The following is a 72089-nucleotide window of genomic DNA, read 5'->3' as shown; positions in this document are numbered from 1 at the left end:
TTTCTCCTGACTTATTGTGCTCTAATACTACAAGTTCCATGATGCATTGCACTGCCACTAAGCCCAAACCTAGCACACGCACTCCAAAACACACCCAAACCCCTCCCTCCTCTCTCTTCAAAAAGATTTGTGATGTCATTTCTGTCCAACCTCCTCTTTTACATTTGTCCAACCCACACTCCATTACACATACAGTAGATAGATAGATAGATAGATAGATAGATATGGGATGGATAGATCGATACATACAGTGATATATCTATATATCTATCTATATCTATAGATATGGAGCTTTTTCGGTTTTTAGTTTTAGTTTATCGCTCCCCTTCTTTCCAGAGCCATAATTTTTCCGTCAATATGGCCATGTGGGGGCTTATCTTTTGCAGGACAAGTTCTACTTTTGAACGACATCATTGGTTTTACCATGCGGTGAAACAGAAAATGTGAAAAAAGTGCGATGAAATTGCAAAAATAGTGCAATCCTACACTTGTTTTTTGCTTGGCTTTTTTGCTACGTTCAATAAATGCTAAAACTGACCTGCCATTATGATTCTCCAGGTCATTACGAGTTCATAGACACCAAACATGTCTAGGTTATTTTTTATCTAAGTGATGAAAAAAAATTCCAAACTTTGCTAAAAAAATAAATAAAATAATTGCGCCATATTCCGATACCCGTAGCGTCTATATTTTCTGAGATCTCGGGTTGGGTGAGGGCTAATTTTTTGCATGCCGAGCTGACGTTTTTAATGATACCACTTTTGTGCAGATACGCTCTTTTGATCGCCCGTTATTGCATTTTAATGCAATATCGCGGCGAACAAATAAACATAATTTTGGCGTTTGATTTTTTTTTCTCGCTACGCCGTTTAGTGATCAGGTTAATTCTTTTTTTTAATTGAAAACAGCTGACCTCAAAGCGGGGGATACTGCCAGCTGACGTACTATTCGGTCAGCTGACAGAAAGGGGCTAATGAACAATATGTTTCAGTTAAAAAATGAGAAAAAAAATGGCGAGGGAGAAAGCCGATGGCCGGGAGCCAATATTTGTAGCCTGGGAAGGGGGTAATACCCATGGCCACCCCCCCCCCCTCCCAGGCTATGAATATCAGCCCGCAGCTGTCTGCATAGCCTTTACTGGCTAGTAAAATAGGGGGGACCCCCCAAAAAGGATGTAGGGTCCCCCTATATTTATAGCCAGAAAGGCATTGCAGACAGCTGCGGGCTGATACTCATAGCCTAGAGAGGGGCTATTGCTTGCCCCCCCCCCACCGGCTACAAATACAAGCCCGCAGCAGCCCCAGAAATGTTGCATCTGTAAGATGCCCCAATTCCGGCACTTAGCCCCTCTCTTCTTACCCCCTGTAGCAGTGGGATATGGGATAATAAGTGGTTAATGTCACCTTGCTATTGTAAGGTGATATTAAGCCCGGTTAATAACGGAGAGGCGTCAATAAGACACCTATCCATTATTAATCCTATAGTAGTGAAAGAGTTAAAAAAAAAGACACAGCCAGAAAAAAGTATTTTAATATTCTTAATTTCACCATACTTACCATACTCGATCGCCTGCAAAAAATGTAAAATAATAAACCAACCATATACTACCTGTCGCAGTCCAATTAATAACGAATGTCCAACGACGATCTCCCCTATAGAACAGTGACATCGGGTGATGTCACTGCTCTATAGGGCCTTCAGTGACACACTGACAGGAGACAATGGCTCCTGCAGTGCATCACTGAAGAGGTTACCTCAGTTCAGACGCTCTCACTTTATGGCTAAGCTGTGTCAGAATTTTCCCACACAGCAGTGCCACAAGTGAGAGTAGGGATTATTTCTCACAACGGTGGAGGAATACAGTGAGGAAGAATGCCTTCCATCATTGTATTCCTGGAGCCCCTGGAGAGCGGTTGCATCAGCTGATGCTGCTGCTCTCCATGGGAGATCGTCGTGGGACACTTGTTTTAATTGGATATCTGCGGATCAGGGAGTATATTGTTTGTATTTTATTTTAATATTTTTTACAGGTGAGCAATGGCTTCGGGGATCAAGGTGATGGTGAGTATGTACTCTATGTTGTATGTACTGTATGTGTGTAATGTATGTATGTTGTGTACCCATATGTATTTTGTATGTACTGTATGTATGTTGTATGCACTGTATGTGTGTAATGTATGCATGTTGTATGTCTATATGTATGTTCTGCATGTGTGTAATGTATGTTGTATGTATGTTGTATGTCTATATGTATGTTGTATGTACTGTATGTATGTTGTATGTCTGTATGTATGTTGTATGTACTGTATGTGTGTAATGTATGTTGTATGTACAGTACAGACCAAAAGTTTGGACACACCTTCTCATTTAAAGATTTTTTTGTATTTTCATGACTATGAAAATTGTATATTCACACTGAAGGCATCAAAACTATGAATTAACACATGTGGAATTATATACTTAACAAAAAAGTGTGAAACAACTGAAAATATGTCTTATATTCTAGGTTCTTCAAAGTAGCCACCTTTTGCTTTGATGACTGCTTTGCACACTCTTGGCATTCTCTTCATGAGCTTCAAGAGGTAGTCAACGGGAATGGTTTTCACTTCACAGGTGTGCCCGGTCAGGTTTAATAAGTGGGATTTCTTGTCTTATAAATGGGGTTGGGACCATCAGTTGTGTTGTGCAGAAGTCTGGTGGATACACAGCTGATAGTCCTTCTGAGTAGACTGTTAGAATTTGTATTATGGCAAGAAAAAAGCAGCTAAATAAAGAAAAACGAGTGGCCATCATTACTTTAAGAAATGAAGGTCAGTCAGTCCGAAAAATTGGGAAAATTTTGAAAGTGTCCCCAAGTGCAGTGGCAAAAACCATCAAGCGCTACAAAGAAACTAGCTCACATAAGGACCGCCCCAGGAAAGGAAGACCAAGAGTTACCTCTGCTTCTGAGGATAAGTTTATCCAAGTCACCAGCCTCAGAAAGCGCAGGTTAACAGCAGCTCAGATTAGAGACCAGGTCACTGCCACACAGAGTTCTAGCAGCAAACACATCTCTACAACAACTGTTAAGAGGAGACTTTGTGCAGCAGGCCTTCATGGTAAAACAGCTGCTGGGAAACCACTGCCAAGGACAGCAACAAGCAGAAGAGACTTGTTTGGGCTAAAGAACACAAGGAATGGACATTAGTCTGATGAGTCCAGATTTGAGATTTTTGGTTCCAACCACCGTATCTTTGTGCGACACAGAAAAGGTGAACGGATGGACTCTACATGCTTGGTTCCCACTATGAAACATGGAGGAAGAGGTGTGCATGACTATCAGCATGGCTACCACAGCATCTTGCAGCGGCATGCTATTTCATCCGATTTGCGTTTAGTTGGACCATCATTTATTTTTCAACAGGACAATGACCACAAACACACCTCCAGGCTGTGTAAGGGCTATTTGACCAAGAAGGAGAGTGATGGAGTGCTACGCCAGATGACCTGGTCTCCACAGTCACCAGACCTGAACCCAATCGAGATGGTTTGGGGTGAGCTGGACCGCAGAGTGAAGGCAAGAGGGCCAACAAGTGCTAAGCATCTCTGGGAACTCCTTCAAGATTTTTGGAAGACCATTCCCGGTGACTACCTTTTGAAGCTCATCAAGAGAATGCCAAGAGTGTGGAAAGCAGTCATCAAAGCAAAAGGTGGCTACTTTACAGAACCTAGAATATAAGACATATTTTCAATTGTGTTGCAGTTTTTTGTTAAGTATATAATTCCACATGTGTTAATTCATAGTATTTATGCCTTCAGTTTGAATGTACAATTTTCATAATCATGAAAATACAGAAAAATCGTTAAATGAGAAGGTGTGTCCAAACTCTTAGTCTGTACTGTATATATACATATATATATACAGCCACACACACGCATGTATAGTGCCTTGCGAAAGTATTCGGCCCCTTGGAGCATTTGAACCTTTTCCCACATATCATGCTTCAAACATAAAGATACCAAATGTAAATTTTTGGAGAAGAATCAACAAGTGGAACACAAGTGTGAAGTTGAACGAAATTTATTGGTTATTTTAAATTTTTTGGGAAATTCAAAAACTGAAAAGTGGGCGTGCAATATTATTCGGCCTCTTTATTTTCAGTGCAGCAAACTCTCTCAAGAAGTTCATTGTGGATCTCTGAATGATCCAATGTTGTCCTAAATGCCTAATGATGATAAATATAATCCACCTGTGTGTAATCAAGCCTCCGTATAAATGCACCTGCTCTGTGATAGTCTCAGGGTTCTGTTTGAAGCACAGAGAGCATCATGAAGACCAAGGAACATAACAGGCTGGTCCATGATACTGTTGTGGAGAAGTTTGAAGCCGGTTTTGGATACAAAAGGATTTCCAAAACTTTAAACATCCCAAGGAGCACTGTGCAAGCAATCATATTGAAATATAATGGAACTAGAGAGAGTACAAAGGAGGGCAACAAAATTAATAAAGGGGATGGGAGAACTACAATACCCAGATAGATTAGCGAAATTAGGATTATTTAGTCTAGAAAAAAGACGACTGAGGGGCGATCTAATAACCATGTATAAGTATATAAGGGGACAATACAAATATCTCGCTGAGGATCTGTTTATACCAAGGAAGGTGACGGGCACAAGGGGGCATTCTTTGCGTCTGGAGGAGAGAAGGTTTTTCCACCAACATAGAAGAGGATTCTTTACTGTTAGGACAGTGAGAATCTGGAATTGCTTGCCTGAGGAGGTGGTGATGGCGAACTCAGTCGAGGGGTTCAAGAGAGGCCTGGATGTCTTCCTGGAGCAGAACAATATTGTATCATACAATTATTAGGTTCTGTAGAAGGACGTAGATCTGGGTATTTATTATGATGGAATATAGGCTGAACTGGATGGACAAATGTCTTTTTTCGGCCTTACTAACTATGTTACTATGTTACTATGTATGAAATGGAAGGAGTATCATACCACTGAAATTCTACCAAGACCCGTCCGTCCCTCTAAACTTTCATCTCAAACAAGGAGAAGACTGATCAGAGATGCAGCCAAGAGGCCCATGATCACTCTGGCTTAACTGCAGAGATCTACAGCTGAGGTGGGACAGGCTGTCCATTGGACAACAATCAGTCGTACACTGCACAAATCTGGCCTTTATGAAAGAGTGTTGTTTAAAGTTTGCATCAAGCGACCTGGGAGACACACCAAACATGTGGAAGAAGGTGCTCTGGTCAGATTAAACCAAAATCGAACTTTTTGGCAACTATGCCAAACAATATGTTTGGCGTAAAGGCAACACAGCTCATCACCCTGAACACACCATCCACACTGTCAAACATGGTGGTGGCAGCATCATGGTTTGGGCCTGCTTTTCTTCAGCAGGGATGGGGAAGATGGTTAAAATTGATGTGAAGATGATGGAGTCAAATACAGGACCATTCTTGAAGAAAACCTGTTTGAGTCTGCAAAAGACCTGAGACTGGGACAGAGATTTATCTTCCAACAAGACAATGATCCCAAACATAAAGCAAAATCTACAATGGAATGGTTCACAAATAAACGTATCAGGTGTTAGAATGGCCAAGTCAAAGTCCAGACCTCAATCCAATCGAGAATCTGTGGAAAGAGCTGAAAACTGCTGTTCACAAACGATCTCCATTAAACCCCACTGAGCTCGAGCTGTTTACCAAGGATGAATGGGCAAGAATTTCAGTCTCTTGATGTACAAGACTGATAGAGACATACCCCAAGCGTCTTTCAGCTGTAATCACAGCAAAAGGTGGCGCAAAAAGTATTAAGTTAAAGGGGCCGAATAATTTTACACACTCCACTTTTCAGTTTTTAAATTTCCACAAAAATTTAAAATAACCAATAAATTTTGTTCAACTTCACAATTGTTTTCCACTTGTTGTTGATTCTTCACCAAAAATTTACATTTCGCATCTTTATTTTTGAAGCATGATATGTGTGAAAAGGTTGAAAAGTTCCAGGGGGCCGAATACTTTTGCAAGGCAAGCAAGCAATATATATTACATAGTCTCCTTTAGTATGTATATTGCCATCCCCTATTACACAGTGCCCTCTCTTATGTACAGCTCGATTCCTTACATACCGTATTATGTAGAGCCTTGTCTTTATTACATACCGTCCTCTCTTGTTAGATATATAATGTAATGACGGCTGATGAAGAATGAGAAAGCTCCTTTTCTGCTCCATCAGCAGTCATTTTATATCTAAGAGTGGGGACACTGTAATAAAAGAGGGCGCTGTGAATAACAAAAATAACAAGAATTCACTATGAAAGAGACAGCACTGTACACAACAGCAGAAAAAGATATATAAGGGATGGCACCATATATAACTAGAGAGGATGGTACATAATAAGCCACGGTGTGATACATAAGTGAGTACACTATATACTAAAGTCGTTCTCCCCCCGTCATTGTCCTCTCCCCCACCTCCATCATTGCCCTCTTTCATCTCCACCATCCCCATCATTGCCCTCTTCACCAACTCCATCATTGCCCTCTCCACCACCCCAATCATTGCCCTCATTCAACATTGCCCTCTCCAGCACATCCATCATTACCCTCTCCACCACCTCCATCATTGTTCTTCCCCTCCATCCCATCATTGACCTCTCCACCACCTCCATCATTGCCTTCTCCCCTACCATCTCCATCATTGCTTTCTGCCCCCACCCCATCATTGCCCATTCCACCACCTCCATCATTGCTTCCTCCTCCACCATCCCCATCATTGCCCTTTCCACCACCACCATCATTGTCCTTTCCATCACCGTCATAGCTTTCTCTCCCACCACCCCATCATTGCCCTTTCCACCACCTCCATCATTGCTTTTTCCCCCACCTCCCCCTCATCACCCTCTCCATCACCCCATCATTGCCCTCTCTACCACCTACACACAAACACACCACTCACCACTCTGCACGTACACACACACACACACACCACTCACCTCTCCGCACACACACACACCACTCACCTCTCTGCACGTACACACACACACCACTCACTTCTCTGCACACACACACACCACTCCGCACATACACACACACTGCTTACCTCTCTGCACATTCCCGGAAGCTGCAGCATCTTCGTCGCCAGCAGCTTTCTCTCTGATACAGCCACGCACTGAATGCTGATGTTATTCAGCCGCGATGCTATGTCAGACAGGAAGCATGGGCAGGAAGAACAGAATGGATCCCTGCAGCTCCGCTCCACTGCCATTTTATCCTAAAGGCAGCGGAGCTGCAGGGATCGCTCCCTGCCCACCGCACATGGGAACAATCTGGCCATGGGCCCCCGGAGCCTTGGGGCCGGATAAACAGGCCAGATTGCCCTCAGTGTTATCCGCCCTGCAGGGTGTGACCGGGTGTACGGCAGAGCAAGAAGGGACAACAGGCCGAGGGATGATTCAACAGATTTATTATCAAGAACGCTGGAACAACACATGCAGGTAGATCTACAGAGACCATAATTAGTCCAATGGAACAGGTTCGGGGGCACCTCCCGATAATCCTTGTGCCAGGTAACAAAGCAATAGTCCACAATTAGTCCAAGGGATCCCAAAACAATCTCACGAATGACGAGATATGTCCTCAGCTCAAGTCTCACCCCGTTCGCTTCCACAGTCCTAGATGGGCGTGGGGTCTTGCCTCAGCTAAGAATCCCCACTCCTTCTCCTTCAAGGATCAACTCACATCTGATCTCAAAATAAGAATGGATTGTCTGCGCTCCTGGGATCCGCCCATGAAGGGGTAGGGGTCACACCTTCTATTCAATGGTTGGGTCCACCAGAAGATTCTAGACTGGTGGGCTCCACTTAATCTATGTAGTATGTACATTTGACTAGCCACCTGCTGTGAGGAAGAATGGCTATTCCTCCACTAGTGATGTTGACAAAGCTTAATTACATTAGAGCTTAGGGCTGTAAGTATTGGGAGAAGGAGACATTGTTACAGGTGAACTCCCAGCCAAGAAAATACATAAATTACAGCTAATAGAAACCAGAGAACAGTTACATACAGGGCAAAAGTACATATCATGACACAGGGGCCCCTTTCCGCCTCCGGTGCAGCTGCACATGCGGTATGTCCGCCCCTGGGCTTATTCACACATCAGTATTTGGGCAGTATTTTTCATCAGTGTTTGTATGCTAAACCCAGAAGTGGAACTTATAAAGAAAACTATAATTGGAGACAATTATAACTGGTCTAGGCATACAAATACTAAAATACTTATCACACATACTGATGAGTGAATAAAGCCTCATGGACATGCATAGCATGTACTTGGCGTGTAGGCTTTTGCCAGCATACACATTCAGGTCTGACTTTTCCTAGCCTACACCTAATCTGACTATAAAATGAAAAGGACACGATAAGCTTTGTGGGATCTCTGGTGAGCAGCAGCGTAGTAGACAGAAGAGTCATAAGGGCAATTTAGTCATGTCTCAGACTAGATAAGTTACAGGGTTAATTACAAGTGTAGGAGGATGCTTTACTAAGGGTACCGTCACACTATATGATTTACCTACGATCACGACCAGCGATACGACCTGGCCGTGATCGTAGGTAAATCGTAGTGTGGTCGCTGGGGAGCTGTCACACAGACAGCTCTCCAGCGACCAACGATGCCGAGGTCCCCGGGTAACCAGGGTAAACATCGGGGTACTAAGCGCAGGACCGCGCTTAGTAACCCGATGTTTACCCTGGTTACAAGCGTAAAACTAAAAAAAAACAAACAGCACATACTTACATTCTGGTGTCCGTCAGGTCCCTTGCCGTCTGCTTCCCGCACTCACTGACTGCCGGCCGAAAGTGAAAGCACAGCCGCTGTGCTCTGCTTTCACTTTACGGCCGGCAGTCACAGTGCGGGAAGCAGACGGCAAGGGACCTGACGGACACCAGAATGTAAGTATGTGCTGTTTGTTTTTTTTTAGTTTTACGCTTGTAACCAGGGTAAACATCGGGTTACTAAGCGCGGCCCTGCGCTTAGTAACCCGATGTTTACCCTGGTTACAAGCGAACGCATTGCTGGATCGCATCGCTAGATCGGTGTCACACACACCGATCTAGCGATGAAAGCGGGAGATCCAGCGATGAAACAAAGTTCCAAACAATCTGCTACGACGTACGATTCTCAGCAGGATCCCTCATCGCTGCTGCGTGTCAGACACAGCGATATCGTAACGATATCGCTGGAACGTCACGAATCGTACCGTCGTAGCGATCGAAATGGCAGTGTGTGACGGTACCCTATGAGTTAAGCACTGTCACACTGGGGAAATGTGTCCATCTCACCGAAAGGTATTTCAATTAGCATACATGGCTTATCTACATTTTTCATTACTGCAATGCATGACAAATAGTGAAAAATAGTTTTCAGGTTTTTGTATTTTTATTTCCTTCCACCTAAAGAACTTGATACGGCAATCCTTTCATCACTTGAATAATGCTGAAGGCAGTCTATTAGGGAATGGGTTAATATCCAGATACATTTGACAGGACTGATGACCTTGTTGATCCCCTGGCTACAATGGTAACCCATCAGTATCTCATGACTCGGTCCCTGTGGTCCGAGAGCCAAACAGACAGATCTTTGTTCCTCTATTAAACATCTTAGATGCCACAGACTCTATTTACCATAGCTTCTAAGGGGCTAAACTGCCGGTTGCAAAGCTAGCTCTGCTCTCATCAGTTATGGCAGGAAGAGAGCCACACTGCTGCCATGATCGTGTGACACAATCAAAGGAATTGTAGGAGAAATCAGTGCAAAATAGGGTCTTATCTGATAGACACAACAAGCTTTTGCTCAGATTAAACTAACTTCATTTATCCATTAGGAAAGCATAGAATGTGAGACGTCAGCTGCAGCAGATCCACAGGTCAGCAAGTGACTATTAGACATCAAAGTAAGGGATTTTGGTGGATGATTTCCTCGCTGCTAAAAGTACTGAGACGTATATCCCGTGATATCAGCTATCAGCTATACATGTGGTCATTCCTGAGGGAGAAGTAACTTTGGTCGAATAAACCATCACCTTTTCAACTTTCACTGGGATATACATCTCAGTTCTTTAAGCAGAGCGGAAATCATCCACAAAATTCCCTTACTTTGATGATTGTGTGACGACAATGGGCAACTAGAATACCCACCCATACACTTGAACGCCATATAAAATCTGGAAACGTCGACTCCACCAGTGATGAGAAGTAGCAATGCCAATCATTCTCAACTATTAGACCACTGTGTTTTCTTTGGATTTCATATAGGTCTCCAAAAGTAACTTTATTTATGGTGTAAGATTTAAGGAGCTACAATAAAATGTGTCTCCATCATGCAAACTGTATCAGACGATTAAGGCAGAATTACCATTCCCCAAGGAAGGCACATGTATTTATAGTCCTAAACATGCACAGAAGGAATCGGTTATGAGGGAAACTTTGTCCCATTGTTTAGCTGAAGTAGGGTCAAGAATGCTGGCAATGGGAATAGCACTAAAGTCAAGTGACATTTCGGCACCATTCATGGTCTGGCGAGCTCCACTGAAATGAAAGTCTGCATTTTTCTCTGGGTGACACAGAATGAAGTGAAAAATGTGGTTTAATATGAACTATTATTTAGCAATTAAAACAATGCCTAGTTTTAATCACACTATAATGCCCTAATGTGACACAAAAATATTCTCATAAATACAAAAAGAAATAAATATTATATATCACATTGATACCAGAAAACCAGTATACAAAAAATATTCACAAAAATTATATAAATTCAATAATGTTCGTACACCACATGGAGTTAATACTGCGATACTGAAAGACTATCTATCTTGTGGCATTCTGTCTATGAAAGAGAACGATTTAAAGAACATAAAACATGAACCTACAAAATGAGCACATACTGTAGACTGCAACACCGATTTAATGAATCGGTCAAGGAGCGAAATGGCGCGCACCTCGTTACAAATGTTACTCCCTGCTGAGGTAATATGTGTAGCACTGTGAACCTCATTGCTCAACATGAATTTACGGAGCCTCAGCCCCCCGTCACACCCGAGCTCTGCCTACTTTGTCAGTGTTGGTCGAAAATGGTTGACTCTATGAAGCTTTTTAAGTCACAATTCTGACAAAAAAGCTTTGTTCAATCGGACCCATAAAGTTAATACATCAAGGTTGTAAGAAAGACAGGTAGAAGGCTCATCTTTTACTGTTGTGCCACAGTGGGAACAACTCTAATAGGGGTGTGCATCACAGTGTAACCAGATGTGATCGCTACAAGTGTCTAAGATCCTTGGTTAGGTATTGTACACAGTACAGTGAGTCCAATAAGGCTAAAAAATTTGTGTGGAGGGATGTATAGGTATCACACACAAGGGACACTAATATAGGGGCAGCAAACCAGCTGACGATGTAGAGGGACCTTTATTGGTAAGTTACCTTCAGGGACCTTCTCGATCAAGGTTTTGTACTTTTCTTCTACATTCTCAGGGTATCTGCCCCTACCTTAGTATCCCTAGTGTGTGGTATCTATATATCCCTCCACACCCCTTTTAAAGGGAATCTGTCAACAGATAGAAGGTTTAGTGCAACAGCACATGGGCCCAAGATGTAAAGGGGCCCACTACCACCTCCAAAGCAAGTGGAATTGTACATTATGATGGGCAATAGGGCTGCAAAGGACCCATATACTGCTATTCCCCAAGTCAGCACTGTCAGCAAGTGATAGCGTGTTCATGTGAGCGAGTCCTTCTGTCTCTAGATTTGTAATATACTTTCAATCTAAGGCTATGTGCACATGGAGTTTTTCAAGGAGTCTTTTGTAGCAAATCTAATATATAAAGCTGAATGTGTGTGTGTGTGTATGTCCGGGATTGGCATCTGAACCGTCGCAGCTACAGCCACAAAATTTTGCACAGTCACACGTCTGGACCCCGAGAGCGTCATAGGCTATGTTGTGAGGTGAAATTTTAACCCTGCGCTTTCCAATTCACCAAACAGTTTTGCCCCTATCTACATAATGGGAAAAAAGTGAAATGAAAAGTGTTGGAGGCAAATTAACAGCTGCCAGATGTGAACAAGGGGGACTTAAAGAGTGAGAGCGATGGCGCCAAAGAGTATATACCGTACAGTTGCTAAGGTGGGGCCCCGACATGGGATACTCACCACACACGGGGATATGAACACACACACAAAAGGCACCACACACTACCACGTGCTTGAACACATATACCACCCTCAGCACACATTTCACCACACATACACCAACCTCGCCACATAAAAGTCGAAACACAAAAGTCGCCGCTCAAAACTCGCCACGTGCAAAACTCGCCACATGCAAAACTAGGCTCACGCAAAACTTGCACCCGCGGAAAAATTGCCACATGCACAAAAGTTGCAACACATGCAAAAGTTGCCTCAAACAAAACTTGCACATACTCAAAAGACACCACACATAAAACTCGCCACGCGCAAAACTCGCCATGCACAAAACTTGCTGCACACAACTTGCTACACTAACCTGTCACATGCAACTCGACACACAAAAAATTGCTACACGCATGTCGCCACACAAAACTCATCTCACAAAAGTCACCACATGCATGTCGCCACACGCAACTCAACCCACACAACTTGACAAACGAAACTCGCCCTAAAACACACACAAGTCTGGTATTATCCTTCAAAAATAAAAATCTGATTAATAAGCAAACTAAAACAGCAACAAATGTACCATATAGGAAATACGCCAGCTGTCAGTCACATGACCTGTCTATTATGTGTATGTGTGAGCTAATATATACTGCCAGGGGGAGGGCTTCCTGTTGGCTGGGGATTTATCAGGCTGCCAATATAGCTTACAAATACTGAGGTTAAAATACTGACCAAATAACATGTGAATGAGGTCTAATACAGGAGGAGATGACATACAGATATATACTATGTACAGGGGAGATAACACACAGGTATATACTATATACAGGAGAGATGACACACAGGTATATACTATATAGAGGAGGAGATGACATACAGGTACATACTATATACAGGAGGAGATGACATACAGGTATATACTATATACAAGAGGAGATGACACACAGGTATATACTATATACAGGAGCAGATGACCTACAGGTATATACTATATACAGGAGGAGATGACATACAGGTATATGCTATATATAGGAGGAGATGATATACAGGTATATACTATACTAGCTATTGAACCCGTTCTACGCCCGGGTGGCGAGCATTTATATTGGTATATGGTTTCCATCCTGGTATGTGCTGCTCCATCCTGCGTCCCCATCCTGTCATGTGCTGCACCCATCCTGCGTTCCCATCCTGTCATGTGCTGCTCCATCCTGCATCCCCATCCTGTCATGTGCTGCTCCATCCTGCGTCCCCATCCTGTCATGTGCTGCACCATCCTGCGTCCCCATCCTGTCATGTGCTGCACCCATCCTGCGTCCCCATCCTGTCATGTGCTGCACCCATCCTGCTCCCCCATCCTGTCATGTGCTGTACCCATCCTGCGCCCCCATCCTGTCATGTGCTGCTCCATCCTGCATCCCCATCCTGTCATGTGCTGCACCCATCCTGTGCCCCATCCTGTCATGTGCTGCACCCATCCTGCGTCCCCATCCTGGTATGTGCTGCACCCATCCTGCGTCCCCATCCTGCGTCCCCATCCTGTCATGTGCTGCACCCATCCTGCATCCCCATCCTGTCATGTGCTGCACCCATCCTGCGTCCCCATCCTGTCATGTGCTGCACCCATCCTGCGTCCCCATCCTGTCATGTGCTGCACCCATCCTGCACCCCCATCCTGTCATGTGCTGCACCCATCCTGCGTCCCCATCCTGTCATGTGCTGCTCCATCCTGCGTCCCCATCCTGTCATGTGCTGCACCCATCCTGCGCCCCCATCCTGTCATGTGCTGCACCCATCCTGCGTCCCCATCCTGGTATGTGCTGCACCCATCCTGCGTCCCCATCCTGTCATGTGCTGCACCCATCCTGCGTCCCCATCCTGTCATGTGCTGCACCCATCCTGCATCCCCAACCTGTCATGTGCTGCACCCATCCTGCACCCCCATCCTGTCATGTGCTGCACCCATCCTGCGTCCCCATCCTGTCATGTGCTGCACCCATCCTGCGTCCCCATCCTGTCATGTGATGCACCCATCCTGCGTCCCCATCCTGTCATGTGCTGCACCCATCCTGCGTCCCCATCCTGGTATGTGCTGCACCCATCCTGCGTCCCCATCCTGCATCCCCATCCTGTCATGTGCTGCACCCATCCTGCGTCCCCATCCTGTCATGTGCTGCACCCATCCTGTGCCCCCATCCTGTCATGTGCTGCACCCATCCTGCGTCCCCATCCTGTCATGTGCTGCAGCACCCATCCTGCGTCCCCATCCTGTCATGTGCTGCACCCATCCTGCGCCCCCATCCTGTCATGTGCTGCAGCACCCATCCTGCGTCCCCATCCTGTCATGTGCTGCACCCATCCTGCGCCCCCATCCTGTCATGTGCTGCACCCATCCTGCGTCCCCATCCTGTCATGTGCTGCACCCATCCTGCATCCCCATCCTGGTATGTGCTGCACCCATCCTGCGTCCCCATCCTGTCATCTGCTGCACCCATCCTGCGTCCCCATCCTGGTATGTGCTGCACCCATCCTGCGTCCCCATCCTGTCATGTGCTGCACCCATCCTGCGTTCCCAATCTGTCATGTGCTGCACCCATCCTGCGTCACCATCCTGGTATGTGCTGCACCCATCCTGCGTCCCCATCCTGTCATGTGCTGCACCCATCCTGCGTCCCCATCCTGTCATGTGCTGCACCCATCCTGCGTCCCCATCCTGGTATGTGCTGCACCCATCCTGCGTCCCCATCCTGGTATGTGCTGCACCCATCCTGCGTCCCCATCCTGTCATGTGCTGCACCCATCCTGCGTCCCCATCCTGGTATGTGCTGCACCCATCCTGCGTCCCCATCCTGCGTCCCCATCCTGGTATGTGCTGCAACCATCCTGCGTCCCCATCCTGCATCCCCATCCTGGTATGTGCTGCAACCATCCTGCGTCCCCATCCTGGTATGTGCTGCAACCATCCTGCGTCCCCATCCTGGTATGTGCTGCAACCATCCTGCGTCCCCATCTTGTCATGTGCTGCACCCATCCGGGGGCCTGAGCAGGCGGGGACACTGGCACGCTGTGGGGGTCAGGTGCCGGTATCGCCGCCAGCTCAGGCCCCCCAGCACTTACTATACTCATCTGTCTGTCCCGTTCCAGCGCTGCGCGCGTCATCGCGCCCTCTGAACTGAAGGTCACAGGCCGAAGACCGGGAAGATGGCGGCGCTCAGCGGTGGAACGCAGGACAGGTGAATATGGCCGATACTCACCCTCCTGGCTGTCCCTGCTTCTCTGTTGGAGATCGCGGTGTGCGTTCAGTGTGAACGCATACCGCGATCTCCCGGGAGCGTCACTCTGTGAAGCCCAGACTGCGCCGGCGCTTGCGTCTGCGCAGTCTATAAAGGCTTCGGACAGAGTGACGCTCCCAGCGTTATATTATAGATACAGGAGGAGATGACACACAGATATATACTATATACAGGGGAGATGACACACAGGTATATACTATATACAGGAGGAGATGACATACAGGTATCTATAATATAACGCTGGGAGCGTCACTCTGTCCGAAGCCTTTATAGACTGCGCAGGCGCAAGCGCCGGCGCAGTCTGGCCCCCACAGAGTGACACTCCCAGGAGATCGCGGTATGCGTAAGCACTGAACGCATACCGCGATCTCCACCGGAGAGGCAGGGACCGTGGACGCGCCAGGAGGGAGGGTAAGTATATTCACCTGTCCTCCGTTCCAGCGCTGCGTGGGGCTCCGTCTCCGGCTCCTCTGCTGTGACAGAGTCCAGTCACAGGCAGAGGAGCCGGAGTGTGTGTTCAAGAAAATGGCGCCGGAAAGCGCGGACTGCGCAGGCGCCGATTCCTGCTGCCGGAACCGGCGCCTGCGCAGTCCGCGCTTTCCGGCGCCATTTTCTTGAACACACACCTGCAGTGGAGCCGGAAGATAGGTGAGTATGGTATTTTTTTTTTTTTTATATGGCAGCAGCATACGGGGGCATATAATACAATAGTGGCGCAGGATGGGAGCAGCACATGACAGAACGGGCGCAGGATGGCAGCAGCGCATGACAGAACGGGCGCAGGATGGCAGCAGCACATGACAGAACGGGCGCAGGATGGCAGCAGCACTTGACAGAACGGGCGCAGGATGGCAGCAGCACGTGACAGAACGGGCGCAGGATGGCAGCAGCGCATGACATAACGGGCGCAGGATGGCAGCAGGATGGGAGCAGCACATGACAGAACGGGCGCAGGATGGCAGCAGCGCATGACAGAACAGGGGCGCAGGATGGGAGCAGCACATGACAGAACGGGCGCAGGATGGCAGCAGCACATGACAGAATGGGCGCAGGATGGCAGCAGCGCATGACAGAACGGGCGCAGGATGGCAGCAGCACATGACAGAACGGGCGCAGGATGGCAGCAGCACATGACAGAACGGGCGCAGGATGGGAGCAGCACATGACAGAACGGGCGCAGGATGGCAGCAGCGCATGACATAACGCGTGCAGGATGGCAGCAGGATGGGAGCAGCACATGACAGAACGGGCGCAGGATGGCAGCAGCGCATGACAGAACGGGGGTGCAGGATGGGAGCAGCACATGACAGAACGGGCGCAGGATGGGAGCAGCACATGACAGAACGGGCGCAGGATGGCAGCAGCACATGACAGAATAGGCGCAGGATGGCAGCAGCGCATGACAGAACGGGCGCAGGATGGCAGCAGCACATGACAGAACGGGCGCAGGATGGCAGCAGCACATGACAGAACGGGCGCAGGATGGCAGCAGCACATGACAGAACGGGCGCAGGATGGCAGCAGCACATGACAGAACGGGGGCGCAGGATGGGAGCAGCACATCACAGAACGGGCGCAGGATGGCAGCAGCACATGATGGAGACCATATACCAATATAAATGCTCGCCACCCGGGCGTAGAACGGGTTCAATAGCTAGTATACTATATACAGGGGAGATGACACACAGCAGGTATATACTATTTACAGGGGAGATGACATACAGGTATATACTATATACAGGAGATGACATACAGGTGTATACTATATGTAAGGGAGATGACAAACATGTATATACTGAGGTGAAAATGAGAGGTGTGAGGTAAAAATGAAAAGGTGTGAGTGCAAAATGAGAGGACTGAGGGAAAATAGTGGAGTGATCGGAAAATGACAGATGTGAGGTCGAAATGACAAGTGTTAGGGGGAATGAGAGGTGTGAGGGAGAAAATGAGAGATGTGAGGAAGAAAATGAAAGATATGATGGGGAAAATGAGAGGCATGATGGGAAAATAAGAGCAGTGAGTTGCTATAACTAAACACAGATATTTACTATGCCCAGGCAACGCCGGGCTCTTCAGCTAGTCTAATATATAAAGCTGAATGTGTGTATGTGTGTATGTATGTATGTATGTGTGTATGTCCGGGATTGGCATCTGCACTGTCGCAGCTACAGCAACAAAATTTTGCACAGTCACACGTCTGGACCCTGAGAGCGTCATATGTTGTGAGGTGAAATTTTAACCCCGCGCTTTCCAATTCACCAAACAATTTTGCCCCTATCTACATAATGGGGAAAAAGTGAAAGGAAAAGTGTAGGAGGCAAATTGACAGCTGCCAGATGTGAACAAAGGGGACTTAAAGAGTGAAAGCAATGGCACCGAAGAGTATATACCGTACAGCTGCTAAGGTGGGGCCCCGACATGGGATACTCACCACACACGGGGATATGAACACACACAAAAGGCGCCACAAACTACCACGTGCTTGAACACATATACCACCCTCAGCACACATTTCACCACACATACACCAACCTCGCCACATAAAAGTCGAAACACAAAAGTCGCCGCTCAAAATTTGCCACGCGCAAAACTCACCACATGCAAAACTAAGCTCACGCAAAACTCGCCACACGTGCAAAACTCACCTCATGGAAAACTCGCCACATGCAAAACTTACACACGCGGAAAAATTGCCACATGCACAAAAGTTGCACCACATGCAAAAGTTGCCTCACACAAAACTTGCACATACTCAAAACGCACCACACATAAAACGCGCCACGCGCAAAACTCGCCATGCGCAAAACTTGCTGCACACAACTTGCTATACTAAGGCTGGTTTCACATTTGCATTTTTTGCCGCTGCGTTTTAGCGCAAAAAAACACATGTGTTTTTTCCCTATACTTAACATTAAAAACGCATGCTTTTTTTTTGCATGCGTTTTGCCGCGTTTTGACAACACATGTGTCGTTTCTATGCATGCGTTTTGTTGCAGAAATGCAACATGTAGTAATTTCTAGCGGCGTTTTTTTTGCCGCAAAAAAACACATGCGTTTTTTTGCGGCAAAAAAACGTATTGCTGTCTATGTAAATGCATGCGTTTTTAAGCAAATGCGTTTGCATGCGTTTTAATAGAAAACCACAAGAATACACACTGATAAGCCACCCTCTAACCCTAACCCTAGGGATCCTAACCCTAAGGGTTAGGATCCCTAGGGTTAGGGTTAGGATCCCTAGGGTTAGGGTTAGGGTTAGGGTTAGGATCGCTAGGGTTAGGATCCTGTTGTGAATTCTGCTCTTGGGTTCCCTCCAGTGGTGGTAGGTGGGAATGCAGTTGTCTCTGAGTCACAGTCCTGGCCAGGTGTATCTGCTAATTGCTGTTCTGACTGGGATATTTAAGTGTGCAGGATTCATTAGCCCTTGCCAGTTGTCAATGTTTCTTTGGAAGTATTGGATCTCTGCCTGGCCTCACCTGCTTAGCTGCCAATTTCAGCAAAGATAAGTGTTTTGTTTTTTGTATCTGTGGCACACTGTTGTGTGCTTGTTTCAGTTTACTCCTGCTCTGTTTGTAGGATTCACTGGAGTTGCAGATATACGCTCCTACATCTTTACTTGGATGTAGGAAATTTTTTGTATATTCTGCTGTGGATTTTTTGAAGGGTTTTTATACTGACCGCACAGAACTCTGTCCTATCCTGTCCTATCTAGCTAGAGTGGCCTCCTGTGCTAAATCCTGTTTTTTCTGCCTGTGTATGTTTTTTCCTCTCTGACTCACCGCCAATATTTGTGGTGGGCTGTCTATCCTTTGGGGATTTTCTCTGAGGCAAGATAATATTCCGATTTCCATCTTTAGGGGAATTTAGTACTCCGGCTGTGACGAGGTGTCTAGGTGTGTTAGGTACACTCCACGGCTACTTCTAGTTGCGGTGTTAAGTTCAGGGTTGCGGTCAGTATAGTGGCCACTTTCTCCAGTGAAAGTTCTCATGCAGCTCCAAGGTCACCGGATCATAACAGGATCCCTAGGGTTAGGGTTAGGATCCCTAGGGTTAGGGTCCCTAGGGTTAGGATCCCTAGGGTTACTAAGGATCCTAACCCTAACCCTAACCCTAGCTATTTCTGTTTATAGTGGGTTTTCTAGTTCACTATAAAAAAAAGGCCGAAAGAATCTCTCAAAAAAAGTTTTAATAATTTCTATTGAAAAACAACATGCTGTACATACTGTATGTTCAGTGTTTTTATCATTTTTAATTAGCTGCAGAAATAAAAAAAAAGCCAAACCTGTCAATTATTTAGGTGTTTTTTGCTATGAAGTGCCTCCATACTTTACAATAGAAAATAATCAGAAGGCTACAATAATGCCACAAGGATGCCTGGGTATGTGCTTGAGCATTTTACAAGCTTTTTAAGGAGTATGCGCTGCCCTTCAACTCCAATCACATGATGGGAACTTACAGTGCAGGCGCCGGGGACATTAATGGCTGCAGAGGAGGCGGCACCTGGAGTAAATGAGTGATGATTGGGAGGCGTTTGTGTCCGAAGGGGGGGGGAAGACATGCCCCCCCGGACAGACTACAGGTATGGCGGGCAAATTATAAAAACTAATATTTCAGCGTTGGAAGGGACCCCAAATAAAAGAGAAACCTTGACAGAATGCAGCATTAGTGCTGCACAAGGTGACTTTTAGTTAAAAACGCCGGGTGGGGTGTGTGTGACAGGTTCCCTTTAATAAAACAATTCAAGAAATGTTTACAAAAACTATACCAAAAACGCTTCAGGACCAAAAAAACCTCATGGTTTTTGACTGCCTCAACAACAAAAAAAAGCTCACGTAACCAAACAAAGCTGAAATGAAGATCTAGATGATTGCCACAGCACGTCGTTGCAGGGGCGGACATATTGGTGTAGCCACACAGGAGCCCAACAGGTCACTGCCGCCCCCAAATCAGCAAGCAGGCTCTGTCATAGAGAGAACTATTGTATTACATGTACACGTACTGTTCTTGCACAGGGGGCCCTTTTCTGTCTGTGTCCGCCACTGTGTAGTTGTACAGTCTGGACCACCTCTAAATTTCTGTGAAATATGTGTAAAGAATGGTCCAAACTATTCTAATAGATGCCACTGCAAAATCTCCAAAACACATTGAAAGTAGGCTGAACGCATCAATTTCAGTGGGACTAACCAATCACCCGATGTGTATGTGGACCTCCAGACCCACCATTGGACAGATGGAATTGTTATGATGCCCAATCCTTTTGATGTAAAACAGTTTCCTGGTTTAAAACTTCAAGTCTGCAGTCACTCTATGTGAACCCTGACATTGCGCGTTCTATGAAGGTTCTCTATTGCTGACACCGGCAGTGAGCGGTCAAGTGACTGTAAGTATGTGGTATGCAGACTTCTAGCCACATTCCGACTAGACGTGTCCAGCCTCGCTGAATACACTTGCACTGAATGAGGCCGGATAAAGTCTAGTTGGCACGTGACCGCATGTATACAAATCACATACTGGACAGCGTGCAATGATGTGAAGATTCACAAGTCTGCAGTCACGGAGAGTTCAGAGGGAAAAAGAAGCGGATTTCTCTAAGATATATTGCAATAATATATAATATTTTTATTTTTAAAAAAGTAAACGACAATGGATGTTTAGCACAAATCTTTACTACACATTGTAGGGAGTGTTAATCCATGCCACTTACATCCCTGTATGCTTCTCGCATCCAAATCCTTTCTACACGTTGCAGTGAAATTTGCATATTCTGCTCATTAATACTGTGGACTTTTGTTTGTATATGACACAGCCTGGGAACCGTCTGCATTACTGAGAGCCCCCACCTTGCACAGACATCTGCAAGAGAAAAAAATGAAATTATATATATATATATATATATATATATATATATATATATATCAGATGAAACTACAGTGAATACGCTACAGCTGCATGACAGTAGAAAGCGTGCACGTAACTCGCATTTTCTCAGATGTGGTTTCTAGAGGTTTTTTGAGGTCGCTTTTAGAAACGCAGGTCGTGGCCTAGAGATACATGTATACATCTATGGTATATGTATGTGAGTGAGGGTCTTTCATGTGGGGGTTCTCTTTGAACAAGCAGATGTTGAGGTCGCAGCAGGGAGGTCTTTGTGAGGTATCAGTTTGGTATGTAGTGGTAAGCCAATATAAATACATACATGTACATGTATTTATGTCTCCAGAATATCAATGGCAGACTGAGGCCTGTGCTGGACACAACACTGCATATGGCTCTGTAATAGAAAACCTCTTTTTGTTAACCTATGAAATGTTAACGATTATTCTTCTAAAGACCCTCAGAGATCCTACTTGTGTGTACAGAAATATAACCCCTGGTTTAGCTTCGCCATCGCATCTGGTTGTGAACTGATAGTTAACCAGTGTCTGCAATAATTCCCCCCCACCACAGGCTATATAACATCGCCATCTGCTGGTAAATAATGTGAAGTCATTTGTTAATTTTCTAGAATCGGTGTTCAGCGATCACAATATTAAACCCATAAATGAGTTCACAGAAGTCATAATATGCATTCTGTGGTGTGTCAATGTTTAATAATGAACACAACTTCATAGATTTCCCCAAATCAACCCATGTCCCATATTCATGGAAACTAGAAGCTTCTCTTCTAAGCTGTAATGTGCCATTACAGCCTCAGGAGGCAGAGATTTTCCTTCCCATGCTTATGTGTTGGTGAAGTTTGTGAGGGTACTAACTGTCTGATTCCATTGATTAGTTTAGCAAGCCCCCTTCCCAGTCTTCCATGGTGGCAATTGACAGCAGTATCCAAGTTATGTCTCGCAACCGTCCCAGATCCATATGAACAGTCCCACATTTAGGGAGTTTTCTGGAGCTCAACAGTATTTGAGTCTTTAGGACACTGTGGGCATCATACTGTGTGATGAACACTGTGGGAATATAGTACTATGTGTGTGTAGGGGAGAGGGCACTGTGGGGGTATCATATTGTGGGTGGGGGACTATAGGGGCATCATACTGTAAGAGAGGCATTATTGTGTTGGGGGTATCATATTGTGGGTGGGGGACTATAGGGGCATCATACTATAAGAAAGGCATTATTGTGTTGGGGGCATCATATTGTGTGTGGGGGACTGTAAGGGCATCGTACTATAAGAGAGGCATTATTGTGTTGGGGGCATCCTATTGTGTGTGGGGGACCATAAGGGCATCATACTGTAAGAGAGGCATTATTGTGTTGGGGGCATCATATTGTGTGTGGGGGACTGTAAGAGCATCGTACTATAAGAGAGGCATTATTGTGTTGGGGGCATCATATTGTGTGTGGGGGACCATAAGGGCATCATACTGTAAGAGAGGCATTATTGTGTTGGGGGCATCATATTGTGTGTGGGGGACTGTAAGGGCATCGTACTATAAGAGAGGCATTATTGTGTTGGGGGCATCATATTGTGTGTGGGGGACCGTAAGGGCATCATACTGTAAGAGAGGCATTATTGTGTTGGGGGCATCATATTGTGTGTGGGGGACTGTAAGGGCATCATACTGTAAGGGAGGCATTATTGTGTTGGGGGCATCATATTGTGTGTGGGGGACCACAAGGGCATCATACTGTAAGAGAGGCATTATTGTGTTGGGGGCATCATATTGTGTGTGGGGGACTGTAAGGGAATCGTACTATAAGAGAGGCATTATTGTGTTGGGGGCATCATATTGTGTGTGGGGGACCATAAGGGCATCATACTGTAAGAGAGGCATTATTGTGTTGGAGGCATCATATTGTGTGTGGGGGACTGTAAGGGCATCGTACTATAAGAGAGGCATTATTGTGTTGGGGGCATCATATTGTGTGTGGGGGACCGTAAGGGCATCATACTGTAAGAGAGGCATTATTGTGTTGGGGGCATCATATTGTGTGTGGGGGACTGTAAGGGCATCATACTGTAAGGGAGGCATTATTGTGTTGGGGGCATCATGTTGTGTTTGGGGGACCACAAGGGCATCATACTGTAAGAGAGGCATTATTGTGTTGGGGGCATCATATTGTGTGTGGGGGACTGTAAGGGCATCATACTGTAAGAGAGGCATTATTGTGTTGGGGGCATCATATTGTGTGTGTGGGACCGTAAGGGCATCATACTATAAGAGAGGCATTATTGTGTTGTGTTGGGGGCATCATATTGTGTGTGGGGGACTGTTATGATGCGGTGGTCTAGGAGCAACATGGAACGAGCTCTGAGGGAAGTGGTAACTGTACTGACCGCAGACCCTAAGCTCAACACAACACTAGAAGCAGCCGTGGAATGCTCCTAACTCTCCCTAGGCATCTCGTCACAGCCTAAGAGCTAACTACCTCTAAAGACAGAAGCAGGAAAACTATCTTGCCTCAGAGAAAATCCCCAAAGGATAGATTAGCCCCCCACAAATAATGACTGTGAGTGGAGAGGAAAAAGACATACACAGAATGAAACCAGGATGAGCACAGGAGGCCAGTCTAGCTTGATAGATAGGACAGGATGAAACACTGTGCGGTCAGTATAAAACACTACAAAAATCCACGCAGAGTAAACAAAAAATCTCCACACCTGACTAAAGGTGTGGAGGGTCACTCTGCTTCCCAGAGCTTCCAGCAAGACAGAAAATAATTCAAACTGAAAATGCTGGACAAACAAAGAAAGCACGGAATGGATAAGTCCACAAATTATGGACAGAAAAAGTAAGCAAAAACTACAATACCCAGATAGATTAGCGAAATTAGGATTATTTAGTCTAGAAAAAAGACGACTGAGGGGCGATCTAATAACCATGTATAAGTATATAAGGGGACAATACAAATATCTCGCTGAGGATCTGTTTATACCAAGGAAGGTGACGGGCACAAGGGGGCATTCTTTGTGTCTGGAGGAGAAAAGGTTTTTCCACCAACATAGAAGAGGATTCTTTACTGTTAGGGCAGTGAGAATCTGGAATTGCTTGCCTGAGGAGGTGGTGATGGCGAACTCAGTCGAGGGGTTCAAGAGAGGCCTGGATGTCTTCCTGGAGCAGAACAATATTGTATCATACAATTAGGTTCTGTAGAAGGACGTAGATCTGGGGATTTATTATGATGGAATATAGGCTGAACTGGATGGACAAATGTCTTTTTTCGGCCTTACTAACTATGTTACTATGTTACTATGTTACTATACGAGACCACAAAATCAAAACGGGAGAAAAACAGGGACCATCGAGCCTGTCTAGGATTCAGCCGCTTGGCCGACTCGAGGTAAATCAGATTCTTATGATCGGTCAGGACCACAACGCGGTGTTTAGCACCCTCAAGCCAATGTCGCCACTCCTCAAAAAACAAATCAGGAGTAGGAATTCTAGACTCTAAAGCCGGAGTCTGGACAACATAGTCCTGGATGCTCTGTACTCTTGCAGCAAGTTGATCCACACGAGAAAACAAACCTTGAACATCCATGCCAAAGCATATATCCTGAATCACCCAGATATCAAGAGGAAAAAAAAAAAGACAAACTAGAGCACAGAAAAAAAAAATGGTTCAGAACTTTCTTTTCCTTCTTTTGAGATGCAATTAATTCATTTTTGGCCACTTGTACTGTTATGATGCGGTGGTCTAGGAGAAACATGGAACGAGCTCTGAGGGAAGTGGTAACTGTACTGACCGCAGACCCTAAGCTCAACACAACACTAGAAGCAGCCGTGGAATGCTCCTAACTCTCCCTAGGCATCTCGTCACAGCCTAAGAGCTAACTACCCCTGAAGACAGAAGCAGGAAAACTATCTTGCCTCAGAGAAAATCCCCAAAGGATAGATTAGCCCCCCACAAATAATGACTGTGAGTGGAGAGGAAAAAGACATACACAGAATGAAACCAGGATGAGCACAGGAGGCCAGTCTAGCTTGATAGATAGGACAGGATGGAACACTGTGCGGTCAGTATAAAACACTACAAAAATCCACGCAGAGTAAACAAAAAATCTCCACACCTGACTAAAGGTGTGGAGGGTCACTCTGCTTCCCAGAACTTCCAGCAAGACAGAAAATAATTCAAACTGAAAATGCTGGACAAACAAAGAAAGCACGGAATGGATAAGTCCACAAACTATGGACAGAAAAAGTAAGCAAAAACTTAGCTTTGCTGAACTGGTCAGGATAACAGGGAACTCCAAAGAGATGTGAATCCAACCAGGAACTATTTACAAGTGGCACTAGCTGAAGGAACAGCCAGGCTTAAATAGGCGAGAGAGGAGACGATAAGTGGAGGCAGCTGAATACAGCTAACTCCAAGGAGCAGCCATACCACTTGAAACCACAAGAGGGAGCCCAAGAGCAGAACTCACAAAAGTGCCACTTACAACCACCGGAAGGGAGCCAAGGAGCAGAATTCACAACAGGGGACTATGAGGGCATCATACTATTTGATGGGGGCATTGTGGGATAATCGGATTGTATATGGGAGATATGGAGGGAGCATCATACTGTTTAGGGCAGGTGGAAGAGGTATTCTAATTTGTATTTTGGAGGCATCATTGTGTGGGCTGTAACAATGGGGGGCTTCTCTTGGAACTGTGAGGGAGGCCACTGTTTAGGGGGCATCATACTGTGTGAGAGCAACAAATTGTGTAAGAGGAAATTGTAGGGCATCATATTGTGTGGAGTGGCATTATGATAGTTTCACAAAACAAACCGGGTAGGGTTATGGGTATGGCTAAATTGTAAAAAGAAAAGAAATGTGCCCAGCACAGTGTCACGGAGTCCCTCTTCTCTGTCCATCAGAGTTGGGAGGCAGATAGGTGAAAGGGGTTATCTGGGACTTTTTTTTGCCTATGGGGGCTAAACACTTACGGACAGTGATTCTTCTGCCTCCTGTGATGTCATGTTGACAGAACAATTCCTAGCCTGCTGTAAATCAAAATGACATTGGTAGTGACGTCAAGTCGACAAAGCCGAGAAAAAGAGAAGGAACTGCTCTGATGATGTGATGTCACAGGAAGCAGAAAAATCACCAGTTGGAGCGGTCCCTGACCACGCTGAGCCGAGATAGATCGTCACAAGGCAGAACAGGCAATTAGTTATCAAGTACCAGCCAATAAGTGCTTAGCCCCATAGGGAAAAAAAGTCCTGCCTAACCCGTTAAGACATATGGGGATTAGAGGTCATAACCATTGCAGCCGGCTGTGTATAAAGGCTGGCACCCACTGCTGATGACCAGAGGCGTAGCTAGAGCTTTTGCCGCCCTGGGCTGTTCCCGAGTTTGGCGCCCCTCCCCCCTCCCCCGGCTCAATACACACAAAGGTTACCAAAAATGGTTTTCCTGTTTTGTAGAACTTAAACTGGGCCTAATGGTGTCACCCCCACATGCCAAACCTGTGACTTAATACCACCACACCGTGACCAGACCACATAGTGACCGAATAATACTACATACAAGGGACAAATACCACAACACCATTTCCAGACCACATATTACCACCACATAGTGACTGAATACTACAATACTGATCAGTAATAAAAAAAACAACAACACAATACTATCACCATAAGTGCCAGTATTCACAGGAGATCTGTACTTAGTATGCAGTGTCTGTGTAGAGGTAATACAGAGATCACTGGTGACATTGTACACAGGACCTCTGTATATAGTATACAGTGTATAGAGTCAGTGTATAGGTAACACTCACTCACCAGTGACATCTCTAGGTGAAGTCCTTCATCTTTCATCCAGCACAGACAGCCATCATTCCTTCCAGCCAGGACTCGTTTCTGCAGGAAATAACACAGTTATCTCGAGCTCCGCTTGCAGAACACATTACTTAATTTTTCACAACTTCTACATTACACCACATGAAGACAAAAAGGCGATATAGTGTCACTCTGCACAATAACAGTACCGCCCCCCCATTTAAAACAGTATACTCAAAAAATAAAATAAATACATCACTGCAGTAATAATATCCCTTAATTAGCCCCTATGGTAACACTATTCCCCACCCTGGCCCCGTTTATCTCATTCCTGGCTCCAGCCATATGTTCTCGTATCCTGCCCTCATGACTATCCATTCTACACCATATGATCTCCCCATCCTGCCCCATATGATCTCCCCATCCTGCCCCACCAGCCTCCATCGTATCCGTCCTGCCCCATGATCCAATCCTGCCCCGTGTCTCCAATCATGCCCCAAGTCCTGCCCCCAGTGTGTCCAGCAATCTGCCCCAGTGTGTCCAGCATATTACCCCCATGTTGTCCAGCAATCTGCCCCAGTGTGTCCAGCATATTACCCCCATTGTGTCCAGCATATTACCCCCAGTGTGTCCAGCATATTACCCCCAGTGTGTCCAGCAATCTGCCCCAGTGTGTCCAGCAATCTGCCCCATGGTCTCCTGTATTGCCCCAGTGTGTCCAGCATTCTGCCCCATGGTCTCCAGTATTGCCCCAGTGTGTCCAGCATTCTGCCCCATGGTCTTCAGTATTGCCCCAGTGTGTCCAGCAATCTGCCCCATGGTCTCCAGTATTGCCCCGGTGTGTCCAGCATTCTGCCCCATGGTCTCCAGTATTGCCCCTGTGTGTCCAGCAATCTGCCCCATGGTCTCCAGTATTGCCCCGGTGTGTCCAGCATTCTGCCCCATGGTCTCCAGTATTGCCCCAGTGTGTCCAGCATTCTGCCCCATGGTCTCCAGTATTGCCCCTGTGTGTCCAGCAATCTGCCCCATGGTCTCCAGTATTGCCCCGGTGTGTCCAGCATTCTGCCCCATGGTCTCCAGTATTGCCCCGGTGTGTCCAGCATTCTGCCCCATGGTCTCGAGTATTGCCCCAGTGTGTCCAGCATTCTGCCCCATGGTCTCCAGTATTGCCCCAGTGTGTCCAGCAATCTGCCCCATGGTCTCCAGTATTGCCCCAGTGTGTCCAGCAATCTGCCCCATGGTCTCCAGTATTGCCCCAGTGTGTCCAGCAATCTGCCCCATGGTCTCCAGTATTGCCCCAGTGTGTCCAGCAATCTGCCCCATGGTCTCCAGTATTGCCCCGGTGTGTCCAGCAATATGCCCAATGGTCTCCAGCATTGCCCCCAGAGTCTGTCTCAGGACAGAGAGGCAGAGTGGCGCGCACAGTAGTGACGTCATCGCGCCCTCTGCCCTGAGACGTCGCAGAGTCAGAGGACGCTGTAGCTGCCGGCGCTGCAGGAACCAGGAGAGGTGAGTATAGAGCGGGGGGCGGGGGCCCAGGGGCGGGGGGAGCCTGGTCGTGGCGGCGGACGGCGCCGCCCGAAGATTTAAAGGGTCGTCTTTTTTTTTTTTTTCCCTTTCTCCTGCAGCGCCGGCCGCCCCCCGCATTGTGCCGCCCGGGGCGGACCGCCCCCCCCGCACCCCCCTTCCTACGCCACTGCTGATGACACACTTCTATAAATGTAAAGGATAGCTTGTTTTATTATATAAAATGTGCAAAATGTGACGTTTTGGTCGGTATGACCTTTCTCAAACATGCTATAAAAATAACAAAAAAATGGCAGTCAAAATAAACATAAATAAAAATACATCACGCATAAACATACATGCAAGAATATACGATGAAAAATATAGGATATGAGCTAAACAGGTAACCACACAGGTTTATGTGTGTATATATATATATATATATATATATACTAGCTGAAGAGCCCGGCGTTGCCTGGGCATAGTAAATATCTGTAGTTAGTTATAGCACCTCACTTCTCTTATTTTCCCATCACGCCTCTCATTTTCCCAATCATATCTTTCATTTTCCCCCTCACATCTCTCATTTTCTCCCTCACTCCTCTCATTCCCCCCTAACACTTGTCATTTCAACCTCACATCTGTCATTTTCTGATCACTCCACTATTTTTCCTCACTCCTCTCATTTTGCACTCACACCTTTTCATTTTCACCTCACACCTCTCATTTTCACCTCATCACCTCAGTATATACATGTTTGTCATCTCCCTTATATATAGTATACATCTGTATGTCATCTCCTGTATATATATATACCTGTATGTCATCTCCCCTGTATATATTATATACCTGCTGTGTGTCATCTCCCCTATATATAGTATATACCTGAATGTCATCTCCTTCTATATATAGTATATACCTGTGTGTCATCTCCCCTGTATATAGTATATGTGTGTCATCTCCTCCTGTATATAGTATATACCTGCATGTCATCTTCTATATATAGCATATACCTGTATGTCATCTCCTCCTGTATATAGTATATACCTGTAGGTTATCTGCTCCTGTATATAGTATATACCTGTGTGTCATCTCCTCCTGTATATAGTATATACCTGTATGTCATCTCCTCCTGTATATATATGTACCTGTATGTCATCTCCTCCTCTATATAGTATATACCTGTGTGTCATCTCTCATGTATATAGTATATATGTGTGTCATCGCCTCTGTATATAGTATATACCTGTGTGTCATCTCCTCCTGTATTAGACCTCGTTCACACGTTATTTGCTCAGTATTTTTACCTCAGTATTTGTAAGCTAAATTGGCAGCCTGATAAATCCCCAGCCAACAGGAAGCCCTCCCCCTGGCAGTATATATTAGCTCACACATACACATAATAGACAGGTCATGTGACTGACAGCTGCCGTATTTCCTATATGGTACATTTGTTGTAGTTTGTCTGCTTATTAATCAGATTTTTATTTTTGAAGGATAAGACCAGACTTGTGTGTGTTTTAGGGCGAGTTTCGTTTGTCAAGTTGTGTGTGTTGAGTTGCGTGTGGCGACATGCATGTAGCGACTTTTGTGAGATGAGTTTTGTGTGGCAACATGCGTGTAGCAACTTTTTGTGTGTCGAGTTGCATGTGACAGGTTAGTGTAGCAACTTGTGTGCAGCAAGTTTTGCGCATGGCGAGTTTTGCGCGTGGCGAGTTTTGTGTGGTGCCTTTTGAGTATGTGCAAGGTTTGTGTGAGGCAAATTTTGCATATGTTGCAACTTTTGTGCATGTGGCAATTTTTCCGCGTGTGCAAGTTTTGCGTGTGGCGAGTTTTCCATGAGGTGAGTTTTGCACTTGTGGCGAGTTTTGCAAGAGCCTAGTTTTTGCATGTGGCAAGTTCTGCGCATGGCGAGTTTTGAGCGGCGACTTTTGTGTTTCGACTTTTATGTGGCGAGGTTGGCGTATGTGTGGTGAAATGTGTGCTGAGGGTGGTATATGTGTTCAAGCACGTGGTAGTGTGTGGCGCATTTTGTGTGTGTGTTCATATCCCCATGTGTGGTGAGTATCCCATGTCGGGGCCCCACCTTAGCAACTGTACGGTATATACTCTTTGGCGCCATAGCTCTCACTCTTTACGTCCCCCTTGTTCACATCTGGCAGCTGTCAATTTGCCTCCTACAATTTTCCTTTCATTTTTTCCCATTATGTAGATAGGGGCAAAATGGTTTGGTGAATTGGAACGCGCGGGGTTAAAATTTCGCCTCACAACATAGCCTATGACGCTCTCGGGGTCCAGACGTGTGACTGTGCAAAATTTTGTGGCTGTAGCTTCGACGCCTCCAACACTTTTCCTTTCACTTTTTTCCCCATTATGTAGATAGGGGCAAAATTGTTTGGTAAATTGGAACGCGCGGGGTTAAAATTTCGCCTCACAACATAGCCTATGACGCTCTCGGGGTCCAGACGTGTGACTGTGCAAAATTTTGTGGCTGAAATGGAAGGAGGAACAGGAGCATATAGTAATAATGTAAAAAATCTTTATTAATATAATAAGATTAAAAAAAGGGGGTATAGGACACACAATGAGCGTAATCTTGTAAACCATGACAAAACATCAAAAAGGGGGGGAGAAACACATCCCACAACCCACCGCCCCCACGTAGAGTAATAAGGTGGTTGTAATCTGGCAATAAAGGAGAGTACCCCTGCAAAAACGTGGTACCATAAACTGGGATAAGTGGGATCACAGAACAAAATATGTCCCACCAAGCCGACAGGAGCCAGAATACACTGGCCAAAAAGAAGCCCCCACCGCAGTGGCAGTGCCTGGCTAATGGGTGACTAAACGTGTGCAGAGCCTAACAGCATGTACAAAGTGGCACCCATAACGTTCCCTATCACACCAAATAGAAACAAGTAAATCGTATGGTAAAAGTAGTGTGGTGTGAGAGGGATTCGCCGCTGCCCTGATACTCAAATTAGAGCGCACAGCCAAAGGCCGTGGGTGGCCAGAACGGCCCCAATGTCAGACATACAATTGCAGGGAGAGCTCACCTGATGCCCGTGGGGGGAGAGGGATGAGGGGACCTCACCGGTGAAAACGCCCCGACGCGCGTTTCGCGGCGTAAACACGCCGCTTCCTCAAGGGGAGTGTAGGGAAAGAGTGATACAGGACCTGCCTATAACCCCCCGACCCGGGTCACCTGTCCTAACTAGACCAATCCAAACGGCGCTATCGGCGCATGCGTGCTGCAGCGGGAAGGCCCGGCAGGAGGACCTGGCGCCCAGCCCAGAGAATAGGTCAGGAGGGAACGCCCCCAAGACCCAAACACCGGACAGATAGGACGCCAGCCCACATACCAAGGCCGCCCACACGCAGGGCGATGCGCACGGCCGCAGGGAGGCGTGCACAACTAACTTGGTCATAAGAACAGGTACCGGGAAAAAGGGTGACGTAAGTGTAGCAAATCCCCAGCTGTGTGAAAACATCATGCCAGAATATACAGAGAATTACACCGAAATACAATATGCAGTGACTGGAAACAATGCTCAATGAACGGCCGATCCGCCATAAAGCCGGAATCATGTTGCTTATGTTGCCGATGTTCCAGAAGCATGTGTAGACAGGGTGCTTGATGATCCAGGGTCTTGTTGTCCACACATATGGCAAGTGTAGATAACGGCACCGTATATAAAGGGACAAGCGCAACCCAGAGCCAGGGGAGCCACAGACAGGACACACATAGAGTGGAGAACTAATAACAGGGAGAGAAAATAGTAATAAAAACATAATTAAAAACAAATAAGAAACAAAAAAACACCGGAGGGACTAAAAAACCTTAATGATGGAATGAACCACACCAAGAGAAAATCATGACGACTAGAGATATGAAGCAAAACTAAGGGATTCATTAAGACCCCTAGGGGTTACCGTATCAAGAATGACAATCCACTTAGTTTCCATTTGTGCCAGTCTTTTCTTGTTATCCCCACCTCTAATCCCCAAATGAAGTGCATCAATTCCCCGCACCCCAAGTAATTTCTCATTACAATTGTGGTGCGACTTGAAGTGGCGGGGAATAGTTTTAAGGTCCACCACGGCGGACACCGTCCTGGCCGCGCCAATGTCCCGCACATGCTCGCGTACGCGAACTCTAAGTTCGCATGTAGTAAGGCCAACGTATATCCTGGGGCACGGACACGTCGCATAATATATGACATTAGTAGAGCCGCGGGATATACGCTGTCTAATCTGGAATGTTCTAGACCCATCGCTGGAAATAAAATCAGAGCAGCGCAGGACATTGGCGCAGGCAAGACAGTGTCCGCACGGAACACATCCCGGACGGGGGCCACTGGAACCAAAGAAATTCCTATCCGGGGTTGGGACATAATGGCTCCTCACCAACAGATTACTAAGGTTGGTGCCTCTCCTCGGGGTCATGAGGGGAAAGGAGCCCAGGGCAGCACGCAAGGAAGGTTCAACCTGGAGATCAGGCCAATGCTTTTTCAAAATAGACCTCATGTTATCCCATTCATGATTGTAGGTGGAGATGAACCTGATACGTTCATCACCACCCACCGACCGACGCCGAGAGTGCAAAAGATCACTCCGTGGTGTATTGCGAGCCCGATCGTACGCAGCTTTAATAGATCTGCGACTGTACCCACGAGCCGCAAATCTCTCCTTTAAATCCAGGGCTCGTGACTCAAAAAGGGCCTCAGTGGAGCAAATCCGCCGCACCCTGAGGAACTGTCCGACCGGGACGGCCCTAATGGTGGCAGAATGGTGAGCGGAAGAGGCATGTAATAGAGAATTGACAGCGGTCGGCTTCCTGTACACATCCGTCCGGATGCGCCGGTCACAATCGACCTCCAGACGGACATCCAGGAAGTCGACCGCAGCCTCACTAGAATTGTAAGTGAGCCGTATATTGAATGGGTTCTTATCAAGGCTAATCATGAATTCCTCGAGCTGGCGGGCAGACCCCCCCCCACAAAAACAAAATGTCGTCAATATAACGAAGCCAGCACAGCACATGGGCAGCAAGCGGTGAGCCCCCGTCGCCAAAAACCTCCCTCTCCCAGGCGCCAAGGAAGAGGTTGGCGTACGAGGGCGCACACGCCGCGCCTATGGCCGTGCCACGCTTCTGAAGGTAAAAAATATCTTTAAAGACAAAAAAGTTGTGGGTGAGGATGTACCCCACCAGCTCGAGGATCAGCTCACACAAAGGGCCGCCCAGGTTGGAGGCCCCCAGGAAGCGGCGGACGGCTGCCAGACCATCGGAGTGATCTATGCAAGTGTACAAACTCTCGACGTCGGCTGTCACAAATATCGTGCCCTCGTCCACAAGGATGCCATCGTCTTTAATAAAAGATGGTAATGTTTCCACTAATGGTTTAAGGTAATAGTCGATGAAACGACAAACAGGATCGCAAATACTGTCGATCCCAGACACGAAAATTTTGTGGCTGTAGCTTCGACGCCTCCAACACTTTTCCTTTCACTTTTTTCCCCATTATGTAGATAGGGGCAAAATTGTTTGGTGAATTGGAACGCGCGGGGTTAAAATTTCGCCTCACAACATAGCCTATGACGCTCTCGGGGTCCAGACGTGTGACTGTGCAAAATTTTGTGGCTGTAGCTGCGACGGTGCAGATGCCAATCCCGGACATACATACACACATTCAGCTTTATATATTAGATATATATATATATATATATATATATATATATATATACATATATATATATATTTGCCTGATGATCTGTTTTTAACATTACCTGATTCGCTCATAGCCTGTATTTTTCATTGTATATTTTTCCATGTATGTTTATGCATTATCTGTACAATTGTACGTTTATTTTGACTGTATGCAAATTTTTTGTTATTTTTATAGGGCCTTTGAGAAAGGTCTTACCGGCTGAAATATCCTATTTTTGGATTGCACACAATAAAACATGATATCGTTAGAATTAGTGGTGGATTCTTACGGGGTGGACCCTATCCGAGCCCCCTACACGCCTTGGCGTGCCGTACTGACCTATAGTACACATCTATAAATGGCTAGCCATGGCTTTCTTCGGGGACTGCATGACCATTATAGCTGATGACTGAAGATACATGTGCGTCTCACAAAATTAGAATATCATCAAAAAGTTCATTTCGTTCAGTTCTCCAATACAAAAAGTGAAGTGAATCTCATATATAGAGTCATTACAAACAGAGTGATCTAGATCAAGTGTTTATTTCTGTGAGCTGCACCTGTATAATAGACATTTGTAGTATATCCATTCCTAGCACTGTCTCACCAGTGTGTATCTGGCTACAGCCCTTTATACAATGGTCCATAGTGTACGTCTACATGGGGGCTCATAGACTCACACATGTCCCACACAGGCTAGTTACTTAGGAGCCCCCTATATGCTCTCAGCAGGACCATGGTGTGGGTGGTCTGCGGAAGTGACCATGCCCAGCAGTGGTGGGATGGAGCTGTGTGGGAACACCTGGCACACTCAGGCGGCTGCACGTTACATAACAAGTCATGCAGGAGATAGAGCGGTTTCACATCGTGACGTCATTGGGAGGCGCCGCTTGGAGGATTCTGGGACTGACAAGTGCGAAGTTTCCAGACATCAGGACGAGCGCTGTCATTGTGTGTGACTCCTGGAGGTCGTCGCCATGCCCCGAGGCAGCCGCAGCGTCCCTTCCCGCACGGCACCCAGGTGAGGAGGCCTGCAGACACTGGGCTACAGGACAGGGTGCCCTTGGGCTAATGTCCTCACTGTAGACCCGTGTGACCGCAGAGCTTGGCGGAGGTGGAATGTGCCATAATCGGTGTATCCTAATACACGGGGCCTGGACATCCCTGAATTATTAGAGATCATGCTTTGTATTTTGCACCTTCTGGGGAATTCTTGGCACAATTGCTCATCATTTTCTGCAACTCCCAGAGATCAATCTGTTACCTGAGCCCCCAAACTTTTTTTTTTTCCATATTGATAGAAATTCCACATTATTTGGTGGGTAGAGGAATTATGAGACCCCCACTGATGCCAAGTATAGGGGAGCCAGTTTCCGTATTACCAATACAAATCCTACTAATGTTCGTTATCTGTGGCCTCTGCTCACTGCCACATTCTGGATTCGCTGTTCTGCTTTAGGATCAGAGAATCAAAATTCATGTGTAGAATAGATCCATTCCATCCGTGGTCCCCAGCCATCCTCACCATGAGAGCCACATTCAGTTCCACCTCCCCTCATAGTAGTGACACCCAGACCCTAGTATAAAGACCGCCTAATCTCCCCCACAGAAAGCCCCCTGCTTTATAGGCAGTGTATTTCCAGTAGTGTCCTCGTTACCTGCACTCCGTATTTTTACATCACTCACCGTACTATTGCATCCACGCAGCCCCCTCACTGGCAGTATCATCCTATTGGCATATGTACCATAGTCACCATCCAGTATACCAGCCTCCGGATCTGCTCTCTGGAGACCTGTTTGCTACACTTGGTCCTAATCCACCAACCTTGCAGACAGCCACAAGCCACACATCATGGGCGCACGAGCCACATGTTGGGGACACCTGCATTACAGAATGGATGCCACCTGAAGCAGAAGGGTCTCATTGACTATGATGAGGTTCATCTATTCCATTTTTTTGTGTTTATTACAGTCAGTGGACCCTTCTTCAGTTTAATTCTGTTCTCCATTCTTTCTTTTTTTACGATTTGTTTTTCTTGTATGTAATAACAAAAAAATCATCCAAGTTTCTTCTCATAAAATAGTAAAACCAATATACTCAGATGACACGTGGATGGCATTCGTGTGCTGTCCGTTTTTTTTTTTTTGTATAAATCAGGTTTATTGAAGCAAATAAACAGTACAAACAATGGTACAGTGCTGAGACAATTGTTAAACTCAACGGGGTACAACCCGTAAATCGTACAAAAAGATAAAGTCTCAGCAAGTATTAAATGTAGTTGGCCACTGCCAACGATCACACTTTCAAGTTAGCAATGATACTTTTCATAGTTGAAACATATAAACAGCATCAAAGGCGATCAAGCATTACTAGCTATATTTAATCGTTTATATTAGTATAGAATGTCGCTAGATATAAGAAGTAAGCAGAAGTCGAAAGAATTAAAGAAACGGAAAGAGGAGGAGAGAAAGAAGAGAAAAAGAAAGAAAGAAAGAAAAAAAAAAAGGAAAGGAGGGGGGGAAAGGAAAGCGGGTGAAGGTCAGAGGGTACGCTAGGTATGAGGAATGCGGCACCCCTCCCGGGCCGACCCCAGGCCCCATGTAGTGGAGAGAAGAACATTGAGTCACCAACATTGGCTTTAGGTCACGACAGCAGGCCAGAGGATAGGGGCAACAACATTACGCGAACGCTCCCATATCGGCTCCAGATATGAATTAGGACCTGGACAACCATACGTCCAACTCTGGGGTCTCCCTGAATACAATCCATGAAGCCCAAGTGTTAAAAAATTTTGCCGAATCCCCCATGGATTCACTTATCAATTGTTCCATTCTGTAAATGTTGTTAGCTCCGCAACAAAATCGGAGCATGAGGGGTAACGATCCTGCTTCCAGTATCTAGGAAGTGCTGTCCATTTTTTTATGGACCCATTAACTTGACTGGGACATTTGATTTGCAAATTGGATCAAAATTGGACTTGTCTCCTGTCCATAAAAACCCAAACATGAGTAGCTGGTGGCCATAGAGATAGCTGGTAACTGGTGTACTTCACCAATGCCCACATTTCCTATTGTGCAGCCATATTTTTGTTACGTAATGGACGGTGATGGATGAAATGTAGTAATACAGATATTTATTTCAGTTACTTTTGTTTTATATCTGCTATATGGAGATACGGCTCCGTATTTAAAAATTTGCTCTTCCAAAAATTGATTTTTTTTTATGGATTCACTTTTATGCTAAAAGTAGTTTTGGATCCCTTCAGAGGAATTTAAAGGGGTATTCTCAAGATGTCTCTTGCGCTGCTCAGAGCTATGAGTTTCCTTACTTCCTTGTGGGACGGCCTCCTTAAGGGTCAGTTCTAGTGAATGGCAGAGATGTGGAATTAGATCATGTTCACACGATCAGTATTTGATCAGTATTTCACATCAGTATTTGTAATCCAAAACCAGGAGTGGGTGATAAATACAGAAGTGGTGCATATGTTTCTATTATACTTTTTCTCTGATTGTTCCACTCTTGGTTTTGGCTTACAAATACTGACCAAATACTGAACATGTGAATGTGGCCTATAAAGCTGAGCATAAGGTCTCCTGTAGCACATTCAGCTATTAGTAGTTAGTTCTGGAGTGTACACTGATGTCACTACAGTTACATATAGAGATATCAGGGTATTTGGGCAAGCACGCAGCTCGGGAAAGCAAGAGACCTGATTTCAGAGAAGCCAATGCTGCAGGCTGGTGAAATCACAAAATTTATGACAGAAGCTGAGGAGGAGGGAAGTGAGAAGAAATCAATGGGTTGTCGTAAGGTGCTTGGGATATTAATAGTCAACCCCGCTCCTGGAAAGTAACTACTGAATGTAACACTTTCAGCCAGGATCTGTCTGAGCAAGCAGTAGTGGCTGAGCTCCATGGCAAACAGCTGTACCCTATGTAAGATAAAAGCTCTCATTGCAGGCAAATGACATCAGATAGAAAAAGTAAGTAAATTGAAAACTTGATTATTTCCTTGCTGGCTAACAAATAAACCAATTTCATTACTTGAGAATACCCTGTTAAGGAAACCTTTTCTTTAACGCAATGAAATATATAGGGTACGTCCAGTGTTTCGGGTGCATTCAGGAACCATCAGTTGCCTCAAGTCTGAAGGCATTCTAGTATAGAAGTAATCAATTTACAGAATACTTTGTATATATTTATATAATTTGATGAAACAGTCTGCATTTTTTTGTGTTGGATTAGAAATGTTTGGTATTACTTATTTACTTTCATTTGTCGTTGTAGCCCTGCTCCCTCTCATGCCCCGGCTCCTGCACATCCAGGACCTTCTGCTGTAGCCACAGCTCCAGCCCCATCCCAGGGGCCTGGATTAATGGCTCAGATGGCTACTACAGCAGCTGGTGTGGCAGTGGGGTCAGCAGTTGGACACGTCCTTGGTGGAGCCCTCACTGGAGCTTTTAGTGGTGGCAGCTCCGAGTCTGCGAAGCCAGCTGTACAGGTGGGTTCATTCAGTTGGATATGGTCTTGTCCAAAATCTATTATTTGATGTCATATTGTAAGTTCAAGAAGATTTAAGCTATGTTTGCGACATCTACTGCATTTACTTTCCTGATCGCCCTTATAATGCCATTCACTACACATCAGTCTAATGTTGGCCACCTTCAACGATATCAACGGTTCCTCACACACTCTAATGTCTATGGTGGAGCCAGCCAACTGGTTTTCAGGGAAGATGTTGATTGGGCATGTCCGATTTCAGACTGACTTTTGCTCTATTCTTCAAGAGAAAAGCCACTGACAGAGATGTCTGTCGGCAGCTTTCTCATGGAGAACACAGAAGCGCATGGCTGAACGAGAACTCCTGTGTATGGGAGAGATAGCCAAGATCCCTGTTCGGGCCCCCAGCTATCTAATGGGTATAGGGGCCCTAAAGGTACCTTCACACTGAACCACTTAACAACGATATCGCTAGCGATCCGTGACGTTGCAGCGTCCTGGATAGCGATATCGTTGTGTTTGACACGCAGTAGCGATCTGGATCCTGCTGTGACATCGTTGGTCTGTCAGAAAGGCCAGAACTTTATTTTGTCGCTGGATCTCCCGCAGACATCGCTGAATCGGCGTGTGTGACGCCGATTCAGCGATGTCTTCACTGGTAACCAGGGTAAACATCAGGTTACTAAGTGCAGGGCCGCGCTTAGTAACCCGATGTTTACCCTGGTTACCAGTGTAAATGTAAAAAAAACAAACACTACATACTTACATTCCGGTGTCTGTCGCGTCCCCCGGCGTTCTGCTTCCCTGCACTGTGTAAGCGCCAGCAGTAAAGCAGAGCGGTGACGTCACCGCTGTGCTCTGCTTTACGGCCAGCCAGCGCAGACACAGTGCAGGGAAGCAGAACGCAGGGGAACGCGACAGACACCGGAATGTAAGTATGTAGTGTTTTTTTTTTTTTTTACATTTACACTGGTAACCAGGGTAAACATCGGGTTACTAAGCGTGGCCCTGCGCTTAGTAACCTGATGTTTACCCTGGTTACCAGTGAAGACATCGCTGAATCGGCGTCACACACGCCGATTCAGCGATGTCTGCGGGAGATCCAGCGACGAAATAAAGTTCTGGCCTTTCTGCTCCGACCAACGATGTCACAGCAGGATCCAGATCGCTACTGCGTGTCAAACACAACGATATCGCTATCCAGGACGCTGCAACGTCACGGATCGCTAGCGATATCGTTGTTAAGTGGTTCAGTGTGAAGGTACCTTTAGTTCAAATCTCTGTTTCTTATCTCTGTGGTTCTGCTTCATCAGAGGAGCACAACAAATTAACAAAAGTAAAGGTTCCCTAACATGAATGATAACAACAGTCTGATGGTCCCTTATGATAGATATTATCCAGTGATGGGGCATCAAATATTACTAGACACAATAGTACAGCATCCTCAATATCTGATGTAGTCTTCTTTAGAGGCTCCCGTCACAAATGTGGATAAAGCCTTACACAGTGATGTAGATCTTGTGCCAGAGAGAGTATTGGCCAAGCGCGCTAAACCTTATTTAGGTGTACAGCCCCAGCTTCATATCAGATGCTTGCAAGCCCCGGAGTGCAGAGTGGAGGGGACACAGTGGCTCGCATAGCATGTGCGCTCACACGTCATATAGCGACTGCCTCATAGCGGCTCCAGCGCACTCCAATCCAAATGGGCATTTCACTGCCCTGTTTTTGGGATCTTGGGCAGGTCTGGGTGGGCCAGGCACCTATCAATCAGAAAGTTGTCACAGATTTCACAGGGCTTTTTTACCTTTTAGACTAGTAGGGAAGGGAAAAAGAAAATGAGGGAGAATGTGATTAAAACTTTACTTTTATTTCGTAATCAGTAAAAAGTAATATTAAAATAGAATCCACATACATCCATGCCAACATTGAATGGTTATCAGCGTGTCAGTGCAGGTGGGCTGTGGTAGTGTCTGCAGCCATTAGCACCATTCTGTTGGAGCGCCCACTAGGACCGTGGGATACTCAGTACGACCGGGTCTGGCAGAACTTAAAGGTTGGTCACGGCAGCAGTGACACGGTCCATGGCCCTGGGTGTCCAATAATAGAGGATAAAGTGTAGTGGCAAATAAAGAGTAATGTTCGTGATGCCACCTGTGGTACTCTGCCAGGGATGGCTGACGCTGCTTAAAGGCGTCCCCTGGGGCTGATGGTATTGCACCAGAGTTGGTATAGCTCCCCACAGGTAGAGCTTGGTCCCCAGGGCTCCCGATGCAATTGGTAAGGGGTGGTAGCTGTTGATGCAGGCAAGAATTGAAGTACACAGGGTTGCAGTCTCTTTACCTTTTACTGGGGAAGTTCAGGTACACAGATTACAGGTGGTCCTTGGAATCCGGGCAGCCTGGAAGCGATTTGGAATCCACCTAGCCAGGTGGGGTGGAATCCTTCCTTTGTGAATTCTCTGTCTCTTGCTGCCTTAGGCTTCACACAGGGTCCTCTCTCAATCTGTCCTTTTAGGTGGACACTACCCGCATGGCAGGCAGCTCGAGCCTTTTTACAGGTGCCTCTTCTCTCTTGGTGACTCCAGGCTCTAATCTGCTGCTGTGCCTTCGGGTGTCAGTGGTGGCCAGGAGACCTGCAATCTCCTGCCCTCTGGCTTCTGCTGTGGGGCATACAGTTCCCACACAACCTCGGACTCCGGTGTCCAGATTCTTGCGCTCAAACCTGGAGTGAGCCCAATCTTAGCTCCACTCCAGTTTCTCTCTCCTCCTGTTCTTCCTCTCCCTTCACTGTCTCACACAGACTGACTTCTAACTCCTCCTCCAAGCCAGAACTTATAGGGAAGCTACCCTGAAACTAGGTCTAGAGCTCCCCTTCTGGCCTGGAGTCAGGAAAGTGTTGTATGCTAGTGTTACCTGCTAAGGGGATCCCTTCTTGCTTCCAGGCATGGCATCACCCTATCCTAGAGGCAGGCAATACCACTGTGGCATCCGCATTCCTGGGGTGTTACACTACTGTTGCACACGTGGATATCATGACCCCGGTATCAGTTTATATGGTGATCCAATCTAACTTCACTCCTGGAATGGGATTGGGACATGTGTCCCTGACGCGCATTTCGCCGGGATGCCGACTTTTTCCAAATCACCTTTCCCCATTTTATTGAAAGATAGAGATACAAGTGATACATCCCATAAGGTTCTTTTTATTGCTGACCCTGTAAATATGGATATTAATCTGTCTGACCAGTAATTGATTAGGAACATTGGTCAAGAATCCTATTCAAAATGCAATACTTTTTCACATCCCGGTATTTAATCTGGATTTAGTGGATCACAGCTGTAATTACGTTTGTTATAGTTGTGATCCTATGTACATCCATACACGGATTCTATTTTAATATGACTTTTTATCGATTACGAGGTAAAAGTTCATTTTTATTCTCATTCACCCTCATTTTCTTTTTCTCTTACTTACTAGTCTACAATCTTTCTGGTGGTGTAATGTCCAATGATATATAAGAGTCCCATTCTTTTTTACCTTTTAAATTGCGTGTGTGGTTTTTTTTTTTTAATTGAAAGTGGCAAACAATTTGTAAAAGTACAGACCCCCAAACTCCCCTCCCCCCCCCCCCCCCCCCAAATCTACGGTTGGAGCCATGGTCCTGCATATAGCAGAAGATAAAAAGGGTTGTATAATTCATAAAGGAGAAGGAGCAATAAGACAAATGATAAATCTGTAGTAACCCCTCATTCACCTTCCCTCTACTCCAGAATGCATAAAATATTTGGCAAAGAAGACAGTTTACTGCCTAACATCTTTCTCGCCCCAATCGGGAAGTCGACAAGTATTATTAAGATATCTCTTATCCCTTTCCATCAACTGCAGCAAACCCAGACAGAACATCCATAGGGCTTTTGGATAGTTGTTGGCCAAACGCCACTTTAATCTATTTGGTACCTTTTACATGTTGTACTCCTCCTTATGGGGTCTTTGGTTAACATACATTTTGGAGAATGAGGGTACTAAATAAGTTGAACATATACTTGGGATATGTTCTACTCGGGTGACAAATGAAAGTCGGAGATGGGGCACAGACCACTGGAATAGAGCTGGAATGGAACGTCAATATAGGGTACTTGTATTTTACAAGGGCGAAATGGGTTGTCTTGAGTAGTGGACAATCCCTTTAATACTAATTTGATATAGTCATCAGCATAACATGACAGCCCTTTTTATAGGATAGGTGTAATGGAACCTGCCAGGTGGTTGTTTGTCATTTTAAAAATATGTACCCTCTTCTATAATCTCCAATCAAGACCATTCTCTTACTAGGTTAGTGTTATTGGTATTTTCTGTGGGGGTGACGTTAGGAGGTAAGGGGATCTACTGACATTAATACACCAGTAACCAGCAGATCAGTGAGAACACAGGAAGGAACACGTTTATTTGACCCTCCCTACCTATTTATTTTTTCACGATAAGAGATCTAATGGACCATAATGTACCAAAAAAGATCAAGAAGGAGACTGATACCAATAGATTTCCTTTAAAGAAGCCCTCCTCCCATCAACATGTTTGTCCTCTTATTATATTGCAGTCATCATATTACTGTATATAGTGGGGTGTACATGCAATTGCTCATTCTGCCTTTCTACTCAGCTATTTCTTCTGTTTTCCATTAGGTCTATGATATCACATGATTAAAAACTGACTAGGTGATTACTTCTAAGCTATATGTAGAAACAGGAGGTCAGTTTTCCCTGTATGAGTCAAAAGTTCCTGGCAGACAGGAGGAGTAGGGAGCAGCTGGGTCGGTAGTTGAAGAGGGGAATAATAAATGCAGGGACAAGAGACTTCCTGTTTCTACACAGCTCATGGAAAAAAGAATAGGTAGAAAGGCAAAATGAGCAATTGTAAGTACATAGTGCAGTATAATATGATGACTGCAATATATTAAGATGATAAAATCTTTGATGGGAGGGCTTCTGTAAGGCTTTGTTCGCACGTTCAGTATTTGGTCAGTATTTTACATCAGTATTTGGAAGTTAAAACCAGGAGTGGGTGATAAATACAGAAGTGGGGACGTGTTTCTATTATACTTTTCCTCTGATTGTCCCACTCCTGGTTTTGGCTTACAAATACTGATGTAAAATACTGACCAAATACTGCTAGTGTGAATGTAGCCTAAGTGGGACTATTTTTCAAGAATTAGGGGTGAAGAGAGTTGTGAAATGACCCGTCTCTTTTAAATATCTTCGACTTATTTCATTTATATCAAATGTTACGTGGATATTAGCAATGGACAATCCATTTCAAATGGGTGTAAAAAAGCTTTTTGTAACCCCACTCAGTTGCAAAAAAATAACTATCATGCTACTGATTCCTGAGGGCGACTTTGTCAAGATCTGAGGCACTTTTCATGGCTCATCCCTGGCAGAAATCACTCGGATATCTGTTGTGGATGTAAGGTGTGAAGTACCAGGGATCAGCATGAAGAAGAACGTGTCAGAACTGCAAACCCTAAGAGGGGGAGAAGGTGCTGCTCCAGTTACCACTCAGAATAAGGGTACCGTCACACTATACGATTTGCCTACGATCACGACCAGCGATATGACCTGGCCGTGATCGTAGGTAAATCGTAGTGTGGTCGCTGGGGAGCTGTCCCACAGACAGCTCTCCAGCGACCAACGATGCCGAGGTCCCTGGGTAACCAGGGTAAACATCGGGTAACTAAGCGCAGGACCGCAGCCGCTGTGCTCTGCTTTCACTTTACGGCCGGCAGTCACAGTGCGGGAAGCAGACGGCAAGGGACCTGACGGACACCAGAATGTAAGTATGTGCTGTTTTTTTTTTTTTTTAGTTTTACGCTTGTAACCAGGGTAAACATCGGGTTACTAAGCGCGGTCCTGCGCTTAGTTACCCGATGTTTACCCTGGTTACAAGCGAACGCATCGCTGGATCGCATCGCTAGATCGCTAGATCGGTGTCACACACACCGATCTAGCGATGACAGCGGGAGATCCAGCGATGAAAGAAAGTTCTAAACGATCTGCTACGACGTACGATTCTCAGCAGGATCCCTGATCGCTGCTGCGTGTCAGACACAGCGATATCGTAACGATATCGCTGGAACGTCACGAATCGTACTGTCGTAGCGATCGAAGTGGTATAGTGTTACGGTACCCTAACTGTTTATAGGGTGTTTTTGGCTGTAATTGATGTAAACGATATGTACAGTATGTGTTATTTTCACTTTTTTCCTCTATTTCTGATAATACCCTCCCTTTTTTTTTCCTATAGGAGCCCCCGAAGCCCCCTGCTTTCTCCCAGCAGCCCCAGTCACAATATGGCCCCTGTCACTATGAGATGAAGCAGTTTCTGGACTGTGCTACCACACAGAGCGACCTGACACTGTGCGAGGGGTTTAGTGAGGCTTTAAAGCAGTGCAAATACAACTATGGTGGGTATCCATGTATTGGAGGATGGATTATGGTGTAGAATCACCCACCTGAAGGAATTAAAGGAGTTTTCACATCTCCAAAGTCAAATCTCAATATGTAGTAGGTGTAATAATAATATTAGCAAATACCTCCAATCAGAAATGTAGAATAGTTATTCTGATTCGCTATGTCACTTTCCCCATGTGCAGGCATTGCAGTAGCTTAGGTATCTTAAAACAACATATACATAAAACAACATATACATAAAACAACTCGGCACAGACGGCAACAACCGTGGCACACGCTGCAAACACGTTTCCTGCAGCGGTGCTCCAGGTGCGCAGAACGTCTGTGGAGAAAATCTAATCTACCCGAAGATTTCATCCATTATAAGTTCATGCTAAAGACATACAATTCTGCCCTTCACCTCTCCAAACAAACCTACTTCAACACCCTCATCACCTCCCTGTCCAATAACCCTAAACGTCTCTTTGACACGTTCCAGTCCCTACTCAACCCAAGAGAGCAGGCCCCAACCACGGATCTCCGTGCTGACGATCTGGCCAATTACTTCAAAGAAAAAATTGACCACATTCGACAGGAAATCATCTCCCAATCTCTTCATACCATGCACTGTCCTCCCTCCCCCACTGCATCTAGTTCACTCTCTGACTTTGAAGCAGTTACAGAAGAAGAAGTAAGCAGGCTCCTTGCATCTTCTCGCCCGACCACTTGCACCAGTGACCCCATTCCGTCACATCTCCTCCAGTCCCTTTCCCCGGCTATCACCTCTCACCTAACAAAAATATTCAACCTTTCCCTCACTTCCGGTATTTTTCCCTCCTCATTTAAGCATGCCATCATACATCCATTACTTAAAAAACCATCCCTCGATCAAAACTGTGCCGCTAATTATAGACCTGTCTCTAATCTTCCCTTCATCTCTAAACTCCTCGAACGCCTGGTCCACTCCCGTCTTACCCGCTATCTCTCAGATAACTCTCTTCTCGACCCTCTTCAATCTGGCTTCCGCTCTTTACACTCTACTGAAACTGCCCTCATTAAAGTCTCTAATGACCTACTAACAGCTAAATCTAATGGTCACTACTCCATGCTAATTCTCTTGGATCTCTCTGCAGCATTCGACACTGTGGATCATCAGCTCCTCCTCACTATGCTCCGCTCCATCGGCCTCAAGGACACCGTTCTCTCCTGGTTCTCCTCCTATCTCTCTGACCGATCCTTCACTGTATGTTTTGCTGGTTCCTCCTCCTCTCACCTTCCCCTTACTGTTGGGGTTCCTCAAGGATCAGTCCTAGGCCCCCTACTCTTCTCGTTGTATACTGCCCCTATTGGACAAACAATCAGTAGATTTGGTTTCCAGTACCATCTCTATGCTGACGACACCCAATTATACACTTCTGCTCCCGATATCACACCGACCTTTTTAGAAAACACCAGTGATTGTCTTACCGCTGTCTCTAACATCATGTCCTCCCTCTATCTGAAACTAAACCTGTCAAAAACTGAACTCCTCGTGTTCTCTCCCTCTACTAACCTACCTTTGCCTGACATTGCCATCTCCGTGTGCGGTTCCACCATTACTCCAAAGCAACATGCCCGCTGCCTTGGGGTCATCCTTGATTCTGACCTTTCATTCACCCCCTACATCCGATCACTGGCTCGCTCTTCTTACCTGCATCTCAAAAACATTTCTAGAATTCGCCCTTTTCTTAATTTCGACTCTGCAAAAACTCTGACTGTTTCACTTATTGATTCTCGTCTGGACTATTGTAACTCTCTACTAATCGGTCTCCCTCTTGCAAAACTCTCCCCGCTCCAATCTGTCCTGAATGCTGCAGCCAGGATCATATTCCTCACCAACCGTTACACCGATGCCTCTACCCTGTGCCAGTCATTACACTGGCTACCCATCCACTCCAGAATCCAGTACAAAACTACTACCCTCATCCACAAAGCACTCCATGGCTCAGCACCACCCTACATCTCCTCCCTGGTATCAGTCTACCACCCTACCCGTGCCCTCCGCTCCGCTAATGACCTCAGGTTAGCATCCTCAATAATCAGAACCTCCCACTCCCGTCTCCAAGACTTTACACGTGCTGCGCCGATTCTTTGGAATGCACTACCTAGGTTAATACGATTAATCCCCAATCCCCACAGTTTTAAGCGTGCCCTAAAAACTCATTTGTTCAGACTGGCCTACCGCCTCAATGCATTAACCTAACGATCCCTGTGTGGCCTATTTATAATAAAAAAAAAAAAAAAAAAAAAAAAAGGTTCCTCGCATCATGTTCTCATACACTTTATCAGTATTAGCCCTCTGTGTCTGTACTGCTACATACTTAGGCAGGTAACTGGTTCATGCAGCTTTACATGAACACCTGAGCCTTACACTATAGCTGGTCCGAATAACTAAAGCAATTGTTACCATCCACCTCTCGTGTCTCCCCTTTTCCCCATAGTTTGTAAGCTTGCGAGCAGGGCCCTCACTCCTCCTGGTATCTGTTTTGAACTGTATTTCTGTTATGCTGTAATGTCTATTGTCTGTACAAGTCCCCTCTATAATTTGTAAAGCGCTGCGGAATATGTTGGCGCTATATAAATAAAATTATTATTATTATTATTATTATTTATCTTTGGTTACGAGAACTAACTAACTGTCACTATATGAGTGGTCATAACCATGATACCTAAGCTACTGCAATGCCCTGCACATGGTTGTAAGTGACGTAGCTAATCAGAATAACTATACTACATTTCTGATTGGAGGTATTTGCTAATTTTATTATTACACCTACTACAATTTGGGATAGGACGTTGGAGATGGGAATACCCCTTTAACTATTTGTCAGACTGCAAGACACCTCTGTTATAAAGGTAATTACTTCATGTGAGATCATGGGTGAGTTATCAGACACTCTCATGGGCATGACCGACCTCATTAGTGAATACTGTATCTTGTCGCCTGGAATATGGTGAACTAGGAAAGAGGGAAGACATAAGAGGAATCAGTTATTTTTATAGCGCCATTTATTCCATGGCGCTTTACATGTGAGGAGGGGTATACTGTTGTGAATTCCGTTCTTGGGCTCCCTCCGGTGGTTGTAAATGGCACTTTTGTGAATTCTGCCCTTGGGCTCCCTCTGGTGGTTTTGAGTGGAACTGCTGCTCCTTGGGTTTAGCTTTAGCAGCTGCTTTCACTAATCGTCTCTCCTGGCTCTGCTATTTAACCTGGCTCTAGTCTTCAGCCTATGCCACTTGTCAATGTTCTCTGGCTGGATTCACATCTCTGCTTTGATTCTCCTGCTTTCCTGACCAGTTCTGCAAAGATAAGTTCTGGCTTTGCTCATTTCAGTCCACATGTTGTGGACTTATTTTTCTGTGCATTCTATTTTTGTCCAGCTTGTCATTATGGATTTTTTCTGTTAGCTGGAAGCTCTGGGAAGCAGATTTACCCTCCACACCTTTAGTCAGGTGTGGAGATTTTGTAAACTCTGTGTGGATTGTTTTTTAGTTTTTATACTGACCGCACAGTATCCTTTCCTGTCCTATCTATCAAGCTAGACTGGCCTCCTATGCTAAAATCTGATTTCATCTCTCCGTATGTTATTTTCCCCTCCTCTCACCGTCAATATTTGTGGGGGGCTATCTTTCCTTTGGGGATTTTCTCTGAGGCAAGATAGGTTTCCTGTTTCCATCTTTAGGGGTAGTTAGATCTTGGGCTGTGCCGAGGGGTCTAGGGAGCGTTAGGTGCCCCCCACGGCTATTTCTGGTTGCGCTGCTAGGTTCAGGGTCTGCGGTCAGTACAGATACCACCTCCTTCAGACCTTGTCTAATGTTGTTCCTAAACCACCAGATCATAAAAGTATACATAATAAAAACAAGTACAATAATCTTGAACAATACAAGTCATAACTGGTACAGGAGGAGAGGACCCTGCCCGCGAGGGCTCACAATCTACAAGGGATGGGTGAGGATACAGTAGGTGAGGGTAGAGTTGGTCGTGCAGTGGTTTGGTCGATCGGTGATTACTGCAGGCTGTAGGCTTGTCGGAAGAGGTAGGTCTTCAGGCTCTTTTTGAAGGTTTCGATGGTAGGTGAGAGTCTGATGTGTTGTGATAGAGGGTTCCAGAGTAGGGGTGATGCGCGAGAGAAATCTTGTATGCGATTGTGGGAAGAGGAGATAAGAGGGGAGTAGAAAAGGAGATCTTGTGAGGATCGGAGGTTGCAGGAAAGTACCGGGAGACGAGGTCACAGATGTATGGAGGAGACAGGTTGTGGATGGCTTTGTACGTCATGGTTAGGGTTTTGTAGTGGAGTCTCTGGGTGATGGGGAGCCAGTGAAGGGATTGACAGAGGGGAGAGGCTGGGGAATAGCGGGGGGACAGGTGGATTAGTTGGGCAGCTGAGTTTAGAATAGATTGGAGGGGTGCGAGAGTGTTAGAGGGGAGGCCACAGAGCAGGAGGTTGCAGTAGTCAAGGCGAGAGATGATGAGGGCATGGACTAGGGTTTTTGCAGATTCTTGGTTTAGGAATGTACGGATCTGTGAAATATTTTTGAGTTGAAGGCGGTAGGAAGTGGCGAGGGCTTGGATATGTGGTTTGAAGGAGAGATCAGTGTCAAGGATTACCCCGAGGCAGCGAGCTTGTGGGACTGGGGAGATTGGGCAGCTGTTTACTTAATAGGTAGGTCCGTTGAGGGGGTCACCTGAGATGGGGGAAAGATGAGGAATTCTATTGTGTCCATATTAAGTTTTAGAAATCTAGTAGAGAAGAAGGATGAAATAGCAGACAGACATTGAGGGATTCTGGATAGTAGGGTGGTAATTAGTGATGAGCAAGTATACTCGTTACTCGAGATTTCTCGAACATGCTCGGGGGTCCTCCGAGTATTTTTTAGTGCTCGCAGATTTAGTTTTTCTTGCCGCAGCTGAATGATTTACATCTGTTAGGCAGCTTAAGTACATGTGGGGATTCCCTAGCAACCATGCAACCCCCCACATGTACTTATGCTGGCTAACAGATGTAAATAATTCAGCTGCGACAAGAAAAACTAAAACTCCGAGCACTAAAAAATACTCGGAGGACCCCCGAGCATGCTCGAGAAATTTCTAACGAGTATATCCGCTCATCACTAGTGGTGATATGTGGTCCAGAGATGTAGATCTGTGTGTCGTCAGCATAGAGATGATACTGAAAGCCGTGAGATTCTATGAGCTGTCCCAGGCCAAAGGTGTAAATGGAGAAGATCAGCGGCCCTAGGACTGAACCTTGTGGGACTCCGACAGATAGGGGGCGAGGTGAGGAGGTGGTGTGTGAGTGGGAGACGCTGAATGTCTGGTCTGTTAGGTATGATGAGATCCAGGATAGGGCCAAGTCTGTGATGCCAAGGGATGAGAGGGTCTGCAGCAGCAGGGAATGGTCCACTGTCAAAGGCAGAGGAGAGGTCCAGGAGGAGGAGGACAGAGTAGTGTCGCTTGCTCTTGGCGGTTAAGAGGTCATAGGTGGCCTTAGTTAGGGCAGTTTCAGTGGAATGGTGTGATCAGAAGGCAGATTGTAAGCGGTCAAAGAGGGAGCAAGAAGAGAGATGGGAGGACAGTTCAAGATAGACGTGTTGTTCCAGTAGTTTTGAGGCATAGGGAAGAAGTTCACTCACGTTTAGGTTAAGGCTGTTACTGGTATACTTCTTCTTAGAAGCGGCAGCACTTTTAAGGTGGTCATGTCCATGGGGGCCTGAAGGGAAGGCTTATGATGTGTAGATTTCATCAGTTTGTTCTAATAAAACACATTTACAGCACAGAGGTAACTTGTTTGTCCCAGGCCCTAATGCAAAACTTGTAATGTAGGCCCCGCACCTATCGTGAGGCATTTATTGTATAGTGCTGGTGTCCGCTTATATTGCTATGGGGTCTTTGCACCTTCCCAGACACTAGGATTTAGCAGAGACTGGAAAATCTGTGCTCGCTATGGTTGTGCATCTGGTTGAGGCCTCATTCAGACATCTGTTTTTAACATGCATGTTGTATCAGTATTTTTCACAGGGAGAACACCTACCCATAATAAGCTTTGGAGCTATTCACATTGCTGAGGGGGTTTTGCTGAGTGCATGTCAGGAAAAAACAAAATCAGACATGTCTGTTTTTATTCTGAGACACAATTCAAAATCACCCATACAACTCTATAGGGCGATAAATCAGCACACAATGTAATCTCTCCATGTGCTGTCTCTTTTTAACATTCTAATGAATAAAGGTACCGTCACATTAAGTGACGCTGCAGCGATAAAGACAACGATGCCGATCGCTGCAGCGTCGCTGTTTAGTCGTTTTGTGGTCGCTGGAGAGCTGTCACACAAACAGCTCTCCAGCTACCAACGATGCCGAAGTCCCCTGGTAACCAGGGTAGACATCGGGTTACTAAGCGTAGGGCCGCGCTTAGTAACCCAATGTTTACCCTGGTTACCATTGTAAATGTTAAAAAAAAACAAAACACTACATACTTACATTCCGGTGTCTGTCGCGTTCCCCGCCTTCAGCTTCCCTGCACTGTGTAAGCGCCAGCCGTAAAGCAGAGCGGTGACGTCACCGCTGTGCTCTGCTTTACGGCCGGCCGGCGCTGACACAGGATGCAGGAGGAGTGCAGGGAAGCGGACGCCGGGGGACGCGACAGACACCGGAATGTAAGTATGTAGTGGTTTTGTTTTTTTTTTACATTTACACTGGTAACCAGGGTAAATATTGGGTTACTAAGCGCGGCCCTTCGCTTAGTAACCCGATGTTTACCCTGGTTACAAGTGAAGACATCGCTGAATCGGCGTCACACACGCCGATTCAACGATGTCAGCGGGTGATCCAGCGACGAAATAAAGTTCTGGCCTTCTAGCTCCGACCAGCGATCTCACAGCAGGATCCTGATCGCTGCTGCGTGTCAAACACAACGATATCGCTATCCAGGACGCTGCAACGTCACGGATCGCTATCGTTATCGTTCTAAAGTCGCTCAGTGTGAAGGTACCTTAAGAGAAGTGTTGCAATTTTTTTTTTGCATACAAGAAAATCAGTGGTAAAACACTGATGGTACAAACTGACTGACCAAATACTGATGCAAATCAAATGAAAACCACTATCTGAATGAGGCCTTAGACTATTAAGTGATAATTGATACGCTGTAACTATGGTTTTCTGACTTTTGCAGGTGTCACCTCCCTTATGTGACATTTCTTGCTAGCCCTGTTGGACAGAAGACCTACGAGAAGCCACTGTTACACATTTCGGTTATCTGCTTTTAATATTAGATCTATCAAATAGAATAATGAATAAATCTAGATATATTTATATGTAATCCTGCAATTTTGTGTTTTCTTCTGAGCATGCCTACTACTGCTCCAACAGGGATAAAAGTGCTCCATTCTGCCAATTGTAGGGGCTTCCACCTATCGGACCTCCACCAATCAATAAGTAATCGCCTATAACCTGACAGCTGATGCATGGATAGCACATATATGTCATTGGTTGTGAAGTGGTTAAATGTGGCTCAGGAGACTAGTCAGACCGGCCGGTCCCGCGGCTTCTCCCTGCCCGCTCCTTCTGAGTAGCATATCTGCAGCCAGTGTCTGATACATGCTGCCCATGGATGGGCACATAAAGTACAAAAGTATTAGAAATTTGTTAATGAATGACAAGTAGATCGAGAAATTGTATTCAGGTTCTGCCTGGACTTCAAAACTATCTAACTACAGCAGATACTTTCCACCCGTTCTCTATTGTGCCCTCTGTATATTGCACTGTATACATTTGGACTGCAGATTGCAGCAAGGACTTTAAATAGGTTCTATGAACCAATTAACCCAATGAGCAATATACCATTTAGTTTTTGACTATTACAGGGCTGAGCTGCAGTTTTGGCAAACAGGGAGTTAATGGCGTATTGCAAGAGGTCTGGCTGGCCCTTATATATACGTAGCTACCGACGGGGCTGTAACCTTGAAATGGGTTTTGTTTGTTTCTGGCCCCAGCAAGGCTCCGTACCTCAGTGACGTCACGCACTGCCGAGCAGTGCTGGCCATTTTTTCTTTTTCTCCGTGTAACCAGGGACACCATTGGCTGGGACGTTCCTGGCTCTGCGCGGATTTGCGGCGCCTCTCTGCCTACCGCACCGATCCTCGGGTGGTGCACGCATATTAGTTCATCCACCCAGCTCTGCACGGACCTGCAACAAGTTCTCATCCACCTATAAAGCATCCTTCACTTACCAAACTGGAAGAGTTAACAAGATTATCCTCTGTGAATTTTAAGGTATGTGAAGCAAGTTAAGGTACCTTCACACTAAACGACGCTGCAGCGATCCAGACAACGATCCGGATCGCTGCAGCGTCGCTGTTTGGTCGCTGGAGAGCTGTCACACAGACCGCTCTCCAGCGACCAACGATGCCGGTAACCAGGGTAAACATCGGGTTACTAAGCGCAGGGCCGCGCTTAGTAACCCGATGTTTACCCTGGTTACCATCCTAAAAGTAAAAAAAACAAACGCTACATACTTACCTACCGCTGTCTGTCCCCGGCGCTTTGCTTCTCTGCTCTGGCTGTGAGCGCCGGGCAGCCGGAAAGCAGAGCGGTGACGTCACCGCTCTGCTTTCCGGCCGCTGTGCTCACAGCCAGAGCAGGAGGAGTGCAGAGAAGCAGAGCGCCGGGGGCAGACAGCGGTAGGTAAGTATGTAGCGTTTGTTTTTTTTACTTTTAGGATGGTAACCAGGGTAAACATCGGGTTACTAAGCGCGGCCCTGCGCTTAGTAACCCGATGTTTACCCTGGTTACCAGCGAAGACATCGCTGAATCGGTGTCACACGCCGATTCAGCGATGTCAGCGGGAGAGCCAGCGACCAAAGAAAGGTCTGGCCCTCTAGCCCCGACCAACGACATCACAGCAGGATTCTGATCGCTGCTGCGTGTCAAACTAAACGATATCGCTAGCGAGGACGCTGCAACGTCACGGATTGCTAGCGATATCGTTTAGTGTGAAGGTACCTTTAGTGTGCTTTTTGAACGGAACCTATTGGCAAGTGCCTCTGCTGATTTTTATGTGTATCCGCTGCAGAGGTTTGAGCTAGCAATAGCTCCAATGGTTTTTCTCAGTGGCTATTGAGTAGTAACTGATAACATCTTTGCATATATGACCTTGAATCACACCTAGGGGCAATAACATTTGCTCAAATAGGTAGCCACTTCCATCTGGACCCGCGGTATTTCTGTTTATTATTATTGGCTGCATATCCAATTGGAAAATGTTTCAATTGGTGTACCACAAGGCTCTGTCCTGGCCCCAGTGTTGTTCAACATTTTTATAAATGATCTAGATAAGGGTATTGAAGGTAAGCTAATAAAATTTGCAAACAATGCAAAGCTAACACTAGATAAGACAGAGAAAGGATTCAGAAGGATCTAGATAAGCTTGAACAATGGGCAGAGACTAGAGTAGAACTTAACAGGGAGAAATGCAAGATTCTACATCTGGGCAAGAAAAATGAAAATTACATCTATAGAATGGAAGGAATAGAACTAAGCAACAGCATATGTGAAAAAAACTTGGGTATACTAATAAATCACTGCACATGAGTCAACAGTGTGATGCAGCAGCAAAAAAGGCAAACCGAGTTCTAGGATGTATTAGGAGAAGCATAGAGTCCAGATCATGTGAAATAATTACCCCCCTCTACTCCGCCTTGGTCAGTCCTCATCTGGAATTCTGTGTCCAGTTCTGGGCACTACATTTTAAAAAGACATTTAAAAACTGGAGCAAGTTTAGAGAAGAACTACCAGGATGGTATGCGGATTGCAAACTATGACCTACGAGGAACAGTTGAAGGATCTGGGAATGTTTAGCTTGCAAACAAGAAGGCTAAGGGGAGACTTAACTGCTGTCGACAAATATCTGAAGGGATGTCACAGTGTAAATCAGGGGTGTCAAACTGCATTCCTCGAGGGCTGCAAACAGGTCATGTTTTCAGGATTTCCTTGTACTGCACAGGTGATAATTTAATCACCAACTCATTATTTGTGTAGGTGATTAAATTATCACCTGTGCAGTACAAGGAAATCCTGAAAACATGACCTGTTTGCAGCCCTCGAGGAATGCAGTTTGACAGCCCTGGTGTAAATGTCTCGTTATTCTCATTTCCACATGGAAACACGAGAAGCATTGGAAGGAAACTGAAAGGGAGCAGATACAGATTAGATGTTAGAAAAACATTTTTGACAGTGAAGATGATCAATTAGTGGAACAGGCTGCCACGAGAGACAGTGAGTTCTTTTTCAATGGAAGTCTTCAGAGGATGGACAGACATCTGTCTGAGTTGATTTAGTGAATCCTGCATTAAGCAGGGGGTTGGACACAACGACCCTTGAGATCCCTTCCAACTCTAACATTCTAGGATTCTATGAACCCATGGTCACATTACGGTGAACCCTTAAAGGTGCTGCCATAATTTATGGACATTGTCCAATTATGAAGAAAGGAAATGACACTCACCATCCTAAAATCCAAACTTTATTGCGACATAAAGGTCTTCAGAAGGGGAGCAATCTGAACAAAGAGTGGACGATGGCCGTTTCGTGCTACCGCGCTTCCATCCTTCTTTGTTCACATTGCTCCCCTGCTGAAGACTTTTATGTCGCAATAAAGTTTGGATTTTAGGACGGCGAGTGCCATTCCCTTTCTTTATAGTTGGACATTGTACTCTATTTTTTTTTTTTTCTGGACTGAGCACTTGTGTGAGTGAGATTTATTGGTCTGAACAAGTACTTGGAAGGTGCAGTGGTGCGGATTTACTTTGTTTCTTCATTTTGCAATTTATGGACATCTATTGTTTTCTTTGCCTCTGTGGACTGGATGGGTTGTTAGGGTACCGTCACACAGTGGCATTTTGATCGCTACGACGGCACGATCCGTGACGCTCCAGCATCGTAACAATATCGCTCCAGCGTCGTAGACTGCTGTCACACTTTGCAATGTACGACGCTGGAGCGATAATTTCATGACGTATGTGCGATGTAGACGCCGTTGGTTACTATGCGCACATCGTATACAATATCGTGCACACCTTTGTTACACCATGCGATCATGCTGCCACAGCGGGACACTAGACGACGAAAGAAAGTTTCAAACGATCTGCTACGACGTACGATTCTCAGCGGGGTTCCTGATCGCAGGAGCGTGTCAGACACAGCGAGATCGCTGGAACGTCACGGATATATCGCTGGAACGTCACAAATCGTGCCGTCGTAGCGATCAAAATGCCACTGTGTGACGGTACCCTTACTGCTACAGACATCTGGTGATAATTTCATGTCAATACCATATTTAGAAATATATTTACTTAGAAAACTGGTGACGTGTTCAATACTTATTTTACCTGGTGTGTGTGTAGATATATGTATATTATATATTTATAATATACAGTGGAGAAAATAAGTATTTGATATACTGCCGATTTTGCAAGTTTTCCCTCCTACAATGGATGAAGAGGTCTGTAATTTTTATTGTAGAAACACTTCAACTGTGAGAAAAAGAATCTAAAATGAAAAAAAAACCAATCACATTGTATGATTTTCACATAATGAAATTGCATTTTATTGCAGGAAATAAGTATTTGGTCATCTTCCAACCAACAAGAATTCTGTCTCTCGCAGACCTTAGTTTTTCATTAAGAAACCCTCCTACTCTGCACTCATTACCTGTATTAATTGCACCCATTTGAACTTGTTACCTGTATAAAAGACACCTGTCCACACATGCAATCACCAGAGAGCTGTGTAAGGACACCACAGACAAAATTGTAGACCTGCACGAGGCTGGGATGGGCTACAGGACAATAGGCAAGTAGCTTGGTGAGAAGACAACAACTGTTATTAGAAAATGGAAGAAACATAAGATGACTTCCAATCTTCCTTGGACTCTGGCTTCATGTAAGATATTGTCTCGTGGGTATGTGCACACGTTGCGGATTTGCCTGTGGATTCGCAGTGGATTGGCCGCTGCGGATTCGTAGCAGTTTTCCATCAGGTTAACAGTACCATGGAAAACTAAATCCGCTGTGCCCATGGTGCGGGAAATACCACGCGGAAACGCTGCGTATTTTCCGCAGCGTGTCAATAATTTGTGCGGATTCCGCAGTGTTTTACACCTGCTCCTCAATAGGAATCCTCAGGTGTAAAACCGCAGGTGAAATCAGCACAAAAAAAGCAGGAAATCGGCTGTAAATCCGTGCATGTTTCAAAAACGGTGCCGAAAAATCCGCACACGAATCCGCAACGTGGGCACAAAGCCTTATAATGATTCTGAGAAAGGTCAGAAATCAGCCCAGCATTGCTCAAGAGGACCTGGTCAATGACTTGAAGAGAGCTGAGACCACAGCCTCAAACACTACAGTTAGGCTAGGTTCACATTGCGTTTGGGCAATCCGTTTAGCGCATAGCGCAGTCCGTTAGCCTAACGCAATGTCCCAAAAGGGATCGCGTTTGCCGATCCCGCTAGCACAGATGCCTGTAAGCAGCGTTCGAGGTCCGTCACTCAAATGACGGCACATCGCTAGCGCACGCCCATTGTGGGCGTGCGCTAACGATGCGTTCGCCATTGCAAGCAATGGCGGCGTAAACGTCCGTTTAATGGGTTCACACAACGCAGTGTGAACTTAGCCTAAGTAACACACTAGGCACTCGTGGATTAAAATCCTGCAGGCCATGCAAAGGCCCCTTGCTCACTCCAGCACATATCCAAAAGTTCTCCATTGTTCATATGTATGATTCAGAGGAGACATGGGAGACGGTCATGTGGTCAGATTAGACCAAAATAGAACTTTTTGACATCAACTCCACCCGCCGTGTTTGGAGGAAGAAGGATAAGTACAACCCAAGAACACCGTTCCAGTGTTCCGCAGTGCACACGCTGCGGAAAAAAACACGCGGAAACATAGCTTTGTTTATTCCGCAGCATGTCAGTTGTTTGTGCGGATTCTGCAGTGGTTTACACTTGCTCCATAATAGGAATCCGTAGGCGTAAAACCGCAGGTGGAATCCACACAAAATCCGCAAAAAAAATCGCAGGAAATCCGCAGTGCGGTTTACCTTCGGATTTACCAAAATCAGTCTGGAAAAATCTGCAGAGTAATCCGCGGCGTGTACACATACTCTAAGGCTATGTGCACACGTAGAATGGGCCACTGCGGATTTTTTCCACAGCGGATTTGATAAATCCGCATTGGAAAACCGCTGCGGTTTTTAATGCGGATTTATTGCGGATTCTACTGCGGATTCCGCTGCGGAGTTTCATCTGCAGTTTTCTATTGTAGCAGATGTAAAACCGCTGCGGATTCCGCACAACGAATTGACATGCTGTGGAAAATAATCCGCTGCGTTTCCGCGCTGCTTTTTTCGCAGCATGGGCACAGCGTTTTCTGTTTCCCATAGGTTTATTATTATTATTATTATAGCGCCATTTATTCCATGGCACTTTACATGTGAGGAGGGGTATACATAATAAAACAAGTACAATAATCTTGAACAATACAAGTCACAACTGGTACAGGAGGAGAGAGGACCCTGCCCGCGAGGGCTCACAATCTACAAGGGATGGGTGAGGATACAGTAGGTAGGGTAGAGTTTACATTACAATAGGTAGGTTTACATTGTACTGTAAACTTATGGGAAACTGCTGCGGATCCGCAGCAAAATCCGCATCGTGTGCACATACCCTAAGGCTATGTTCACACTTTGCAGATTCCACTGCGGATTTTTCCGCAGCAGAATTCCAAAATCCGCAGTGAAAACCGCAGCGCGTTTTCACTGCGGATTTATCGCAGTTTTTACTGCGTTTTCTTCTGCGGATTTTCAACTGCAGTTTTCTATTGGAGCAGCTGAAAATCCGCAGAAAAGAAGTGACATGCTGCGGAATGTAATCCGCAGCGTTTCCGCGCGGATTTTTCTGCAGCATGTGCACAGCGTTTTTTGTTTCCCATAGGTTTACATTGAAATGTAAACTCATGGGAAACTGCTGCGGATCCGCAGCGGTCAAATCCGCTGCGGATCCGCAGCAAAATCCGCAAAGTGTGAATATAGCCTTAGAGTTCTGGCTCCTACAGACCAGTTAGACGCTCCCAATCAACTCGTTACCTGCATTAAAGACAGCTGTCTTACATAGCCACCTTTTATAAAAGACTCCTGTCCACAGATTCAATTAATCAGTCTGACTCTATCCTCTACATGGGCCACAAAACAATAAGTAAGATATATATATATATATATATATATATATATATATATATATATATATATATATATATATATATATACACACACCCACACACTGTATATAAAGATATATTTAAATATAATATATGGCCATCCATAATGAACTGACGACAAACACCTGGACCAATTTGCACCAGATTAGGCACTTCGGAAAATTTTAAACCATTCTCAGCATTTGAATGAAATCTGAAAACAAAAGCAAATATCTAATATATACTTACCTTGTAATGTCTTCACATCCTTTTCCATCCAGATGTGTCCGGATCCCAGAATTCCAAGCGGCGGAAGTTCACCGACCTCCATATTGGGACACGCAAGAGATGGGTGTCTCAATATGGAAACTGCTGCTGGAACCAGCCTCTTGCGTGGTGCCAACAGCGGAACACCGTCGCACCACCCGCACACACACACACTATACACTGTACGCACCACCCAAACACACATTATATGCTATACACACCACACACACTGTATACGCTGTATGCACCACACACACTCTGTGTATGCCGTTCGCAGAGTGGATAGGTGGGTGAGCACATGGCAGGGAGACATTCTCAGTGCTGCAAAGCCTGCCCCCATCGTGACATTACCGCCCTTCTGATGCGGTAGCATCAAGCCTCCATCTAGTTAATTATTAGAGTCCTGTGCCAAAGCTCACGGCTGCTGTCCAAGCTGCTCTGGGCGGTTCCAAGCACATCTCCAGGCTGACCAAATGCGTCATAGTCAACATTGAGCTGCTGAAATCCCCATGCAGGCTGAGGCACAACTGCGTTCTTGTCAAGAGAGAAGAGCAGCAGAAACTCCCCAGCAGATCTAAGCCCATCTCCAGACTGACCACATGTGTCATAGCTGTCATGCCGTTGCCCACTGCAGCTCGCCGGGTGCGCGCGCGCGTCGCATTCAGCTCTGCGCGTGCGCACATCTGATTCCTCTGTTGGCGCTCTTTCCTGTCCTCTCCGTCATCCTGGAGGACTGTAACCCGGAAGTAGCTCCCATGCTGCTATGTAAACTGCTTCCTGCTGCTTCTCTGTGCCTGATGTTCATTTGTGTTTACAAGTGCTTCTGGCCACCTGTGGTCTCTGTGCGTTCCTAGCTCTCTGACTTTGGGTCTCCTCCGTCCTCTGCAGTGCCTGCCTGTTTCCTGTGTTCCTGCCTTGTTCCTTCAGTTCCTTTTCCTCTGCGGTACCTGCCCGGCTTCTATATCTTTTCCTTGCTCCCGTCAGCCTCGGTGTCTCCATATTGTCCTGCTAGCCTCCGTGCCTCCGTAGCGTGCCCATCTTCTCCCTTGTCTCAGTAGTTCCTTTCTGTTCCCTCTTTCCCTTTGTGCCTGCTGTGTTCCCATCTGTTCTCAGTCGACCCTCCAGCTTCCGTGGCGATAGTCCCTCATGGGCCTGCCCCTAACTCTCCCTGTATAGGGGGCGGTACACCTGGTCAGCTCGTCCGAGAGGGGTTCGTCATCACGGTCCAGTGGGTCCACTCTCCGTTTTTCACTGTTTGAATCTACATGCTCTATCGGACTGCACTCGGGTGACATCCGAGTGCAGCCAGATTCTTACAGCGTCACAGTAACATCAGGCCATGGACCCCGCTGGAGTCTCCGCCACTCAAAAGGAGTTACTCTTTTTGCGTGAAAACCAGACTAGGATCATGTCATTTTTAAAGAATATGGAGTCTCGCCTTTACAGCCTTCTGATCCTGGTATTGCTCCGCAGTTGGTTGCCCTTCAGCAGGAGCTAGGTCAACAACGGGACACTCTGTCCCATATTTTGAATTTTATGGCCTCCATTAATGATCGGCTTCTCTCCCTCCAGAATGTGGCCTCTGTTTCCACTCCTGTCTCTGCACCACAACCCTCGCCCCGACTTGCTAGACCTCCTCGGTATGGTGGGGATTCTAAAGCGTGCTGCGGCTTTCTTAATCAATGCCAGTTGCATTTTGAATTGTCTCCGCTACTTTATCCTACCGACCGAGCTAAGGTTGCTTTTATAGTATCCCATTTGGAGGGTGAGGCTTTGGCATGGGTTAATCCCCTCTGGGAGCGTGATGATCCTTTGGTCTCCCAACTCAATCCGTTCCTGGATACCTTCCGTAAGGTTTTTGATGAACCTGGTCGTCTGGTCTCTACCACTGAGTCCCTCTTTACCAGGGTACTCTCTCAGTAGCCCAGTACGCCATCCGTTTCCGGACTCTGTCCTCAGACCTTGGGTGGAATAATGAGGCTTTGGTTGGAGCGTTTTGGCGTGGTTTGTCTTCACGGATTAAGGATGAGTTGGCGGGACAGGACACTCCCACCTCTTTGGATGAGCTTATCTCCTTGGCCATACGCATTGATCTGCGCTTTCAGGAGCGCACTCGTGAGCTTGCCAGAGAGAGGAGACCTCTTCGCCAAACCACTGTTGCCCGAGGGACTTCTTTTTCTCAAGCAGCCCCGGTGGCTTCTTCATCTTCTCCTGAACCCATGCAGGTTGATCGCCTTAAGTCTTCTGAGCAACGCCGCAAGGAGAGACTCGCACAAGGTCTTTGTTTTTACTGCGGCAGTGCCTCTCATCTCTTACGCGCTTGTCCTCAAAAGCTGGGAAATGCATCCGCCTAGGACAGGTAAGAGAGGCCTTCCTAGGTGGTTATGATTCCTCTCCACCTCTGGTTTTGTCTGTTATTCTACATTTAGGTTCCCGTCACTTTTCTCTGGAGGCTTATGTTGATTCAGGAGCGGCTGGGAACTTTGTTCAGCTCGAGGTTGTTAACAGGCTTGGGATACCTGTTAGACCCTTGGAGACTCCTAGACAAATAGCTTCCGTCGATGGTCAGCCTTTGCGGGAGACCGTCAACTTGGTTACGGAGGAAGTCGAACTTCAGATTGGAGCTCTTCATCGTGAGAAACTGGCCTTTTATGTTTTACCTTCTTTGTCTCATTCTTTCCTTTTGGGTCTTCCTTGGTTGAGAGATCACGAACCACGCTGGACTGGCGTACTGGACATGTTCTACGGTGAGGACAGTCTTGTCTGAACAGGTGCCTGCTTCCCGTCAAGCCTGCGTCCTCCTCTCGGTCTGCTTCAGAATCCGTGGGAATTCCTCCAGCCTATTGCGCTTTCTCGGACATCTTTAACAAGAAGGAAGCGGAGATTTTGCCGCCGCACCGCTCTTATGACTGCCCGATAGACCTTGTTCCTGGTTCTACTCCACCTAGGGGTCGTATTTACCCATTGTCTCCTACCGAGACTCAAGCCATGTCCAAATATATTCAAGAGAATCTGGCCAGAGGCTTCATTCGAAAGTCTTCCTCACCTGCAGGAGCTGGATTCTTCTTCGTTAAAAAGAAGGACGGTTCTCTTCGCCCATGTATAGACTACCGGGGTCTCAACACCATCACTATCAAAAACAAGTACCCACTTCCTCTCATACCAGAACTCTTTGATCGTCTGCGTGGAGCACGAATCTTTACCAAATTGGATCTCAGAGGAGCTTATAATTTGATCCGTATCCGTTCTGGTGATGAGTGGAAGACTGCGTTTAATACCAGAGATGGTCATTATGAATATTTGGTTATGCCATTCGGTTTATGCAATGCACCCGCAGTCTTCCAGGAGTTCGTAAATGATGTTTTTCGGGATCTACTTTACACCTGTGTTGTAGTGTACTTGGACGATATCCTTGTGTTCTCTCCAGATCTGTCTACTCACAGAAGAGATGTACGGCAAGTACTTCAGCGTTTGAGAGAGAATCGGCTGTACGCAAAACTGGAAAAATGTGTCTTCGAACAGTCATCTCTACCCTTCTTGGGTTTCATCATTTCCGACGCTGGTTTGTGTATGGATCCGGGAAAAGTTTCTGCCGTGCTCAACTGGCCGCGTCCTCTTGGAGTGAAAGCAATTCAGCGATTTCTTGGATTTGCTAACTACTATCGGCAGTTTATACCTCACTTTTCCTCTCTTTCAGCTCCAATCTCCTCCATGATTCGGAAGGGTGCCAATCCTCATCTGTGGTCGTCTGAGGCCGAAGAGGCTTTCCGGTCCATCAAGCAAGCCTTTGCCTCAGCTCCTATTCTTCATCGTCCAGTGGCCAATAAACCCTTAATCCTTGAAGTAGATGCTTCTGCAATTGGAGCTGGAGCTGTGCTCTCGCAGAAATCCTCTTCTGGTCGTCTTGTGCCCTGTGGTTTTTTTCTCAAAGATCTTCTCCTCCTCAGAAAAAAATTATTCCATCGGTGATAAAGAACTGTTGGCAATCAAGTTGGCATTAGAGGAGTGGCGGTACCTCTTAGAAGGGGCTTTACATCGTTTTATAATCTACAGCGATCACAAGAATCTGGCGTATATTCGTTCTGCACAAAGACTTAATCCTCGGCAGGCCAGGTGGGCCTTGTTTTTCGCCAGGTTTGACTTCGAACTTCGTTTCTTGCCAGGAAATAAAAACTCCAAAGCTGACGCTCTGTCTAGGTCATTCCAGGTGGTGGATTTGGAGGACGAGCCTGCACACATCACTGATCCTGCCAGAGTCATCACAGTTGCTCCAGTCTCTCTCACTTCGTTGCCTCCGGGTAAGACCTTTGTCGCTGAAGGGAACAGGAGACGTGTCTTACTTTGGGGTCACGCCTCCAAACTGGCTGGACATGTTGGTTTCAAAAAAACCTTTCGTTTGATCTCTCGTTTTTACTGGTGGCCAACGTTGTCTAAGGATGTCCAAAGTTTTGTCGCCTCTTGTCCTTCCTGTGCCAAGAATAAGATTCCCAGGCAACTACCTTCTGGGCTTCTACATCCTTTGCCAGTACCTTCCTCTCCGTGGCAACATTTATCTATGGATTTCATCACTGATCTGCCTCATTCTTCTGGTTCCACCGTCATCTTCGTGGTCATGGACCGTTTCTCCAAGATGGCTCATTTCATCGCTCTCCCAGGTTTACCTTCTGCTCCCGAATTGGCAAAGATTTTTGTTCACCATATTTTTCGTCTTCATAGTCTTCCTTTACATATGGTTTCTGACCGAGGTGTTCAATTCACCGCCCGCTTCTGGAGATCCCTCTGCAGATCTATGAACATTTCGCTTGATTTTTCTTCGGCCTACCATCCACAGTCCAATGGCCAGGTGAAACGTACTAATCAGACCTTGGTAACTTATCTCCGTCATTTTTCCAATTCTCATCAGAATGATTGGTCTGACTTACTGCCATGGGCTGAGTTTTCTTACAATAACCATCCCAGCGAAGCCACTAACAAATCTCCATTTTTTATCGTCTACGGTCAAAATCCTGGTCTTCCTCTTCCGGTTCCTCCTGTCTCTACTGTACCAGCGGCTGATCTTCTGTCTAGAGAGTTCTCCAGGGTTTGGCAGGAGACCAAGTCCGCTCTTGAGTTGGCTCAAGTTAGGATGAAGAGACATGCGGACAAAAGACGTCTTGATTCTCCTATATTCCATCCTGGGGACAAGGTTTGGGTTTCTTCTAAATTTATCCGTCTCAAAATCCCTTCACATAAGCTGGGTCCTCGCTATATCGGTCCATTCGAAGTTTTGTCTCGTATTAATGACGTTTCTTACAAACTTAAGTTGCCTGCCTCTCTGCGTATTTCTAATTCTTTTCATGTGTCTCTCCTTAAACCTGTAGTTTTTAATCAATTTCATTCTTCTAACCTTTGTTCTCCTTCGCCTGTTTCCGAGGATGATGTCTTTGAGGTTAGGGACATCTTAGCCATGAAAAAACTTAGAGGGAGAACTTTGTTTTTGGTTGACTGGAAGGGTTTTGGTCCTGAGGAGAGGTCCTGGGAGCCTCGAGAGAACATTCGGGCTCCTCGTATTTTGTCCCGGTTTCTTTCTAGTCTTAAAAAGGAGGGGCGTAAAGATGGGGGTACTGTCATGCCGTTGCCCACTGCAGCTCGCCGGGTGCGCGCTGTTGTGAATTCTGTGGCTGAATTCACTCCTGTGGTCACAAGTGGTACTGCAGCTTCTGAGCTTTCTCCCTCAGGTGTTCTGGTGAGCTCGTTAACTGCTTCATTACTTAACTCCGCCTGATGCTGCTATCCTTGCTCCTTGTCAATGTTTCAGTGTTGGATCTGAGCTTCTCCTGATTGTTCCTGTGACCTGCTGCTCTGTATAGCTAAGTGCTTTTTGCTTTTTTGTTGCTTTTTTTTCTGTCCAGCTTGTCTTTTGTTTTGCTGGAAGCTCTGAGACGCAAAGGGTGTACCGCCGTGCCGTTAGTTCGGCACGGTGGGTTTTTTTTGCCCCCTTTGCGTGGTTTTGCTTTAGGGTTTTTTGTAGACTGCAAAGTTCGCTTTACTGTCCTCGCTCTGTCCTAGAATATCGGGCCCCACTTTGCTGAATCTATTTCATCCCTACGTTTTGTCTTTTCATCTTACTCACAGTCATTATATGTGGGGGGCTGCCTTTTCCTTTGGGGAATTTCTCTGGGGCAAGTCAGGCCTATTTTTCTATCTTCAGGCTAGCTAGTTTCTTAGGCTGTGCCGAGTTGCCTAGGTAGTTGTTAGGCGCAATCCACAGCCGCTTTTAGTTGTGTTTAGGATAGGATCAGGTGTGCAGTCTACAGAGTTTCCACGTCTCAGAGCTCATTCTTGTATTTTTGGGTATTTGTCAGATCACTGTGTGCGCTCTGATCGCTAAGCACACTGTGTTTCTGGATTGCCTTCATAACACCTGTCATTAGCAAACATAACAGTACAAGGAGCCAAACTAATGATTCTCAATAGAGGGAAAGAAAAAGTTCTGACATCATTTTTTTTTTTTTTTTTCTGCTCTGTGTTCACTTTTTTTTTTCCCCTAGACATTTGGGTGATTCTGGACACAGGTGTGGACATGGATATTCAGGGTCTGTGCTCTTCAATGGATAATCTCGTTATAAATGTACAAAAAATTCAAGATACTATTGATCAGAAATCTATGTTAGAACCAAGAATTCCTATTCCTGATTTGTTTTTTGGAGATAGAACTAAGTTTCTAAGTTTCAAAAATAATTGTAAGCTATTTCTGGCCTTGAAACCTCATTCTTCTGGTAATCCTATTCAACAGGTTTTGATTATTATTTCTTTTTTGCGCGGCGACCCTCAAGACTGGGCATTTTCTCTTGCGCCAGGAGACCCTGCATTGAGTAGTGTCGATGCGTTTTTCCTGGCGCTCGGATTGCTGTACAATGAGCCTAATTCAGTGGATCAGGCTGAGAAAAATTTGCTGGCTTTGTGCCAGGGTCAGGATGATATAGAAGTATATTGTCAGAAATTTAGGAAATGGTCAGTACTCACTCAGTGGAATGAATCTGCGCTGGCAGCTTTGTTCAGAAAGGGTCTCTCTGAGGCTCTTAAGGATGTCATGGTGGGATTTCCTATGCCTGCTGGTTTGAATGAGTCTTTGTCTTTGGCCATTCAGATCGGTCGACGCTTGCGCGAGCGTAAATCTGTGCACCATTTGGCGGTACTGCCTGAGGTTAAACCTGAGCCTATGCAGTGCGATAGGACTATGACTAGAGTTGAACGGCAGGAATACAGACGTCTGAATGGTCTGTGTTTCTACTGTGGTGATTCCACTCATGCTATTTCTGATTGTCCTAAGCGCACTAAGCGGTCCGCTAGGTCTGCCGTCATTGGTACTGTACAGTCCAAATTCCTTCTGTCCATTACCTTGATATGCTCTTTGTCGTCGTTTTCTGTCATGGCGTTTGTGGATTCGGGCGCTGCCCTGAATCTGATGGATTTGGATTATGCTAAACGTTGTGGGTTTTTCTTGGAGCCTTTGCGGTGTCCTATTCCATTGAGAGGAATTGATGCTACACCTTTGGCCAAGAATAAACCTCAATACTGGGCCCAGCTGACCATGTGCATGGCTCCTGCACATCATGAAGTTATTCGCTTTCTGGTGTTGCATAATCTGCATGATGTGGTCGTGTTGGGGTTGCCATGGCTACAAACCCATAATCCAGTATTGGATTGGAATTCCATGTCGGTATCCAGCTGGGGTTGTCAGGGGGTACATGGTGATGTTCCATTTTTGTCGATTTCGTCATCCACCCCTTCTGAGGTCCCAGAGTTCTTGTCTGATTATCAGGATGTATTTGAAGAGCCCAAGTCCGATGCTCTACCTCCGCATAGGGATTGTGATTGTGCTATCAATTTGATTCCTGGTAGTAAATTCCCTAAAGGTCGATTATTTAATTTATCCGTGCCCGAACACGCCGCTATGCGCAGTTATGTGAAGGAATCCCTGGAGAAGGGACATATTCGCCCATCGTCATCACCACTGGGAGCAGGGTTCTTCTTTGTAGCCAAGAAGGATGGTTCGCTGAGACCGTGTATTGATTACCGCCTTCTTAATAAGATCACTGTTAAATTTCAGTATCCCTTGCCATTGTTATCTGACTTATTTGCTCGGATTAAGGGGGCTAGTTGGTTCACTAAGATAGATCTTCGTGGTGCGTATAATCTGGTGAGAATCAGGCAAGGAGATGAATGGAAAACTGCATTCAATACGCCCGAGGGTCATTTTGAGTATCTAGTGATGCCGTTCGGACTTGCCAATGCTCCATCTGTGTTTCAGTCTTTTATGCATGACATCTTCCGTGAGTATCTGGATAAATTCCTGATTGTTTACTTGGATGACATTTTGATCTTCTCAGATGATTGGGAGTCTCATGTGAAGCAGGTCAGAATGGTTTTTCAGGTCCTGCGTGCTAACTCTTTGTTTGTGAAGGGATCAAAGTGTCTCTTCGGTGTGCAGAAAGTTTCATTTTTGGGGTTCATCTTTACCCCTTCTACTATCGAGATGGATCCAGTTAAGGTCCAAGCCATCCAGGATTGGATTCAGCCGACATCTCTGAAAAGTCTGCAAAAGTTCCTGGGCTTTGCTAATTTTTATCGTCGCTTCATCTGTAATTTTTCTAGCATTGCCAAACCATTGACCGATTTGACCAAGAAGGGTGCTGATTTGGTTAATTGGTCTTCTGCTGCTGTGGAAGCTTTTCAGGAGTTGAAGCGTCGTTTTTGTTCTGCCCCTGTGTTGTGTCAGCCAGATGTTTCTCTTCCGTTCCAGGTCGAGGTTGATGCTTCTGAGATTGGAGCAGGGGCGGTTTTGTCACAGAGAGGTTCTGATTGCTCAGTGATGAAACCATGTGCTTTCTTTTCCAGGAAGTTTTCGCCCGCTGAGCGTAATTATGATGTGGGCAATCGAGAGTTGCTGGCCATGAAGTGGGCATTCGAGGAGTGGCGTCATTGGCTTGAAGGAGCTAAGCATCGCGTGGTGGTATTGACTGATCATAAGAACTTGACTTATCTCGAGTCTGCCAAGCGCTTGAATCCTAGACAGGCCCGTTGGTCGTTATTTTTTGCCCGCTTCGACTTTGTGATTTCGTACCTTCCGGGCTCTAAAAATGTGAAGGCGGATGCTCTGTCTAGGAGTTTTGTGCCCGACTCTCCGGGTTTATCTGAGCCAGCGGGTATCCTCAAGGAAGGAGTCATTGTGTCTGCCATCTCCCCTGATTTGCGGCGGGTGCTGCAAAAATTTCAGGCGAATAAACCTGATCGTTGTCCAGCAGAGAAACTGTTCGTCCCTGATAGGTGGACTAATAAACTTATCTCTGAACTTCATTGTTCGGTGTTGGCTGGTCATCCTGGAATCTTTGGTACCAGAGAGTTAGTGGCTAGATCCTTCTGGTGGCCATCTCTGTCACGGGATGTACGTACTTTTGTGCAGTCCTGTGGGATTTGTGCTAGGGCTAAGCCCTGCTGTTCTCGTGCCAGTGGGTTGCTTTTGCCCTTGCCGGTCCCAAAGAGGCCTTGGACACATATTTCGATGGATTTCATTTCTGACCTTCCCGTTTCTCAAAAGATGTCAGTCATTTGGGTGGTCTGTGATCGCTTTTCTAAAATGGTCCATCTGGTGCCCTTGGCTAAATTGCCTTCCTCCTCTGATTTGGTACCTTTGTTCTTTCAGCATGTGGTTCGGTTGCATGGCATTCCTGAGAATATTGTTTCTGACAGAGGTTCCCAGTTTGTTTCAAGGTTCTGGCGAGCCTTTTGTGGTAGGATGGGCATTGACCTATCCTTTTCCTCGGCTTTCCATCCTCAGACTAATGGCCAGACCGAACGAACCAATCAGACCTTGGAAACATATCTGAGATGTTTTGTTTCTGCAGACCAGGATGATTGGGTGTCCTTTTTGCCGTTGGCTGAGTTCGCCCTTAATAATCGGGCCAGCTCGGCTACCTTGGTTTCTCCATTTTTTTGCAATTCTGGGTTCCATCCTCGTTTCTCTTCAGGACAGGTTGAGTCTTCGGACTGTCCTGGTGTGGATTCTGTGGTGGATAGGTTGCAGCAGATCTGGACTCAGGTAGTGGACAATTTGATCTTGTCCCAGGAGAAAGCTCAACTTTTCGCTAATCGCAGACGCCGTGTGGGTCCCCGACTTCGTGTTGGGGATCTGGTTTGGTTATCTTCTCGTCATATTCCTATGAAGGTTTCCTCTCCTAAATTTAAACCTCGTTTTATTGGTCCGTATAGGATTTCTGAGGTTCTCAATCCTGTGTCTTTTCGTTTGACCCTCCCAGACTCCTTTTCCATACATAATGTATTCCATAGGTCGTTGTTGCGGAGATACGTGGCACCTATGGTTCCATCTGTTGAGCCTCCTGCCCCGGTTTTGGTGGAGGGGGAATTGGAGTATATTGTGGAGAAGATTTTGGATTCTCGTGTTTCTAGACGGAAACTCCAGTATCTGGTTAAATGGAAGGGTTATGCTCAGGAAGATAATTCCTGGGTTTTTGCCTCTGATGTTCATGCTTCCGATCTTGTTCGTGCCTTTCATGCGGCTCATCCTGGTCGGCCTGGGGGCTCTGGTGAGGGTTCGGTGACCCCTCCTCAAGGGGGGGGGTACTGTTGTGAATTCTGTGGCTGAATTCACTCCTGTGGTCACAAGTGGTACTGCAGCTTCTGAGCTTTCTCCCTCAGGTGTTCTGGTGAGCTCGTTGACTGCTTCATTACTTAACTCCGCCTGATGCTGCTATCCTTGCTCCTTGTCAATGTTTCAGTGTTGGATCTGAGCTTCTCCTGATTGTTCCTGTGACCTGCTGCTCTGTATAGCTAAGTGCTTTTTGCTTTTTTGTTGCTTTTTTTCTGTCCAGCTTGTCTTTTGTTTTGCTGGAAGCTCTGAGACGCAAAGGGTGTACCGCCGTGCCGTTAGTTCGGCACGGTGGTTTTTTTTTGCCCCCTTTGCGTGGTTTTGCTTTAGGGTTTTTTGTAGACTGCAAAGTTCGCTTTACTGTCCTCGCTCTGTCCTAGAATATCGGGCCCCACTTTGCTGAATCTATTTCATCCCTACGTTTTGTCTTTTCATCTTACTCACAGTCATTATATGTGGGGGGCTGCCTTTTCCTTTGGGGAATTTCTCTGGGGCAAGTCAGGCCTATTTTTCTATCTTCAGGCTAGCTAGTTTCTTAGGCTGTGCCGAGTTGCCTAGGTAGTTGTTAGGCGCAATCCACAGCCGCTTTTAGTTGTGTTTAGGATAGGATCAGGTGTGCAGTCTACAGAGTTTCCACGTCTCAGAGCTCATTCTTGTATTTTTGGGTATTTGTCAGATCACTGTGTGCGCTCTGATCGCTAAGCACACTGTGTTTCTGGATTGCCTTCATAACACCTGTCATTAGCAAACATAACAGCGCGCGCGCGTCGCATTCAGCTCTGCGCGTGCGCACATCTGATTCCTCTGTTGGCGCTCTTTCCTGTCCTCTCCGTCATCCTGGAGGACTGTAACCCGGAAGTAGCTCCCATGCTGCTATGTAAACTGCTTCCTGCTGCTTCTCTGTGCCTGATGTTCATTTGTGTTTACAAGTGCTTCTGGCCACCTGTGGTCTCTGTGCGTTCCTAGCTCTCTGACTTTGGGTCTCCTCCGTCCTCTGCAGTGCCTGCCTGTTTCCTGTGTTCCTGCCTTGTTCCTTCAGTTCCTTTTCCTCTGCGGTACCTGCCCGGCTTCTATATCTTTTCCTTGCTCCCGTCAGCCTCGGTGTCTCCATATTGTCATGCCAGCCTCCGTGCCTCCGTAGCGTTCCCATCTTCTCCCTTGTCTCAGTAGTTCCTTTCTGTTCCCTCTTTTCCTTTGTGCCTGCTGTGTTCCCATCTGTTCTCAGTCGACCCTCCAGCTTCCGTGGCGATAGTCCCTCACGGGCCTGCCCCTAACTCTCCCTGTATAGGCGGTCCACCTGGTCAGCTCGTCCGAGAGGGGTTCGTCATCACGGTCCAGTGGGTCCACTCTCCGTTTTTCACTGTTTGAATCTACATGCTCTATCGGACTGCACTCGGGTGACATCCGAGTGCAGCCAGATTCTTACAGCGTCACAATAGCCAACATCGAGCAGCATAGACTCCACAGTAGACTTAGGCACAATGGCATTCTAGCAAGACAGACCCAAGCCCATCCATTCAAATTCTAATGTGCTCAGTTTCTGCT

At 46.1% G+C, this 72089-nt stretch overlaps 1 protein-coding gene across 1 annotated transcript; it reads left to right on the top strand.

The window, feature by feature from the left end:
• Nucleotides 1-35260: 35260 nt before the first annotated feature.
• Nucleotides 35261-52698, top strand: CHCHD10 (coiled-coil-helix-coiled-coil-helix domain containing 10). Its single transcript, XM_069757015.1, has 4 exons — nt 35261-35415; nt 38682-38895; nt 45195-45354; nt 52552-52698. The coding sequence occupies exons 1-4, from the start codon at nt 35372-35374 to the stop codon at nt 52569-52571; spliced, it is 438 nt and encodes a 145-aa protein (XP_069613116.1). The 5' UTR covers nt 35261-35371; the 3' UTR covers nt 52572-52698.
• The last annotated feature ends 19391 nt before the right edge of the window (nt 52699-72089 follow it).

Source organism: Ranitomeya imitator, chromosome 1, assembly GCF_032444005.1.
Source record: "Ranitomeya imitator isolate aRanImi1 chromosome 1, aRanImi1.pri, whole genome shotgun sequence".
NCBI lineage: Eukaryota > Metazoa > Chordata > Amphibia > Anura > Dendrobatidae > Ranitomeya > Ranitomeya imitator.
The sequence above is the reverse complement of the archived record's forward strand: the minus strand, read 5'-3'. Positions and strand labels throughout refer to the sequence as shown.

Bases quoted from the DNA above. Each gene is read 5' to 3' on its own strand.
- CHCHD10 (XM_069757015.1), top strand. From the start codon at position 35,372: ATGCCCCGAGGCAGCCGCAGCGTCCCTTCCCGCACGGCACCCAG. The intron at 35,416-38,681 runs GTGAGGAGGCCT...TTGTCGTTGTAG, and splicing joins CCTTCCCGCACGGCACCCAG to CCCTGCTCCCTCTCATGCCC. The intron at 45,355-52,551 runs GTGGGTATCCAT...TGACTTTTGCAG, and splicing joins GCAGTGCAAATACAACTATG to GTGTCACCTCCCTTATGTGA.